Source organism: Patiria miniata, unplaced genomic scaffold, assembly GCF_015706575.1.
Source record: "Patiria miniata isolate m_02_andy unplaced genomic scaffold, ASM1570657v1 HiC_scaffold_14, whole genome shotgun sequence".
NCBI classification, from domain to species: Eukaryota; Metazoa; Echinodermata; class Asteroidea; order Valvatida; family Asterinidae; genus Patiria; species Patiria miniata.
In genome coordinates this window covers 2,077,221-2,149,309 of record NW_024037052.1, presented here as the reverse complement: position 1 = coordinate 2,149,309, position 72,089 = coordinate 2,077,221, and the positions used below count along the sequence as shown (strand labels likewise).

The window sequence follows — 72,089 nt, the reverse complement described above, 5'->3', positions numbered from 1 at the left end:
AATACTGGTGCCAAGTGTCTCGAGTTTTAAGACTCCAGAGATTAACTGCCAGTAGAAAAGCTGGCTCTCAAGCAAAATTCTTCCCAAAAAGTGAGGAAAAATGGCATTATGGCCTTTGGAAGGAAAAGTCTTTGAATTGATGTTGAAATTAAGTTGAGAATGGATGTAGACTAACAAACACCGTGTTCTTTTTCTCTTTGCAGTTTTCTTTCTTCCCTTTCTCTTGTTGCAGGTACTGACGACGGCCGGGACGGGATGTTCTCTACTGAGGGTGCTGCTGGCGGTTTCCGAGTTGAGTTCGTTCCATGTTTAATTTCATGTGTTTTTTTTTCTTAGTGTTTTATTGTATCGTGGGGCCCCTGTGTTTTGTATGTGTAGGTGTTGAAGTCAAAGACTTACTTTCCAAAATGCAATATAGCCATTTGGAATACTGGTGCCAAGTGTCTCGAGTTTTAAGACTCCAGAGATTAACTGCCAGTAGAAAAGCTGGCTCTCAAGCAAAATTCTTCCCAAAAAGTGAGGAAAAATGGCATTATGGCCTTTGGAAGGAAAAGTCTTTGAATTGATGTTGAAATTAAGTTGAGAATGGATGTAGACTAACAAACACCGTGTTCTTTTTCTCTTTGCAGTTTTTTTCTTCCCTTTCTCTTGTTGCAGGTACTGACGACGGCCGGGACGGGATGTTCTCTACTGAGGGTGCTGTTGGCGGTTTCCGAGTTGAGTTCGTTCCATGTTTAATTTCATGTGTTTTTTTTTTCTTTGTGTTTTATTGTATCGTGGGGCCCCTGTGTTTTGTATGTGTAGGTGTTGAAGTCAAAGACTTACTTTCCAAAATGCAATATAGCCATTTGGAATACTGGTGCCAAGTGTCTCGAGTTTTAAGACTCCAGAGATTAACTGCCAGTAGAAAAGCTGGCTCTCAAGCAAAATTCTTCCCAAAAAGTGAGGAAAAATGGCATTATGGCCTTTGGAAGGAAAAGTCTTTGAATTGATGTTGAAATTAAGTTGAGAATGGATGTAGACTAACAAACACCGTGTTCTTTTTCTTTTTGCAGTTTTTTTTCTTCCTTTTCTCTTGTTGCACGTACTGACGACGGCCGGGACGGGATGTTCTCTACTGAGGGTGCTGTTGGCGGTTTCCGAGTTGAGTTCGTTCCATGTTTAATTTCATGTGTTTTTTTTTCTGAGTGTTTTATTGTATCGTGGGGCCTCTGTGTTTTGTATGTGTAGGTGTTGAAGTCAAAGACTTACTTTCCAAAATGCAATATAGCCATTTGGAATACTGGTGCCAAGTGTCTCGAGTTTTAAGACTCCAGAGATTAACTGCCAGTAGAAAAGCTGGCTCTCAAGCAAAATTCTTCCCAAAAAGTGAGGAAAAATGGCATTATGGCCTTTGGAAGGAAAAGTCTTTGAATTGATGTTGAAATTAAGTTGAGAATGGATGTAGACTAACAAACACCGTGTTCTTTTTCTCTTTGCAGTTTTTTTTCTTCCCTTTCTCTTGTTGCAGGTACTGACGACGGCCGGGACGGGATGTTCTCTACTGAGGGTGCTGTTGGCGGTTTCCGAGTTGAGTTCGTTCCATGTTTAATTTCATGTGTTTTTTTTCTTAGTGTTTTATTGTATCATGGGGCCCCTGTGTTTTGTATGTGTAGGTGTTGAAGTCAAAGACTTACTTTCCAAAATGCAATATAGCCATTTGGAATACTGGTGCCAAGTGTCTCGAGTTTTAAGACTCCAGAGATTAACTGCCAGTAGAAAAGCTGGCTCTCAAGCAAAATTCTTCCCAAAAAGTGAGGAAAAATGGCATTATGGCCTTTGGAAGGAAAAGTCTTTGAATTGATGTTGAAATTAAGTTGAGAATGGATGTAGACTAACAAACACCGTGTTCTTTTTCTCTTTGCAGTTTTTTTCTTCCCTTTCTCTTGTTGCAGGGAAGAATTTTGCTTGAGGTTGCTGTTGGCAGTTTCCGAGTTGAGTTCGTTCCATGCTTAATTTCATGTGTTTTTTTTCTTAGTGTTTTATTGTATCATGGGGCCCCTGTGTTTTGTATGTGTAGGTGTTGAAGTCAAAGACTTACTTTCCAAAATGCTATATAACCATTTGGAATACTGGTGCCAAGTGTCTCGAGTTTTAAGACTCCAGAGATTAACTGCCAGTAGAAAAGCTGGCTCTCAAGCAAAATTCTTCCCAAAAAGTGAGGAAAATGGCATTATGGCCTTTGGAAGGAAAAGTCTTTGAAAGGAAAAGTCTTTGAATTGATGTTGAAATTAAGTTGAGAATGGATGTAGACTAACAAACACCGTGTTCTTTTTCTCTTTGCAGTTTTTTTTCTTCCCTTTCTCTTGTTGCAGGTACTGACGATGGCCGGGACGGGATGTTCTCTACTGAGGGTGCTGTTGGCGGTTTCCGAGTTGAGTTCGTTCCATGTTTAATTTCATGTGTTTTTTTTTCTTAGTGTTTTATTGTATCGTGGGGCCCCTGTGTTTTGTATGTGTAGGTGTTGAAGTCAAAGACTTACTATCCAAAATGCAATATAGCCATTTGGAATACTGGTGCCAAGTGTCTCGAGTTTTAAGACTCCAGAGATTAACTGCCAGTAGAAAAGCTGGCTCTCAAGCAAAATTCTTCCCAAAAAGTGAGGAAAAATGGCATTATGGCCTTTGGAAGGAAAAGTCTTTGAATTGATGTTGAAATTAAGTTGAGAATGGATGTAGACTAACAAACACCGTGTTCTTTTTCTCTTTGCAGTTTTTTTTCTTCCCTTTCTCTTGTTGCAGGTACTGACGACGGCCGGGACTGGATGTTCTCTACTGTGGGTGCTGTTGGCGGTTTCCGAGTTGAGTTCGTTCCATGTTTAATTTCATGTGTTTTTTTTTCTTAGTGTTTTATTGTATCGTGGGGCCCCTGTGTTTTGTATTTGAAGGTGTTGAAGTCAAAGACTTACTTTCCAAAATGCAATATAGCCATTTGGAATACTGGTGCCAAGTGTCTCGAGTTTTAAGACTCCAGAGATTAACTGCCAGTAGAAAAGCTGGCTCTCAAGTAAAATTCTTCCCAAAAAGTCAGGAAAAATGGCATTATGGCCTTTGGAAGGAAAAGTCTTTGAATTGATGTTGAAATTAAGTTGAGAATGGATGTAGACTAACAAACACCGTGTTCTTTTTCTCTTTGCAGTTTTTTTCTTCCCTTTCTCTTGTTGCAGGGAAGAATTTTGCTTGAGGTTGCTGTTGGCAGTTTCCGAGTTGAGTTCGTTCCATGCTTAATTTCATGTGTTTTTTTTTCTTAGTGTTTTATTGTATCATGGGGCCCCTGTGTTTTGTATGTGTAGGTGTTGAAGTCAAAGACTTACTTTCCAAAATGCTATATAACCATTTGGAATACTGGTGCCAAGTGTCTCGAGTTTTAAGACTCCAGAGATTAACTGCCAGTAGAAAAGCTGGCTCTCAAGCAAAATTCTTCCCAAAAAGTGAGGAAAATGGCATTATGGCCTTTGGAAGGAAAAGTCTTTGAAAGGAAAAGTCTTTGAATTGATGTTGAAATTAAGTTGAGAATGGATGTAGACTAACAAACACCGTGTTCTTTTTCTCTTTGCAGTTTTTTTCTTCCCTTTCTCTTGTTGCAGGTACTGACGATGGCCGGGACGGGATGTTCTCTACTGAGGGTGCTGTTGGCGGTTTCCGAGTTGAGTTCGTTCCATGTTTAATTTCATGTGTTTTTTTTTTCTTAGTGTTTTATTGTATCGTGGGGCCCCTGTGTTTTGTATGTGTAGGTGTTGAAGTCAAAGACTTACTTTCCAAAATGCAATATAGCCATTTGGAATACTGGTGCCAAGTGTCTCGAGTTTTAAGACTCCAGAGATTAACTGCCAGTAGAAAAGCTGGCTCTCAAGCAAAATTCGTCCCAAAAAGTGAGGAAAAATGGCATTATGGCCTTTGGAAGGAAAAGTCTTTGAATTGATGTTGAAATTAAGTTGAGAATGGATGTAGACTAACAAACACCGTGTTCTTTTTCTCTTTGCAGTTTTTTTTCTTCCCTTTCTCTTGTTGCAGGTACTGACGACGGCCGGGACAGGATGTTCTCTACTGAGGGTGCTGTTGGCGGTTTCCGAGTTGAGTTCGTTCCATGTTTAATTTCATGTGTTTTTTTTTCTTAGTGTTTTATTGTATCGTGGGGCCCCTGTGTTTTGTATGTGTAGGTGTTGAAGTCAAAGACTTACTTTCCAAAATGCAATATAGCCATTTGGAATACTGGTGCCAAGTGTCTCGAGTTTTAAGACTCCAGAGATTAACTGCCAGTAGAAAAGCTGGCTCTCAAGCAAAATTCGTCCCAAAAAGTGAGGAAAAATGGCATTATGGCCTTTGGAAGGAAAAGTCTTTGAATTGATGTTGAAATTAAGTTGAGAATGGATGTAGACTAACAAACACCGTGTTCTTTTTCTCTTTGCAGTTTTTTTTCTTCCCTTTCTCTTGTTGCAGGTACTGACGACGGCCGGGACGGGATGTTCTCTACTGAGGGTGCTGTTGGCGGTTTCCGAGTTGAGTTCGTTCCATGTTTAATTTCATGTGTTTTTTTTTCTTAGTGTTTAATTGTATCGTGGGGCCCCTGTGTTTTGTATGTGTAGGTGTTGAAGTCAAAGACTTACTTTCCAAAATGCAATATAGCCATTTGGATTACTGGTGCCAAGTGTCTCGAGTTTTAAGACTCCAGAGATTAACTGCCAGTAGAAAAGCTGGCTCTCAAGCAAAATTCTTCCCAAAAAGTGAGGAAAAATGGCATTATGGCCTTTGGAAGGAAAAGTCTTTGAATTGATGTTGAAATTAAGTTGAGAATGGATGTAGACTAACAAACGCCGTGTTCTTTTTCTCTTTGCAGTTTTTTTTCTTCCCTTTCTCTTGTTGCAGGTACTGACGACGGCCGGGACGGGATGTTCTCTACTGAGGGTGCTGTTGGCGGTTTCCGAGTTGAGTTCGTTCCATGTTTAATTTCATGTGTTTTTTTTTCTTAGTGTTTTATTGTATCGTGGGGTTCTGTGTTTTGTATGTGTAGGTGTTGAAGTCAAAGACTTACTTTCCAAAATGCAACATAGGCATTTGGAATACTGGTGCCAAATGTCTTGAGTTTTAAGACTCCACAGAGTGAAACCCAGCAGAAAAGCTGGCTCTCAAGCAAAATTCTTTTGTGTGATCCATGGACAGAAATTTAAAACGGTGGTTGTATTTTTAATTCCGTAACTTGAAAGGTACCTAGTTGATTTGAATAATTTTTAAACTAAAAGAAAGCTTATGACATTACATATCCTATATTTTGACAGTTCAACATGCAGAACTTCAATAAAACAATAGTCCTGATATTTGGGTTTCGTGTTTTTGACTCGCCCAGTATTTCGTTTCTGTACTTGCTGTGCCGTAAGGCCTGCTGTTATGGTTATTCACATTAATCTAGTCAGTCATGACAATGTGAATATCCTAAGATGTAATATTGTACTTGATTCTCTGACATGTCTGATGACCATTTAAAATGTAGAGTAGTTCATGTTCGATGACAGCCTGTATATATATTTTCTGTTCCTGATAGACTGTGTTTGGGGCCATTCAATGAGGAAGAATCAGGGCACTGTCGTATAGAACTCCTATATAGCTCCTACAGGGAATTATTAAGGTAACAACAGCTTCTCTGTTACGTGTGCATGTAACATCTTTAGTACACCAAATTTCTCTACACGCTCACTTAAAGAATGCATGATGGTTTGAAATCTTATTAGTAAAAGTAACTTTTGTTTCATTCTCTTAGAGAAATCGAATTTAAAATTGGTAATCTAAGGGTAGTTTGCTTCTATACAGTATGCAAGATTGTGCTAATGGCACCATTTCACTATCATGCATTAAGTTTCATCTGTTTAATACAATTAAAGGCTGGATTGTGTGCAAGTGTTCTTAAGTGTTTTATTTCTGACTTGGATACAAACTACTAACAGCCCGCATTTCAGGTCTTATTGTAATGTGGCTCATGTTTAGAAATGATTTGCGTTAATTGACTACAAAAAAGCACCATTTTGTATCTACTTCTCTGTCTCCATTTATACAGGTTTCTTTTGGAAGAACACTAGCTACGCTAGGAATGTTGTATCAGCCTTTGGTCAACTGTACTGGAAGTTAATTAATGATTTTCGTCAACATACATCCGACATGCTCTTTCATTTGACAGCCCTTTGAGTAATCACATATTTGTTTTCCTGTTTTTGTTGTTAAAAATAACATCACATGTATAATGATAACTTGTGTTTTATGTATATGCTTTCAATTGCTTCAAGAACTACTGCAATTTCTTTTCTAAACATAGTTAATCCTCTTTAAGCATTAATACTTTTTGCATGTTTTCCTAAAATATGACTTTGTATTGTATTCCTTGATTTTTTTATGCTCTAAATCATTTGGCAGGCTCCATAAACATTATTATAACTGTGTCCATGAACATAAACGACCATTAAAATGATGCATACATTGGAGACGTAATCTTATCAATCCCCCATTTTATGTATACAAATACCCTGGCCAATACTGCTGGCACTTTCAATGAATTCAGGTTAAAGGGTATACATCAAATACAATACTAAACTGACCTTTTTTATTTTTAATTTCTAAAATATTTTTGGGAAAGATACCACAATGAAGCCAATGTGTTTATGAAATGCTTGTTTTTCTAGTCAAAGGATATATGTTGATAAAAAAAAAAATTCAAATTTTAAAAGAATTTATCATCCAGTGTTTAAATTTTTTTTTTTTACAGAAGATGAATAAACTAGCATTCATGTGTACATCACCTCAAATACATGTGACTCAAATGTTTATTCTTTAATAATGTATGGTGTTATAGGAGGAAATCAACACATGCGTCTGTATGATCCATGGTTAACCGTTGATTGCAACCAGTGGTATTATCCATGGTATACCATTCACTTGAACCGATGGTATGATCTATTGTATACCATGTAGCGTGGCACCATTGGTGTTATCAATTAGTGGTTTACCATTGGAACCATTGGTGGTATCAGTGCAATACCATTGATTTGAATTTTATCTATAATTATGCATACCATTGAGTGGAACCAGTGGTTTAATCAATGGTATACCATTCAGTGAATCAAATGGTGTTATCAGCGGTTCAAATGGTAAACTCACTGGTATTCCAATGGTAGCGTTCCAAAACACCATTGCAATGGTTATCAATGGTAAATCAATAGTAACAATCTATGGTTAGTTCAATGGTAGTTACCATAGGTAAACGATTGTCTTAACCAATGGTAAAGTGAATGGTAATTTCAATGGTTAACCATATGGTGATCACTTAAATAATTTGAACGCAACATCAATAGCGGATCGATCCCATCACCGAAATTGGTGCAGTTTTGGTGTGAGGATTTAGTACCTGTACTGCTAAAATGTTGCCCGTGCAGCAAATCTGCAACCCCATGTATAGTTCTCTGGTTGAAATTTTACAGGGTGCACCGAAACTACACCATGTACAACTTGAGGTGTCCATTTGGTGCAGACAAGCTTTTAGAAAACACCTGCACTAAAATTAAACCATAATGTGCACCGAATCTGCACTCCTGTTGGGTGAGGGTTCAGACTGATCTCCGTATAAGTTTTGTTTCTGTAACATGGATTTCAAGGTTATGCTACTGTATGTGTACATCGGGCCGCGGATAGCTTTTAGGGCTTAAAAAGTGTACGTGTGTTGACCGGAGTAGGCTGCGCCGGCCCATGAGTCCTTGTAATTTGACACGCACAATTTAACCATATCAGTTGAATTACAAATATCATTAACATAAATAAGAAACAATAACGGTCCTAGAACTGAACCACCACAAATTGTTTTATGTTGCGATGTTGAGGAATAAAACACGACATACTGTTGTCTGTCTTTCAAATAACTCCTAAACCAGTTCAAGGCAATGCCTCGGGCACCAGTATGTTCCAGTTTTCTTATGAGAATGTCGTGGTTTACGTATCAAAAACCTTGGAAAGGTCCAAGAAAATTCCCATTAAAAATTCTTTATCAATTTAGCTTCAGTGATCGTGTTGATAACACTTGTAAAAGCCAGCTTAGTTGAGCGTTTAGCAGTGAAACCATACTGTGAATCTGTTAACATATACTGTATTTTTTTCAATAAATTCCATCAGTTGTTTCTAGACAATTTAAATTGTTTTTTAGACAACACAGGTCATATTGATATTGGTCTATATAGTTACAAATACTATATTTACTACCATTTTTATATATAAATACTATGCTATTTTCATACTGTCACGCGTGCCTTGCTTCTTTGATAAATGAGCTTAATCCGTCATGGCCTGGAGCTTTCCCATCGGGAAGTTTCGAAATGACGGTTGCCACCTCCGCTTCAGTGACTAAGCAAACGCGAATCTCTTGTTCTCGCGAAACAGAATCTGGGGGTGATGAGGTGTTATAATAGCATCTATTGGCCTAGACTTGAGGACGGGTCGTTAGGCAGTCGTGTTTAGTATGAATTCGGATGGTTACTCACTTATGCACCCAGCGAAATGATTAAAATGTTAAATTATAACGGAAGAAGAAATTCTAAATTTCATGTCAGTGAAAAAAAAATCGCCGTCATGGATGCCGAAACGTCAATATGGTAAAGCTGACCTTAAAGTCGGGAAGAAATGTCCCGAAATCTATGTATTTATCTCAGTGTCTGGAAATCTCCTCAAGTTCTTATTTCACGAGTAGTTAAACAATTATCATCTTAGCATATTCCGAATTTCAGCTTGATTTGTTGGACTACCTTGAACTATCTCCAAGCAAAATTTTGTCGAGGGTTGTTTTCCGACCAAACTCACGTGCATGGTTTTTTTTAGGTTAGCTTGCATGCTTGGCCGATTTGGGGGCAACAATGACGAAGCGATTATTAGCATATTCATTAGCGTCACTCGGCGTGACTTCGTGTGGGTCTCGGTATCGACCAATTGAAGCTGGCAAAAGGGTGATATTTATTAATAATTAACTCGTGAAGGAGACTATTCTGCATATTTTCACTGCAAACCATAATTGATAGGAACCTTATTAATAATCGTGAGGTTTGAAAAAGTCTATAGATGTTTCAAACACCAGTTTTACAACTTTTAAAAATGCACGTAACCAGGCCTATTTTTCCAATTTCAACGAAAAGTAATTACATATCTGAGCGATATTTTAGTACATGTATAGTTGGATCATTATAAGGGAAACATTCCCTGAAAGTTGCATGAAGATTCGGTCTCCCAAACGGGAGTAATTAATTTTCAAAGATATCGCCCGTCAACGTAAACATGTACGTGTGCATGTTGTTTTATTCAAAATAAAGTGTTACGTAACCTTTCAAAATTAGCCTTCGCAACCACACAGCGTTTGGGAAGCATGGGGATGCATCCATTATTAGAGTGAGATATAGTTCGCATGCATGATTGATCAATGAGCGCTTCTTTTTTTTCTCTCTCTGTTTTCGAACGAATTTCGTTTAAATATTACACTCAGTGGTAAATAAAAAATGAAATGTCAAAATCTTGTTTTCCAAACGACCAAGGCCTTATTGATAAATTAATTATGTGTTATATTTCATCAATAGAGGGCGCTGTTCAATTGGACCGTAATCTAGAACTTTCCAGTCACACTTTTGCAGTCGCCATATGTCATGTTTTGTTAGCACGTCATCCCAAAGTCGTCAGTGAAATAAACATAACTCATCATTTATAATCCCTTTATTTGGTTATTATGGACACGCTTTGGGTTCTGGGATAAGTTTAAGGTATTTAATTTGGGGAAAGACACACACAAGTAGAACATAGTTTATAATGTACATGTGTGTGCATTGTCGTTTACTACATGTGACAATAGGGTTATTGCGTGTAATGGTACAAAATGTACATGTAGACCCACATACAAGGCTGGTGTCATCGATCCTGTTTTAAAAATGCCTGATATCATGTGATTATTTATGATTGCTTAACTTCAATTATAAACAAAATTGTTGTTGATTCATACTTACAATTTACAACTGTTTAAAGTACATTTTGTATTTGTTATGGACAGATTAAACCGTGTTCACCCGATTACACATACAAGCCTGTCAAGTCTGAAGTTAAGATTTGGTACCCGACACCCCGTCCAAGGCCTATTTTTCCAATTTCAACGAAAAGTAATGAATATATCTCAACGATTTTAGCACATACTTGGATCATTAAGGGAAATAAATCCTGAAAGTTGCATGAAGATACGGTCTTCCAAACCGTAGAAATTAATTTTCACTCGCCAACGTGAAGATGTCTGTGTATATTTAGTTTTATACAAAATAAAGTGTTATGTAATCTCTAGAAATCGCCCTTCGCAACCACAAGGCTGTGTGTACAAACGCGAGTGCAGATTATTCAAGTCGGGAATCGACGTACGCGCATATTGGGGCCGAGGATGAAGGAAACTTTTCCGAGTGTTATTATACCGCGCGCTACACGTAACCCCTGAACGGTATGCGGTAGTCAACCCCGGGGGTGCACTGAACTAATTCAAGCGAGAATTTCTACGCCAGCTGATTAGCATAAAAAGTGCCCCCACAATTTCTTTTGAAAACGGAGACCGTTTGGCTTTAAAAACGGTGGATGTGTTTAAATATACACAAGGATCAACTCCCTGGTTTTGGGGCTTCAATCTGAGGGCAGGCTTGATAAAATCACGGATGAAAAACTGGGTCCTATTTGCCTGTGAAAGTGGAAGGGTGCCACTCTTCAAATGGCTACATTCAGGCTTGGGAACTATCACTTTTCGGGAGGTGATTTTATTTGGGTGTGTATATTTAAAAATGTAATTGGCTAATGTACGTAAAATTGAAAAGAAATGAAAAGATGAAAGACAAGACAATAATTTAATTTTTGTTTCAGAAACCCCAGTGATGTTGGCTTTCATGTTACTTGGCCCTGAACTTTGTTGATTTTACACTGTTTTCAATGGGGCTTGAATTAGTACAGTGGACCCCCGGTGGTTTCGTTCGTACCCCCACCCTGCAAACAGGGCGCTGGGAAGGCTCCGGTGAGCTTCACAGAATCTTATGAAGGGAGTGGGGATGGCATTCTGGGTAATTTATCATGACCTGTGCATAAACAGGTGACTGTGGCAGTTTAAGACCGTATAGTTACCCAATGCGTGCAAGTGCTATCCGAAAACTTCATAGAAATGCACACATTCCATACCGGATGTGATTTCTTTTTCATTGCGGACCATGTGGACAAAATTTGAGCAGTCGCATGATATGCAAGTTGACCCTTTGTGAATTCAAAACGCGGGAGCCGAGCGAGAGACGGGAATTGAAAATTTACATTACATTTGAAGATCTTTCTATACAATTATTACGCTTTTTCAACCCCAAAAGAATGCCTGTGGCGACCCAGTCTTAACGGCCGTTTAAAACCTTGCAGGGTCGTGGCCGTGAAGACTTGCATGTCACAGGTCAGGCAAAATCTATCCAATCACAGCGTAAATTCATCAGCCCTTCCCAGCGTCCTAGCTGTTTGAAGGGCGGGCGGGGGGGGGGGGGGGGGCTATACGAGCGAACGCCGGTGGTACACGGCGGCGCGCGTAATTTTTTATTCCTAGGAGGGGGTTAGGGGCAATGTCATGAATAATTCATGTTTATACATGAGAACGGACAATGACATCAACAGCATTGTTGTTTGTTACTCAACTAGTTACAATACATTAAAGCATTTTAAAGAATGGTTGTCGTCGAGCTACCACACAGTAGCCTAGTGGATAGCGAGATGAGCTATGGATACAAAGATCCCTGGTTCGAATCCACGTCGTCGCTGCTCATTTGCATCAGCTATTTTTCTTCTCCAAATTTATCACTGAGATAATTTTAAATTAAGGGGAAAATAGAACGAGAACCTAAGTCTTGCAATGATTCAAAGGAAAAACTGAATTATTCATGACATTGCCCCTAACCCTCCTAGGAAAAAAATTACGCCGGCGGCGCAGGTGGGCTTAAGCCGTCTAATTACTGAAGTTCAAGTCTACTATAGACCAATAATCATGTTGCGGCCATCTCTATTTTTGCCCATTCAAATCAACGTAACCAAAGCGAGGCTGGAAGGAATAATTAACTCTCCGACGCAGAAACAAGCCCTTTTGGGGACTCAATTTGGTTAATTAGGCTACCTTTATTTAAAAAAATTTCAAACCAATTCTGGTGATCTTTCATGATCCTAGCCAGAGACACCCTCTACGGATATATGCAGTCACCTTTAGTGTCTGACCCCGGGTCAGGCATATCTGAGCCTGACAACCTGGGCTACCCATATACACGTGCACAAAACAAGGTCACTTGCGGGTAGCCATTGCACGACTTGACCACAGACTATGTATACAACATCTGTTTCCTGTCAATGACCTCCTTATTTATAGTCTACAGACATGTCGACATTGTGTACATAATAAATACAGTGTTGTGTAGCCTCAAACCAAGGCGCTACATATCTGGGTCCCCGGAGGGATCCCTTACTGTAAAGGTGTTAGTAAATGGGCTTTCTGCGTCGGAGTGTTAAGGGTGCGCGTCTGCAATAAAATTCCCATAGACACTAGTGCTAAATGCCCATACTTCAAAATTCATTTAAAAATACTCAGAACTCTCACAGGTATTCAAGCTGCACAGAAAAATGATGATCAACATGTCATCTTTCATTTTCTTTTCAATTTTGGGTGGGTTGACCATTGACTTTTTGAGATATTCTCACCCAAAGAAGAACACCCCTAAAACGAATGATGTTTCCCAAACTGGAAAAGTAGCCATTTTGAAAAAGAATCCCTCCACAACATGGCTAAATAGCGCCACTTTCGGGCCCGGTTGCATCCAAAATGCTCAGAATTGGAAGCTCCAAGTCCAGGCCAGAGGTTCAGTGCCACATGTCTTCAATTCCCCAATTCCATGGTTCTCAGAACTCTCTAATATAGAATATTTTGAGGGTATAACTTTTATTCATGAGCTCGGCGGACAGATTTTTGGCCTATTTACAGGCGTGCACCCTTAAGCCTACAATTGTGGATCAGTGTCCTGTGGGTTACCCTCCTCAAAAAAAGACTGAACAAATCCACAAGGTCATCAGATGAGATGTTATCTTGTTTGACTTGCCTAAGTGAGACCGAAGTCTGCTCGGTTTGGGTCATGTTCCCTGTATCCAATAACAGTACTGAATGATACGGGGTTTGTTTGTGCAAAGGCTCTTAGGATACAGGGAACATGATCCAAACCGAGCAGACTTCGGTCTCACTTAGGCAAGTCAAACAAGATAACATCTCATCTGATGACCTTGTGGATTTGTTCAGTCTTTTTTTGAGGAGGGTAACCCACGGGACGCTGATCCACAATTTGTAACAGGTGGGTAATGAGTTGAATCTGGGCCGGTAACCGGAGTTCATAGGCGAGTGAATGTTACCACCTGCCCGACATTTATCTTTTAGTTTACCTATTTTTTTTTTTTTTTTTAGTCTCCTCTCGAAACATCTCACCGTGAGGTATTAGCCTGTGAGTCATGGAACGTTACGAAACGCCTGATCTACGAGTAACTCTTTATGAAAATGGAACTTCGATTCGAGACATTGCTAACGAGAAGGTTAAAGACAATGAACCAAAAAGAGAGGTAAGAAATGAGAGCAGAATACAGTGGCGTAGCAAGGTCAGTTGAAAAGGGCACTTGCACCTCCATGCTGAAGTGTAGACACATTTTTATTCTACAAACATAATAACACACTCCAACTCCAAAGCGAGCAGTGACTGGGAAGTGTTGAAAACAAAAGAGTTAAAAGTCCAAAATCTACTACTTTAGAGCGACGACTATACGCCGGCAGCTAGGCAGCTAGCCAGTATAGAGGGTCAGGGATTGGTTTTTAGACTTTATTTGAGTGGTAGAAGGTTGATTGCGAGCAAGTTGAACGTGACCACAGCTTTGCAACCAGCTACCCGGTGGTTACACGAGTTGCGGGGTATTCTGAAACGACGTTTCGAGCTCAAGTCCACGCAGTTTGAAACACACGCACACACGGCGGAAGCTCACTCACACGACGTTTAAGCTCACACACACGACGTTTCAAACTCACGACGTTTGCCTGTCCCTTTTAATAATTCCAATAATTCTGAGTTCAGGCCAATAAAAAAAAGGAATTTTTAACCAGAATTAATTTCTTGGGCTGATATTTGGACTTAATATCCCTTACCTAAAATACTTCAATTTGCGACACATCAACACACCTTGGAAATTACTAGTTTTTTTAAAGTAAAATCCATATATCCATTTTGTGATAACCTTGTATTCACCTATAGAAATTGCTCTGTGCAGACTTATACAGTCTTTTGTTCCCTATTGTGCAAATGTCTCCAGAGGGTACCGTGTAACAGATCACGACGTTTGAAACTCACACACAGTACACACACGACGTTTAAGCTCACACACACGACGTCAAACTCACGCACACGACATTTGCCCGTCCGTTTTAGAACACCATAATTCTGAGTAGGCCAATAAAATAAATAGGCCCAAAGGTGCCTACGCCGGACAAATCACGATTTGCATGCCCTCCAATTCTCCGTTATTATTGGAGTATTGTGAGGGCCATGAACTTGAGGGTTTGTACAACAGAAGGGTGGAAGCCAGAGGACTGCGAGCTTGTATTTCTGTTAAATTCGGATGAAATTAGCCTCTAACATTGGTACATTTTGCAAAAATGGTTGGAGCGTAGGCGTCATTTTAGGGTTGATTATCTTGAGATGGAGTTGTCTCCCAAAAGTGATATTTGTTCAACCCTAAAAAACGAACAGAAAATGAAAGATGATGAAATAAGCTTAAATTTGATGTATATTTCAAACACCTTGGAGAGTTGTAAGTATTCCTAAGTGCGCATAACTATCATTAATGTTTATAGAAGTTTATTTACTGGTCTGTTTATTTACTGGTCTTTTTATTTAAAATAAAATGACGTACCGGTAACGATTTAATAAAATCGACTCCGATTGGTCGCGGAAATCAGAAAAGCAGATTGAACGTTTTGTTGAAGTTCACTTTTCTACTTTTTTCTGGGTTTTTTTGGCTACCAGAAAAGCAGATTGAACATTTTGCTAAAATGCATATTTCTACTTGTCTGCTTTTCTGCTACAAGAAAAGCATGTTAAGCTTTTAGCCCTTCCCTGGCGGTTCAAAATGGGACATCTGCTTTTCTGCTACCAGATTGAACGTTTTGTCACGATGGTTCAATTTAGCGGCCATCTGCTTTTCTGCTACAGAAACTGAGCAGATTGAACGTTCCCGAACGCAACTATGCCAATGTAGTACCCACCAAAAATGGACAGTTCTAAATATCACAATGTTATCATTGTTCACAGATTTTCCATTTGGTTTGAAAATGGAAACTGGGCCAGTTAGCAACTTAGTGAATTTGAAGCTCATCAATACTAAGGTTTGGGAAGACTACTTGATGATATCTGGAGACAACGTAAATGCGCACAATTTTCGGGTCTAATTGTAGCCATTTTGGATCGTTACTATGTCCTCATGATTATTAAGTCACTTATATGTTTAAGAAAATGTTATTTAAGTAAGGTTTTTAATTAGAATCACCAAAATAAGGCTTTTCAAAAAATTAAAAGTAAAGAATATACCCTAATATGGTAATTAATATAGGCCTACTGCAGGGATTAAAAATGTATGCAAATTAGGTATAGTTAGGGTCAAAATTAAGGGTGGCATCCACCTACATTGTCTTCTCCACCCTTTGACTGATTGATCTGACATGGTTGCTTGCTATTACCACAAAATGCCGTCCAAGATGTAATATTCCACTTTGGCTGGTCCACTATAAGCCACGAAAAGACTAGAGTTTGTTTAGCGACAGATGAAGAAACCCCTTCTAGGCCTATTTAGATCAAGATTGTGTTATCGGTAGTTGGCACCGATTTTACTACAGTATAAGACATGCTATTTGAAACGTCTTGTTTTTTTTAAAGGATGTAGATGATCCATTCTACCTCTACGACCTCGGCGATGTAGTGACCAAAGACAAGTTGTGGGCGAAGTTATTGCCAAACGTCGAAGTATTCTTTGGTAAGTGGACTTTAAATACGCACCTATGTGCTTCCTATGCTACATGTTCGCTCTTCTCCCTCCCTCGTTTGTTCAAATTAGGTGCATAGGATCATTTGCTCTCAGTGTTTTCTTTTTCGTTTAAAGTAACAAAATTGCTCGAAATATTTACAAGGGTGTATGAAACTAATTTGTTGATGTTTTAGCTTAGCTGTACTAGACATCTCGTAACTGAGTTCCGTTACTTTATTTCCTTGTCAAGTTTTCACTGTGAGCAAGGCTTTCTCATTAAATTGGTAAGTGTAGGCCTACATTCGGGGATAATTACCAAAGTTCCTACGTGCCTTTAATTCCAGTCCTGTTTTTTTGTTCCTTTAATTGCTGTTGTATGCATTTTTCCAGCCGTGAAAAGCAACCCGGATCCAGTGATCATTCGTCTCTTGATTGGACTTGGTAAATCGTTTGATTGTGCTAGCAAGGTACGCATCTTTGATTTTTTGGGGGGTCAAAAGTAATTATCTTAACTTCGAGCGTACAGATATGTATCATGGGGTGAAAATAACGTGTTGACAACAACCTTGATAGTATAAAGATGTACTTAGAAAGTTCGTGATTTCCATCAGATTTATTTTAATGGTTGGCCATGATATTCGAAATGTTCAAGAATGATAAGTAGAAATGTTCCAAAAGATCTAATTTCATCATACGGGCACTCAAACTCGCTGATCATCTCTTCACCACATCTAATATGTAAAACTTACAATCGTCAAAGACCAAACGGTCAAAACCGCTTAATTCGAATCTGCAGAATACAATGTTGCCCAAGAATATGATTGAGCTTCGAATTCAAGGTCATCTGCCCAAGTAACAACATCAGTTTATCGGGATTTACTCGCTTTTAACGATGGGTATACTTATAGAGGTTTTCAAGCCGACAAGATTTATCGCCTTGCGTTTGAGTTTGCAAGTGGTATTAGTCATTATGCGTAACGGCCATCTTACAGGGCATCTGTTGTTAGTTATTTTCGTTCAGTAACTTTGAATGCACAAACAGTTATCTCATGCATATCCCAACAAGACAAAGACATTGCCTTCTAAGATGGCTGCTTTCCATACTGTTTATTTGTTGAAAAGTTTACTAATCTCATTACTATAGGTTAACCGGTTAGGCCTATACTATACAGTAATGTATTTTGTTTTAACTGTTCCTTGAAGAAAGAGATCAAAATGGTTCTAGATCTAGGAGCAAGCGCTGATCGCATTATCTTCGCTCATCCCTACAAACAAGAATCACATCTTCGTTTTGCGAAAGAGAAAGGAGTACGACTCATGACATTTGACACGGCGGAAGAACTGCAGAAAGTCAAACGGGTTCACCCTAAAGCGCAGTAAGTATTGACTAAGTATTGTAACCCATAAATGACATTTGGATTCATCATAATTGCAAAGTATTCACACAACATCGTATGGAATAGAATCAACTACGCTTTACATAGGCCTACCAACGTACAAAGTGAGTCGTAATAAAAGCCCAAAAATTTTATTTCATATTTAAAAAATATGTAGCACCAAAACAAAATTATGACTGGAAAGCCAATTTCATAAGCTACTTTAAAATAACAAAATTACTGAAATTGTTCAATCTGTTCAAAGAACAACACCATTTAAACCCAATGACTCTAAAATCTCTTTCGTCCATAAATGCGATGTCAAGAATCGTCGTCACAGAGTCTTCAAACATCACCAGCGATAAAACCTCCTTTTAAAATTTAGAAATATTCAGCAAAGCCATTTTGAAGGCCCGTCTTAAAAAAACAAGTGGATTTTATAAATCATATTGTTTGCCTAAGCAGGGTTGTTAATCAAGATATTGTGTACTACTGTTATTGACAGTTGTTGAAACAAGTATTCTGTGTCATTTTTGTTGTTGTTCCAAACAGTAAGAATACACAATAAATTGCTCTTTTTTTTTGCTGGACGAAAGAGGTTTTAGGGTCATTGCGTTTAACTCTTGATATTCTTTGAACGGATTGAGCAATTTCAGTATTTTTTCATCTAAAAGTAGCGTATGAAATTGGCTTTCCAGTCATTATTATTTCTGGTGCTACATATTTTTTTAAATATGAAATATAATTTTGGGAGTTTGGGTTCCGCTTTTTTTTGACTCACCCTGTATTATAATTATTGTGTTCATTTATTTACGCGGAAGCAGATAAAAGTTGATTCAGACGAATGCACCAAAGCCCTTTCAAGAGTCGGCTTTGAGGTAAAAACAAAACCCTGGTTATTCTGATGTTTTTTTTGGATGCATTTTTCCGATACTATTTTTTCTCTTTGTACATAGGCTCGTGCTTCGTATACGTTATGACGACAGCACGGCTACATTTAATTATGGAGCAAAATTTGGTTGTCGCGGGGAAGAAGTACGCCCCCTCCTGGAGATTGCCAAGAAACTAGGACTAGATGTTGTTGGTATCAGGTGAAACTATTTTACATGTAAATTATCAGAAATTTGCTGAATATTTCAGAAGGAGGCAACAAGAAAGAAAAAAAGGCCAGGATGTCCTCTATCAAATGATATTAATTTTAATACGTTATTGTCATGGATGGATGAGACAACCATGAAATCAGCATTGTGACAAGTTAGTGCACATTGGAAAAGTGATGATATAGGGACAATGATTAGGTACTTCATTAAAGGAATGAAATGAGAGAATCTTTCTGATCACTAATAATACACGTAATCACTGGTAATACACAGCTCACATCGCCGCCTCTGACCGCACGTCTTACCAGTCCTTGGTCTTGATGCTGATTCACCTTACCCACTATCCCGGTACTTAACTCCTGAAAAAGGCACAAGGGGTGAGATCTGGTGATCTTGGGACCATTTAACTCAGTGGGAAAAAAAGAAATCACTCTGTCACCATAAGCTGTATACAGTTTCCATAAAGAAACACTAACCAGTTAACCTGAGATATTTCACGTTTTAGTTTACACCGAGAAACCAAAAGAAGAGAGCGAAAAACAATCCTGGTACAACCAGAGAACAACTTGGTCCGTTGGTTAATTGCCGGTTCCGAAAATCGCCAATTCTAGATGATTTACTTATTAAAAGCAGTTACATGCTGTCCCCGGATTTTCCCAAACATCAGTCGGCTTAAGCGAGCCACATTAAGGACAAAGTTCCGATTAGGAATTTAGTTGGACGCGAAGCAATGTTTTGCAGGTACATGTACCGGTATAAATTGTTGAAGTTATTCCGAGTTAAATCTATCGCATTTCTTTTTCAACAGGGCATGATTTAGGCATGCCATAGCCTGGCCAAGCTATATGTAATTTGGTATATAACAAGAAATAATTTACGATTTAATAATAATTTAGTAATAAATTGCTCTCAAATGAAACACCAAATGAAAATAGCACATAGAACAAGTTTTTTTTTCACGGGCGCCGCTAAAGGAGGGTCTGGAGGTGTCACCCCCCCCCCATCCCTTCGTCGTTTTTGTTGGCAAAACCACCACGTGTCCTTTCCGCAAATGTGCCGCAAAGAAGAGTGCTTCCTTTTGTCCGAAATTGTCCATGGTCCTCTTGAAAAATGCTTGATTTTTCATAGTAAAGCTACCACTTTTAAAAGTCTATCATCTTTTGTTTATCTATTTATTTATTATTTATTTCAAAATCTTTATACAGGATACAAAAATATCAGCTCAAAGGCTGTTTTACATTATGGTCCTGTGATAAGAAATAAAAACATTAAAAATAGTGAGAAAAAAAAAGCAATTAAAATGATAAAATAGCAAAATGAACAATTAAGATCATAACAATAAAAGTGATTAACTATTAAGATGGAAAAGATGTACATTAAAAGAAAATAGTTTCTTCAACCCCATTCCTCCACCCTTTAGGTTTATAAAACCGTTATTGATTCATTGTTGACCTAAGCAGGTCAACATCTGCAGCTGTCAAGTTGCCTGCGCAATATTTATCAGCCTTACGAATATTAATGAGGTTCCTATATCCATTACGGTGTGCAGTAAACAATTGCATAAAAGCCTCCTTCACGAGTTGTTAACAAATATCACCCTTTTGCCGACTTCCATTGGTCGATACCGAGACCCACGCCATGTCACGCCGAGTGACGCTAATGAATATGCTAATATGCCCTTCATCATTGTGTGCCGGGCCGAAATTGGTCAGCCGTAGCGCCTACGGCGCTTTGCTGAGCAATGCACATGGGTTGGGTCGGCAAATAATTTTTTGATCGTCTTCGAAATTTTCCTTAGATATGGTTCAAAGCTTATAACCCTTGTAAGCCACCGACTTACAGACATTCCTAAAATTTGGATCCCAGGTGAGCTTATCATCAACTTCGACCCCTAAATACCTTACTCTGTCAACCTGTTCAAGCTGAGTGTCCGTAAAAGATATATTCAATTTGTCAACATTGTTAACGCGACTAGATTTCAAAAGCATAACGAGAGACATTATTAATACCAACCCAAATCAAAATATATAGGAATTTGTCCCTTGAGATGCTACCAATATGCCAAATATCAGCCCTTGGCTCATGGACTATAAACGCATCAATTAAAATAGTTAAAAGACACTAACACATGTATTCGGTGCACATTACCAGTAAAGCAATATGTAGGCCTATAAACATGAGCATGCCAATGATTTTTAAAAAAATTAGTCAGGCCGTCTTTCACAGAAGAAGGGTTTTTCAATTGTTTTCTCACCACTTTTTTCTTATCAATATTCATGTTTCTTCCTTCTACAGTTTCCATGTGGGTAGTGAGGCTTCTAACCCTCAGATTTTCAGCGATGCAATTCGTTTCACTCGGCCGTTGTTTGATATTGGCACATCTCTCGGATTTAACATGAAGCTGCTAGACCTGGGTGGTGGGTTTCCCGGAAGATTGTACCCAAAGGCAACCTTCGATAAGGTAAGGAATGAAATGTTTGCTTTCAGAAATGTGACATTCGATTTATCAAGTTTTCCTGCAAAAGAGAGGCACGTTTTCCTTACTCAAAGTTTCCTACACAAAAGGTTTCCTTTGGGCAAAATATATGAGTTGCGAACGTTTCGATGAAGTTGTCTCCTTACATGCACAGTTATACAAGTTTCACGATAAGGTTCCATTGTAGAATACTCGTAGACCAACTTCACTATTAAAAACATTAACTTCTTCAGCATGGCACCTAGTCTATGTAATAGACCATGGCTATAGCCATGGTCTATATTACATTTGAGCAAATTCGCTTATTAATTATGCAAGGCAACCGCATCTTGACCGCTAGATTTTGCCCAATCAACGGGCGCTTTCTGTATCGGGTCTTCGGTCATTCACCCGTTGTCGCGTCATTATGTTACGCGATACGCGCCCGGCTGCTGTTATATTACAAATCACTGCATTCGAATTGACCAATCACACGTTTAGTCCTGATTTGGGAATGAAATGACGGCACGATTTAGTAAAGTCGACTCCGCTTGGCTGAGGCACGAGATCGCTTAAATCTGCATGCTTTGACATATCAGACGTTATACAGAAGACTTGGCTCCGTGGATAACGGGTGATACTCAGAATACATGGCACCCCGGTTCATTGGTAAAAAGGTTAAAAAAAAAAAAACTACAGGAAAAAGGAAAGTGTCGCATGCATGATAACCAACTCAGATGGTCCTCCATCGAGAAAGTGAGACAACCCAGCCTCCTCATGACATTGCACAAGATTCTCAGAAACGAATTGGCCATCAACACAGATGACTACTGCAAACCAAAGCCGGGAAATTATCGGGAAATTTGAGATGATTGGAGTGAGACGGACCCTAGAACGTTCACCATATGTTTTCAGTACAGATTTGAGAAACTAGTCATTGTTTGATACTGGTTTTTATTAGTATTGGTATAAAAGATTCATTCATGCATGCACACATTTCCTTTCAAGGGAATGTTTTTCTGTGTGTGTAAGTCCCACTTTGTAGGAAAATTTCACCCGTAACTTTTAAGGTTGGAATATATCATGTAGTATGTGAAGTATCGTGACCTCGTGGTCTGGAGCATTGAATTCGTGGTCTGCGGGCAATTCGGCAGGTTGTGGGTTCGAGTCCAGCCTGGGGTCATGGTGCGTGTGCTCTTGGGCAAGGCACTTTGTCACTCATTGCTTCTCTCCACCCAGGAGTAAATGGGTACATGTGAGGGCAGAGATGGTAATTGTGATCGATTCTAGCTTCCTTGTGCCTAATAGGCAGCATCCAGCTGTATACTCCCCAGGGAGCTGAGATGGTATTTAGAATGTTTAATTGGCCCACTGATCAGGGGTAATAATAATGTAGAGCGCTCTGATCATAGTTAAAAGCGTTATATATAAAAACCCGTCATTTTTGTTATTATTAAGTAACTTGATTTCGTTGTTGTGTTGCCAGTTTGCAGACGTCATCACCCGGGCACTAGACGAACATTTCCCCGCCAGCAGTGGCGTGCGAATTATTGCCGAACCGGGAACATTTTACACTCGTTCAGCAGGATACCTAGTGGCGAATGTCATTGCCAAACGTGTGAACAAAGTTGACATCAATGAACGGCGTGAAAGAGTATCAGGTAAGCTGGCCTCGAGGCCATTAGTACACATTGTACTATTTTTGAGAAGCTATTGTTTAGCCGTCGTATTGTCTATCATTCTGTAAGTTGTTTCCGTGTTAACTTCTGTTATTCTAGTCCTCCATACCCCCAAACGTTATTTCTCAATAACCCACACGTCGCACCAATTTTACAACATGGTTTTGGCCACCGACAGGTATTGCAGTTGCTGACCCTTTTATTTATTTATTTATTTATTCTTCCTTCTTTTTTCTTCTTCTTCATTAAAATAATATGTACATTTATACGATTATATGCTAAATAATAATAGTCAACTATGGATCCAATTTTTTTTAAAAAGATATTGTGGATACATACACAACGACAATCTTTACAAATAACTTCGACGCCCCTAATGCACTTTTCTGTGACTTTTCTGTTTCTTTTCTGTGCCATCATATAAAATCAATTAAGTTGTGATTTGTATGTTGATCCTGCACGCCTGCGGAGTGAAAAATCAGAGATAAAAACTCTTTGCGAGAAAATACTCTGGAAAACCCCGCTAGACGAACAAGACTAATAGTAGTATGGTTTCCACTAATTTCTCTAAACAGTACTTTTCCCATATTGAGAGTTGCGACATTGCATGACTTTATGGTCATAGTGCCCGATTTTAACATCTAATCTATTAATTGGATATTATAATAATAATGATCATTAACTATAAACTTGAAAGAAGTCGAGCCTGCCGGTGCGCAGATGGTCCATGCTGACTAAGCATCGCCTTATATACTCCCCTTTTTTACTCCAATCTTCATCCGCGTATGGCGGAGTTACATTTACACTTATTGAGAACTATACATTTCGTTCTAATTCGCCCCGCTCAACCAAACGAAATACCATTTTCTGTACACCACTTTTGCTGTATCGCGTAGAAAGAAAGCACATAGTGATTATGTTACTCAGACGTGAAAACGGTAAGGATACCTGAAACAGCTAAAAACTCCCTTATATAACAACAATGCTTTTGAACGCTTGGAAAAGAAACACTTGGCATTCTTCGGAGCTGCTATATATATATATATATATTTTTATTTACCTATCACCGTATTACATCTGCCAACTAAATATCATTCATATTCATCATTCATCTACGGGTTTGGAAAGCTGGCTAAAAGATTCCTAAAATATTGCTTTGTTTTTATTTCAGATAGCGATGAACCGTTCATTTGGATTTACTACTTGAATGTTGGTATTTTCAATGGATTGAGTTGCAAAGTGTTCGACCCCGAGTATTTTGACCTTCCAGAACCCTTACACGTAATGTATAAACATTAGAAACGGGTTTGATGTGATTTATGGATGTGAATTTCGGCAATAGTTGTTCAAAACACCTTAGGCGCATGCCCCCTTCCAAATCACTATGACTACGTTCATTTTTAAAAGATGTAACACTGACATTTGCAATATCTGTCAATCTTTTCAAGCCTCACGAATATTAATAAGGGTCCTATCCATTATGGTGTGCAGTAAAAAAAAAAATTGAGAGTGACGTTAATGAATTTTGCTCATACCCCCCGCCCTGCAAACAGGACGCTGGGACACGCTGATGAGCTTCACAGAATCTTGTGAAGGAAGTGGCCTAGGACCTATGTATAAAGCATCTGGCTGCAGATGTTCAAGACCGCAGTTAGACAATGTGAGCAAATGCTATCCGAAAACTTCCCATAGAAATGCACACGTTTCATACCGGATGTAATTTCTGTTTCATTGCGGGCCATGTGGACATCATTTTGAGTGTAGCATAATGCAATCCGACCGTTCGCGATTCGAATCGGAGCCTGAGCAAGTGACGGGGATTGTAAATTTACATCAAAGATAAACTTTACAGAATTTCCTACATTATTACGCTTTTCAACGAAAAAAAAAATCTCTAAACTGGAATAAAAGAGTGATGAAAGTTCGTCTTAACGGCCGTCGGTTTCAAACCTTGCAGAGTCATGACCGTGATGACGCGCAGGTTACAGGTCACGCAAATTCCAACTAATCAGAGCGTGCATGCAGGGCGGGGGGTACGAGCGAACTTATGAATTTGCTAATCTACAATACGTTATTGTGTGGCTTGGCCGAAATCGGTCAACTGTAGCGCCTAAGGCGCTCTACTGAACAATGCATGTGGGTTGGGTTGGCAGAAATCATCGTCGAAATTTGCCATGGAGATGGTTCTATGTGTAACACTAGCGTTTGCAACAACAGATTTAGCTGAAATTCGGTATATACTTGGTTGATATAAGGGGCCATTCAGAATTTTCAATGTTTTAAAATTTCGATCTTTTTTCCCAAATTGTGGGTGGGTGGGTCAAGCTAAAAAATTGAAAATCGAAATTCACTTTCCATGGAAAAATATTAAAACAAAAGAAAAGAAAGATATATCTTTTGACTTGCCTGAACTACGCGCAAGCGTTCCGATATCGCGATGCGTGTTTATTTTCCAACTTCGTCCCCTGCATGTACTGTACATGTACGTCATGTACGTGTAGATAGACTTGGACTTGGACGCCGGGCGTTTGTAGCGGTTAGGCCGTGCAGAGGCAGCAGGGTACCAGGTGTACTAGATCAGCTCTATAACGCGCCGCGGGCGTCTATTACCAATCGCTGTAAAAACTGGACTATTCAACCACTGGACTCCAAGGCTACGAGGACCGCAGCCTGTGATGTCTGCCCAAACCTGATGTTTTTCTTTCGCTTGCACACCTGCCCTGCAAACAGGGCGGGGGGATATTTTCTCAGCTACCTCACGTGACAGGCACAACCTCGTATGTCACATGTCATCCACCTCATCCAGAAAACGACAAAACCACGGTCATCTTTGTGGCTTCCAAAAACTGCAAAGAGGAAGACCGACAACTTCACGCCGTCACTGAACTAGACACACATGTACATGGGTATACATGTTCATGTTCAAGTATATGTATATGTACATGTACATGTTCAGTTTTTTATTAATCGAAATTAGGGGTGGGTGGGTGGGTCAAAATAATTTGGAAAAAAAGTCGAAATTTTAAAACACTGAAAATTCTGAATGGCCCCTAAGTGTTCAACAACTCGTGAAATAATAATTTTGAGAAATTCCTAGAAATTGACATAAATAGAGAGATTTGGGGAAGTTTCCCAACGATTTCTTCCAGACTTGAAGGTCAGCTATACCAGTAACTAGTATTGACGTTTCGGCATCGATGACGGCGATTTTTTGACATGAAGTTTATAATTTCTTCTTCCGTTATAATTTAACATTTCAATCATACTGTGCATGTTTTCTGAGAAACACAACGTTCAAAAGGCCATGTTTTTTGTGGTGCATGAATTTCACTGCTCTGCTATAGCGTCTAAGTACGTAATCGGATTAGCTTTGCTTAACAACGGCAGACGCTTTGCCTTAGCAACCACATGACTGCTAGGCACCAGTGTTCCGTAGGCCCTTTTCCGTCTTAGTCACCGGCACCGAATTCAGCGTACAAAGCACTGTACAAATCAAACCAGGCCAAACTGGTAATAATAATAATAATGACAGGTTCTTATATAGCACTTTTAACTAAGATCAAAGCGCTTTACATTATTATTACCCCTAATCATTGGGCCAATCAAACATTCCATATACCATCTCAGCTCCCTGGGGAGTATACAGCTCGATGCTGCCTGTTAGGCTCAAGGAAGCTAATTCAATCACAATAACCATCGCTGCCCTCATAGGTACCCATTTACTCCTGGGTGGAGAGAAGCAATGAGTGACAAAGTGCCTTGCTCAAGGGAACACGCACCATAACCCCGCCAGGACTCGAACCCACGACCTGCAGCTTTACCCACAGACCACGAATCAGTGCCCTTAACCACAAGGCCACAGCACTCCACTACATTAGTTATATGTCCTAGCTGTAAAAGCCTGTTGGCACCAAGGGCGTCAATCGATTCTCAAAAGTGAGGGAAAGTGGGTGGGGGGTACAAACGCGTATCCTGATGAGAAGTACTTCGAGGACGAAGCCTAAACGGCGTGGGGTTAGATGAGCCAAGGTGTTGGCCGTTATTTATTCACATCATAATTATAAGTAATATCGGCCCGAATTATTTTCATTTGCACGACGAAAATGGGCCAATGCTACCAAAACAGGCTCCAAAAGCAATAAAAACTTGCCTTAATTAAAGGAGAAAAATATTTAAGGTTGAAAATGATGTAAAATATTTGCTTTATCAAAATTTAGAAACTTCAAAACCTACAAATTCTGAAAAACACATTTTCGAAACCAGAAATGCATTTGTTGCCATGATTGAGGGGACACCTTTATTTCTGGCTGGTCTTAAACACTTCCAGCCTAGCCAGTGTTTTATCAACCGTTTAAGACCCGCCACTGACGGGCTTTCGACCAATAAGAATGGGTAAAATATCTTAGGTATTTATGAATAGCCTATAATGGGAAGACCACAACTTTTATTAATGTTCGTAGGGCCTACTTGCATTTAGTCCCAGCTTCGTTCCGAATTCGCCTAAGTCGCTGCTGCAACCATTTCTAATCCTTTGATGTTCTATCGAACAGAAAGACTCCAAAATGTTGTTTCGTATTCAGAGGGAATCAGAGGATTTTGTAGCAGAAAATGGACCGACAAAGTGATCAATATTTTCTCAAGGCAAGGGACCCAATGACGTTAAAGTTCGTTGCCGGAACGAAGCCCGTGGTTGAGAAATGGGGGGAGAGGCAAAAGTCAACAGCAATATAACAACAAGTTGGTGCAAGGAGTATTGGTCTCGCCGAAGTTGTTTTGACCTCTCAGATTTCATATGACTTTTTTTCATTGTTACGTAATCAAAACACAGGAACCACTTAGAAACCGTGATTTGAAGCCATCTACAATTTTTGGGCCGACTTGTGATTCTAATGACGTCATCATGGCTAACTGTATGTTGCCTGAGATGGACACTGGAGAGTTTGTCTTGTTCCATGGTGAGTATACGTCTTTCTTGGAAAAAAAATGGGAATTATGTTCTATATAAGTGTATAGTCATAGGCCTATTTATTCTTGTCTTGTACAGTGAACGGTTCGCCAAAGATGGCCAATCATTCTGATCACTCGTTGGATGTATCATGCATGCATTATGAGACATACGCACGTAATCTCTGCCATTAACGTACATTTTTTTATGACAAAATTAGTGATCCGCATAGGCGTAAACAATGCTTGCGACATCTTAAAGTTCAAGACATATATCACATTAATGTACTTGTTTGCGTCAGTGTTAAATGGCGCGCTCCAGTTCAGAAAGTTTTGAGCGAATATTCATATCTATAGTGACGTATCAGCTCATTACATGGCCTTCACTTTTTCTCATTCCTCACAACCACCAAATCGGGGGAGTCGGGTTGGCGTAACGGTTCTTTCCTCGCCTTCCACTGCTGTGACCCGGGTTCGAATCCCGCCCGGGCCAATATGTGGATTGGGTTTTCTGTCTCTACCTGATTCCGTGGGTTTTCCTCACAATATTCCTCTGGGCATTTCCTCCCACCAAGTCCAATGGGGCACACCTTAAAGGGGCTCACTAAACGCTCGAACTTACTTCAATACGCCAAACCATGTGATTATGAAACTCGAGCATGGGCGTCGCCAGGTTTTTTTTTCTTGAGGGGGGCAAACACTCACCAGAGCAAAGTGACCGGCCTTGGAAAAATCAAGAGTGTGCACATATTTCTCTTCGACGCTTTGTAAGAAAAAACGTCTACGTTATAAAATATACATTAAATTAACAATAATATGATTCGCCCCTCGTTTTCTTTTTTTCCCCTCTTTCTCCTTTCCCCTCCCTTTTCTCTTTTTGTACTTTTGGCTTTTCCAGCCCCGCCCCCTCACTGCGCCCTTGAACTCAAGGCATTCTTTACAAGTAAATTGTCAACCCAAGAATGTTTTACACAAAACAGTAACTATGATAACCTAGGTATGCAAAAGGAACGCATATTAACGTAAGTAATCAATCGACTACACCTGTAGGATGGGGCCAAATAAGAAACAGCTAGCTTACCAGTGTAGGCTACATAAATTCAAAACAGTAAATTCTGGTTAGTACCGTTTTGAATTTATTTCTAATACAGCTACATAATACTAGATGATAGATTACTAGTTTTGATCTGAAATATTTTGCCCAATTTTGTGTTATGTTTTTTCTGTCATCAGATATGGGAGGCTATACCGCTACGTGTGCATGCGATTTTAACGGTTTCAGCTTGCCGTCAACGTGGTACATTGCACCCAAAGAGATCCGGTAAACTATACAAATCGATCTTTTCATTCAAGGAAAGTACTTTAGACTAGAATTAATTTGTTACGGAGATACTGCATACAACCTTTGCATTTCTTATTCCATTCCCGGCATTTCTGCAACACTGAAAATGCAAGGTCAGACGCGGTTCTACGGAGGGGGGGGGGGGGGGCTATAGCCCCCAAACTTTTGTCTAGCGCCCTCGAAAAAAAATTCATATAAATAAATGGCAGTAGCAAATGTTAGAAGGTGACGTCACATGTTAATGGTCTCCCCCCTAAAAAAAACATAGTTGTAAAAAGGGTGCATTTGTACACTATTAGGTAATATAGTGTGCATGATTGTACGAATTTATCAGCGCTCCCCAATGAAAATATGGCACGAGCCCACCCCCCCCACCCCAACCCGCCTATTGATTTTCGGAGGCCTAAGTGTCCGGAGAAACAAAAAAATCATCACGCCTACCTGCACATATTGCTGGAGCCACCCTGCTAGCCCCCCCCCCCCTCCCTAAAATATAGGCTCTAGAACTGCGCCTGTGCATGGTACATTTTGTTCTTTTCCGTTAACAACGGGAACACGAGGTGTCGCTGTGATGACGTCTCGCACATAAGCTCTGTTCTCACCAAACAAATCCCGGCGAACGACACTATGCCCTCAGCGGCGTAGCCAGGGGGGGGGGGGGGGGGGGGGGGGACGTGTCCTCCATAAAAAAAAATCGTCGCCCCCCCCCCCATCGGCCCTTGGAAATTTGTTATATAAGTGACCACCAACGGGTTGAACCGAAATTGGGCGCCCCCACCCCCACTCTGTAACATTCATCCCCTTCCCCCCACACACACACACACATACTGTATTTGCCTGTAATCGGGGATCCCCTATTGTCCTATGTTTGTTTGTTCACCAACTTTTTAGGAGGACCTCCCATGTGTTTTGTACATGAATCCAAATTTGGGACCTCTCGGGAATTGGGGACCCTATTGTCCTCTATTGTTCAACGTCCCCTATTGAATGCAGAAACAAACTCACACACACCCACCAATGTTTACGTTAGGCTATACATACCTAGTGTGGACATACTTTTGATTTCGCGTAGTTAAGAAAAACCTGTGAAAAAAAATCATTTTACTCACATTGTGAAAACTCTTTCAACCCCAATTTTTTTCTAGGATTCCCTTTAGTGTTTCTCTTCATTTTGCCTCTTAATGCCCAAAAATGCCTCTTAACCTGTTTTCCAGAGAGGGGAAAACATTGTGTGGATGTGGGAAATTCCACACAACATTTCTTTGTTCTCGTGCTGCTACTGGCTGGTTTATGTGGACATCTTTTGTTCACACAGTGAATGCAATGTTTGTACATTGTGTAACAGCAGGCATTGTTATTAAGTCTTCGGTAGCGTTTATTGGTCCACTGATATGTTTGGAAACATTTATAACTACTCTGATGTTGCGATGTTGACGTTCTTGAGTTTGGCAACCCGTGGTTGGCAACTAAGTGCCATCCACGGGTTGGCAAGAAAAGTCTGTTTAGTGTGGGCGATAGAGAACGCACTTCAGCGTATAACTTAATGGTGCTTAAGTGCCAAGCAAAATCGGCGCTCTTAAAGCTGTCAAATGAATGTACACAATGTTTGATGTTTCAATCAAAAGTGAATAACGTTTGAATGAGGGAATAACAACTTTAGCATTAACATTATTTGCTCGATATCTTATTTGCAGACTCGTTCTGGAGAAGAATTTTCCAGCACATTAGACTTTTTGGTTTCGGCTTAAGCCAGAAGTCAGTTCCCGAGTGAAAGTCTGACGTTACAATAGGGTGTGCAACCATTTTCCAGCTTTTCGTCATGGTGGATGTTCATGGTCGGGGCAGTATATTGTTGATGTACCCCAACATGGCGCGGCCCCTATAACGTGGCCCAGTGATTTTTTGCCTGTAGCGCCTAGCTAGAGTAAAAGGTTAACTGAAATTTCACAGAAAGTGCAGTTTCGTCAAGTTCTAAGCACTCCCGTTGATAAATCACGAGTTTATCTACCTGTTAAAAAGTTAGAAGAAACATTTAGTTCGGCGTGATTTTCCGATTTATTTCGAATGTAACAGTAAGCCCATTGAAATGCCCCCCCCCCCCCCCAAATAAGAAAATAATTTTCTGACAAACATTTAGTATGGTATGTAAGTAGAGATAAAAAATGGTTATCAGAATTTATCAACTTTACAGAAATTCTTAAATGTTTATTTGAAATTTTCCGCCACGTTGGGGAACACTCAGACGATTTTGTGCCAAATTTCCGGACACCACCGGGTTTTTTTTTGATTTCGGATTAAATTTCATGACACCGAAATTGTTCACAAAGGTGACACAGCAAGCCTTATTAAGGATGTTTTCAACGCACTATTTTTTGCTATTGGTTTTTACTAGTTTTTGCGGTTAAATTCTTGTACTGAATTTTGTTGTATACAATTTTTTTTTCCGTCAATAAATTCTTTTTGATTTTTTTTCGGCAACTTAGAATTAATCTAATGTAGTATTAATTCAATTCCTTGCGACTTTTACTTCCCTTAAATAACTAAGATAAGTAAAGTTTGGTTAGTTGTTGGTAGACCTTGGCAATGCTACTGTTCAGAGCGATCATGCGAAAGTTGGGCGGCAGCGATGGGTCTCCTTTCTTGTATACTGTAGAAGACTTACTTGGCAGCAGGAGCGGGATATCGGTGGAGTTCCACTTTGCAATATTTTGGTGAAAAGTGTGGCAAGTAGGGCCTAGATGGTGTGCTGCTTGCAACTTCATTCTTGACAGTGTGGCGGGGCCAAATATTAATTGTAATTACCACGTTGTTTTCTGTGTTAAGTAAAGGAGAAGTTCCACCGGATGAATTTATCGTGGGAGTTTAGTTAGGCCTATGCCCTTCACTTGTTTTTAGTAGCGTGTCTCCCTGTTTCCAGTAGTCAGACCTCTTAGTCTTAGAAATGACACCCATGTGCCTTACGTTGATAAGGACCCATATGCGTTGCCCAATCTTGACCTCAGTCAAAACCAGACCAGCAGAGATGAGAGAACAATGTGCATGTGCCCATTACACTAGACGCCATGCTAATTAATTAGAGTGGTTTGTCGATTCTGTTCGGGTTCTACCACCATCAAGTAATTGATTTTTAGCCAGATTGTACTTAAAGATAAATCATTTTACACTGCTTTTTGGTCTTTTCCCGGTGATTTCTTAACATACTGTCTTTGCTATTAGTTTTAGTTTTTTTCGGTTAGAGTCTTGTTTCAGTTTTGCTGTAGGTTGTTTCAGTCAATAAAGTCTTTTTGATTCTGGTTTGGCATTTAAGAACGACTCTCATGTCTCTATTCATTCAATTCCCTGTGATTCTTCCCTTAAAAAAATCAGAGATTAGTAAAGTTTGGTTAGTTATCCCGATAGAGAGTTTCTTTTGGGCGTGTTCCCCCAGTTTCCAGAATACACAAGCATCACGGAAAAATTGTGGTTGTAGCAACCATTCTCAAGAGAATAAAGTGATCAAGGGCGTATCCAGAACAAAATTTGGGTGGGGGCCAGAAGTAATTTTCGTCCCTCAAAAAGTGGGTCAAAAAATTATGGCGTGGGGTGCGGGCCCGCTTTGGGCCCCGAATTTTGTTTTGATTCTAGATGCTCTGTGGTGCGATCTGAGGCAATTTCCGACCACAATTCCTGAACAATTTTTTTGAGGAAAAGATGGTGGTGAACGTTGTGCCTGCCTTTATTGCGACGTCACTTAAAAACAAAATTTGGGGTTTTTTTTGGGGGGGGGGGCACGGCCCCCATTGGCCGGATCCACCCTTGAAAATGATATTATTACATCACTTCTCGTGATGTTAACAATGACATTTTGTAATTGCGAAAAGTACCGTGATATTCCACATAATATATATTATTCATAAAGGTTGGACAAAAGGGGGTCCCAGATTGCAGGCAAATACACAATTGTGTGGGTGTTTGTGTGTGTGTGTGGGGGGGGGGGAATAATTGCATCTATTTTGATAAAGGTATAGCGCATCTGTGACGTATTCAGGATTGGGCGGGGGAGGGGGAGGGGCAACGATCCAAAAATTAATCCGGTCATCAGTTTGTACCATACACGTATCAGTGTTTATTGTGCAACAGATATTTAATCGTTATGGGTCATTCTATCAATTAATTTGGGGGCCAACTTTTTTCCTGTCCCTATTATTTTCATCTGACATCTATGATTTTATAATTCTGATGCACTTCTTAATGTAGTTGTCATCCAAGAGTGATTATGATTAGCAAACTACCTACCCAACAAATAAAATATCGTTTGAAGTCAATCCTAAGGATACTTACGTGACGGGTTACAAAGTAGGCCTACCAAGGTGACAGGGACAGGAAAAGTGTCACACTTGGACCAGACTGGAACCTTGAGTGCAGACAAACATGCAAAACAAAATCAGGCCAACTTTACTCGCTCTTCAGCTGACAGAGTTCTCAAAAACTTTCATGAGGCAAAGACAAGGTCCTCAGTATTTCACCGGCCAAGTTTGAAGTCTCAATTCATTTTTTTAAAGAAGACTTTACTTCAACATTTTGCACTTGAGAGTGAAGCCAAGTGATTTCAATTTGAAGCCTAAGACTAGACTGGTACATGTTTAACTTTTTGAAAAAAAATAACTCTTCAGTAGTCTGGTGGCATGATTTTGGAGAATGTGTAGAAATAGAGACCAGCACCAGTTGTTTCTTTTGACACAGTTGATGCAGTTCGTAAGGGGTGTTGGACTATTTGTTCCATGTGCCAGTCTATTTTCTTGTATTGCATGTTTTGACAATCTTAAATTTTGGGACTCTCATACACAGTATTGAGAGTCCCACATTTTCGGACTAACTATGAACCCTAACTTTATAATGAGTCATAGGATTTAAACGAAATTCTTTGCTGTACACGTACTTCAAAATAAGTTCATAAACATTTTTTTAAACACTAAGGAAAAAAACTTAGGTATAACATGAAATTCAACTTCACACTTAGCACTACTACATGTATTTCGTTGGATCTTGGACAAACACATACAGAATATCTTTAGAACGTGCATTCTATCCTGCTTGTTATATATACCTTTCAAGTTGTTGACCTCCTCCATCCCTCTGGGTTTTTTTTAGGGGGCGCTCTTCAAAACCGGCCATTATGCAAACTACGCATTATGTTAGGGGTTTGAGGCTTTGTTTTCGTATTCCTCGTTCATATCAGAACTCTCTATACCATTTGGGGCAATGGTTATACTCAAAACATATTATCCGTAATTTTAGTGCCCCCTGCCTCACCCGGTTCCGCCGCCTCTGACACTTTTTAGTAATACATTCTTTTATATAAAATTATCATAATTATCATAACTTCTAACCAGTAACTATAGGTAGGCCTGTACTGGAGTCCGGGTTAATACCGAGCGTGGGCATGTAGCGATAGCAAATGACTATATACTTGACAGAATCAAGACGCGCATGCGTATGGGTTTTGTTAGTTCTGTCAATCTTGTTTATTGAACAAGATTTGCAGTACAACAACCATTGACAAAAATGGGGAACCGTCGATATGATGGCTGGATAGCTCAGTTGGTAGAGCACCAGAGCAGCAATCCGGAGTTCCAAGGCCCAAACCCCGCTCCAATCAAATTCTTTATTCCACTTTCTTATAAATCGTGTGCATTGCAAGCGTAAAGCTAGTGCTCTACGGGAGAAAACTGTCGATGTTTGCGTTGAAAACACAAGGATGAACTACTCTACAAAATGACTCTAATTTTTTTTAGGCCTACTTTATGCATAACTATATTTTGTATGCAGTATTACCATATCTAATATCAATTAAATATTAGAACACAGTCTACAACAAGAGCACCTATATAGTCCGGTCAATTTAAGTTAAGACCTAGAACAAATTGAAATAGAAACCATTTAAGCGTCAAACAACTTCAAATAAATACACAAATATGTAAAACATCTAATTGTTTCTATGGAGTGGAAGGGTGTTTTTTCAAGCATTTTTTGATTTTAAAATTTGGGACATTTTATCCTCGAACTATCCGTCTGGTGACTTGCTTCGATTCACATGCCTATAAGGTAATGTTTAGGATTCATGACCACGTGCGAGTGAAGCAGACGACATTACGTCGGAAACTAAAAAAAAAAGTTGTCACGTGTGTCATATAATTTCTTTTTTCTTTTTACATAAATTTGTACACTGAGTTTTATATTAAGAACAGTATACCTTTGTAACTTGGTTCAAAATTTTACATTTGACGGGGATATGTCTGTTTCAAATCATAATTTTATACTGGGCACTATGGACAGAGTGGACGATTTTCGCCTAAAGTGCGCAAGTTTTTTAAGTCCACAGACGATATGATTATTTGCAAAAAGGGATGTCTAAAAATCATGTTTGATCATACACAGACTGAAAACGGTTGGTCAGTGCATGCATGAACCATTTTGAAAGTAAAGCGAAATATCTTTATTTCAAGATTATTGATTGAGCGCCTGAAAACGATTTGTTGGATTTGGTTTAAGAACATTCAGAAAGTACTGAACTCGGGTTGTGATGCTTACATTACATTTGTAAGCGCATGAAAATATGAAACAAAACATCTCAAAACACTTTCGTCACAATTAAAACAAAATTGTATATGAGGTTGATGAGAAACAGATGTAGTTCTGTACATTAGCTTTGCATGTACGTCATACATTTTTCATAAGTACATTTTGTAATTTAAACAGCTAAATTGTGAAGATCCTGATCGAGGTATATATGAAAATTGATTGAGACATTTACTTGTACTGACAAAAGTGAAATGCATTACTCCAGAAAAGCATACTTGAGTCCCAACGAAACGATTCTTTGGATGGAACAGACCTCGCGTTGTTATTATAGGTTTTCCCGGCTATTTTAACACTTGTATTACACAAATTCCCTATATCAATACTTAAATTTCGTCCCAAAACATCGCCAAGCTCAATTCTCAATTTGAATTTCAAAAAGCCACCACTAGATTTCATTTCAGGTTCAGTATAATTCAAATTGTTAGCATTCCGATTCGTCCAAAATCTTTGAAATTCGTCTCGTGAAGCAATCGGCGTTGAATTGAAAAAGCAAATTCGTTTTTTGTCATTCGTTTTCATGTTGTTGTCGTTACATTTCGTCCCTGGTGACTTAAATCGTATACGATTACAAAATGCGCCCAATCTTTAGACTTATTCGAAGAATTATGCGTATTAAAACAATGATAATTCAACATACATTTCCTTATATGTATAAATAAAAGTAGTTAGCTGTAAGGTATGAATTTTTATTTCTGTGTTTCACAATTAACATTAGAGTCAGGAATTGACATTTCACAATATGCACTTATGAAATGGACACTAAGCATTAAGTTCAAAGACCTTCTTAATGTTGGTCTTTGATAGACATCATACCTTATTTCTGTTGTTTTATTCATAAACATATATCAAAGAGCAACATTACGAAAGTGTTTGATCTTAATGCTTAATTTCAAGCAAAGAGCATATTGTGAAAGTTCAATTTCTGATATCAATGTTAATTGTCAAAAAACCCTAAAAACCCTACAGCTATACTATCATTTATAAGGAAATATTTGTTAAAAATTAAAATTTAATTAACGCGCAAACAAGTCCAAAGATTGGGCACATTTTTACCCGTAACGTTTTAAGTCACCAGAGACGAAATGTAACGACAAGAACATTAAAACGAATGACAAAAAACGAATTTGCTTTTTCAATTCAACGCCAATTGCTTCACGAGACGAATTTCAAAGATTTTGGAAGAATCGGAATGCTAACAATTTGAATTATACTGAACCTTAAATGAAATCTAGGGGTGGCTTTCTGAAATTCAAATTGAGAAGTGAGCATGGCGATGTTTGGGGACGAAATAAATGTATCGATATAGGGAATTCGTGTGATACAAGTGTTAAAATAGCTGGGAAAACCTATACTTTAAAAAAAATGATCTCAATTGCATGGTCCACAACCCCCCCCCCTCCCTCCCTGGCCTACGGAGGCTTTGATCTGGGGGAACGTATGTTAGTTATAGAGGTAATACACTTGTCACACTGCCTACATTTCTTTTCTCTAGAGCCCAGAATTCAGCAAAATTTTCACTGCAAGATTTTAAACCAGTTAATTTGTCTTCATTAAGGTTTTTTGAGTATACAATTTTTTTTGGAAAAATTTATAGGTATTTTATAATTCAATGCCAATGACCTAAATTCATCACAAAACCAACACACGAATCTTGGATTTCGGATATTTTCCCTGATATTTAAAATTGGACTCCGGCCTATTGGCGTAGACACTTAAATTTTAACTTAAAATGGATCTCTGTGTGTATATCATTGCCCGGCCTTGTTTCAAGTAGACCTGTTTATGCCACGACTTCCCCTGAAACAAATGGTTTATTGAGCACAAAGTGATTTATTTTAACCAATAAATAATTCGTGAAGAAAAAAATCTCAAACTTCTTGATATTTTTCAAGAAAATATCCTATAGTATGTGGCGGCAGTGTAAATTACCATCAATGTTAATAATTGGTGGACATAAAAAAGTCGTCTGCTGTGATCAGAGGTGTCTCACGAAGTCTCATACGTGATGTGAACGGTTTTTCTGACGGGTAACGGACGCAAAAGAAAACACGACGCCCTCCATACGACTGTTTACGTATGATGAAAAGCTAGTAGCAAAAAAGTGAATAAAAGCACTTTTCCACTCCTTTGATGAAATTAGATTTTCAGTTTGTTAAATAGTGATGTTTCCTCAGCGTGATAACGTTAAAATAAATTCTATTGCAATTTGTTCTAGGTCAGGCTCTGTTTTGTTCTAAATTGACCGGACTAATTCTGCATTACATACGGTTAATATTTACGAGAAAGAAATTCTACTTTTTTTCAGTAAGCTCATCTATTCTTCGTCACTATATTTAGATTACAAGTTTATGTCTTCACTTATTTTCAGTGCGGACTGAAAATGTTAAATTGTAACATAATGCATCAAGTATGTTCAGCTGGGAAACTTCTTTTATTTAGTATGTGTAAAATTGTTCAATCACTGATGCAGAATAAGACTCGTTTGCCACATTTATTGTGTATTAAAGGATATAGGCCTACATAATTTCTGCCTGTAAATTAGCTCAAAACGGCGACATTAAAACGCCGTCAATTTCACGAAAATAGGGCTTATTGCAAATACATTTTAATACTAGATTTCAGCCTCTATTTTTCGTAATTCTCATTGTAATGCTTGAGCCAAAACCTTCATCACCTTCATCTATTGCACATTTTACAATGCTTAAAAAAGTACACATAAACTAATGTCATCTTTCATAACTGCTTATACTATAAATTTCGGTTCGATTGATTCAGAACTTGTAAAGTTATCATTGTTTTCCTTGGGTTTATCTCCGACATCGATTTTTAAAGACGGTCAGTCCCCTTTTTTTTCCTTTGTTGGTTTTTCTTGTATACAGTATTATTAACGACGCAGCTTCATTTCACACTTGACTATTACATGCTCTGCCCATCCATCCCATTTCAAACCACCATCGTGATATTTCCCATTCAGGCTGTACGAAATATCATGACTACACGCTCCGAACCACCACCCCCCTCCCTGCCGATCTGCACAGTTACCCTGCTCCTCATCCTGGTCTTTGTCATACGTTGAGAATTTATGTTGATTGAATTGAGGGAAATCAGAATCCGGTGAATCTACGCAAGAGCAAACAAATATTAAAATGATATGAGTTTTACGACACCACTTTGGGAGTGGACGATGAAAACCACAAATATTAAATGGACACCAGGAATAGATGCATTGTATTACAAGCACATTTACGGTGTGTGTGCTTTTGAGTAGACCTGTAGTGCATTCATTATTTTAATACTTAATTAAATAACAAAAACCTCAAAGATGAACGCTGTAGGCAAAGACAAGAAATAGGTCCAATTGTATATCAAAGGTTTAAGTTATGGCTTAAGAACGAGCGTTGAATGTTGTACGCATTTTGGTGTACAATCCATCATTTATATGTTTGTGTTAGGACAGGATTCTCCAATGTTTTGGTGCTGCTCTGTAGGAAAACAGTATAGGCCCCACATTCTCTTGGTGCCTGACTGACTGACTGCAGGCGCGGTTCTACGGGGGGGGGGGGGGGGGGGGGGGGCCTAGGGGGGGGGGGGGGGCTTTAGCCCCCCCAAAAATTTGGTCTAGCCCCAACAAATAAATTCCGTAAAACAAAATTGCATTATAGCAAAAAGAAGGATTGTGATGTACATGCGAACGGTCTTCCCCTGAAGAAATAGTCGTGACAAGGGTGCATTTGTAGTCAATATAGTGTGAATGATTTTAGGATTTTATTGGCGCTCCCCACTGAAAATATGGTATGACCCCCCCCCTCCCCCCAACCTATTGATTTTCGGAGGCCTAAGTGTCTGGAAAAAATAACCGGTCTACATTTCAGCACGCCTCCCTGGAAAAAATTCTGGATGCACCCCCTGCTAGCCCCCCCCCCCCCCCAAATATTTGTTCTAGAACCGCGCCTGACTGACTGACTGACTGCCACTTGTGAATTAGACTTGCTTAAGTCTCACATTTGCCAATAATAGTATTACCTCGTAACGGCAGTGAGTGGACTAAATCCGTTCCGTTGTGTAGACCAGATACAGGAAAGTACTTCCCGTGAATAGCCATTCTGAATCATTGGAAGGCATTTTGTGCGCTCTGGGACAAGCTTTGTCTTGTTTTGTTTTATTATTGCTGTCATATTAAACCTACTTTGTGGTTTATTAACATACCTCGGTCCAAAGTGTAACCATTGCCTTTGACGCTGAATTTGTTGACTTTGATTTGTTTCTTCGTTCCTTGATCGTCCACCAGATCTACCCTTAGTTTCCATTTATTAGTAGAAGTGAGTAGACGGAGTTTCTCGTTCCCAAGCCAGAACTCTCCCGAGAGGTCGCCGAATCCGTCCCGGTACTCGGTCCAGTTGCGAGTGAAATCCACCGACCCATCAAACCGCTTCTGAAACACCTGATACACAAAGCAATAGGGACCATTAGAAAACGATGCAGGTACGGGATGCGTGTGCGGCTCGGAGAAGTTGTGTATCATTCTGTGCGGTACATTTTCACGTACTCGCACGGCGTTCCTGCATCACACGTCAAAATGGTAAGTTCACGTATGGATTTTTCTCGATAAATTACGACAAAAATAGTTATCTTATGAACTCCCAAATTTGTAGGAATTAAGGTATAGTGTGAAGATAACGTTAAGGATGTTATATTAATAAGAATTACCACGGCATGATGGCGATTTTATGCACTTTTTGAGCCTTCACTTCACCCGTTTTTAGAGCTAACAAAGTGACAGAGGCAGCGAAAGTTTGTGTTGTTTCAAGTAGCATCCTTATCGTGAAAAATGAAAAGACTTTGATAAGCCTCGTCGACGCGTCGTGGACAATTTGGGTCAACAATAATGAGCAATAAAATAACAATGTGTAAGCTCATGTTGACAAATGGCTTCCTCTAATGAATGTGATTTTTTTCTTCTAGTGCTAGCCCAAGTTTAGGGCCAGTTGGGAGTGGCCCTAGCCCTAGGCTAAAGTAAACATGCAAAGCAAAAGCTAGACTATGATCTATGATTTCCTTATTTTTTTGTTAGTGTAGCAAATGCTGTATATATTCTCTTTATGAATTATACTGGTGTTTCTTTTGTTGTTTTGGACGAAATAGCACAAGTACATGTACTAAATATTCACACATGTAGAATTAATGCAGCCTACCGTACTCCCTGAGTAGTAACACGAGTGTAGGTTTATAATCAATTAGTCATGCCCTATACTCTGGCTAAACTAGCCCCATTCAATTGCCAAGTATCTTGGAACCAGAAGGGAGCTAGGGCTTAGCCAACCCTTGGCACGTACGTTTGCACCCATACATTTACCAAAAGCTTCAACTAGTCTGTGGATTGAATTACTTTCAGGTCAGGAACCAGCTTAAATGAAACAGAACTGATGAATTCCTGCAAAAATTATTATCTAAGGTAAACAAGAGAGGAACTCCCAAAAAATGCCAAAGATAACTCCAGCAGTCTATGAAGAAGGCAAAGTCCTGGGAAGCTGGTCTTCAATTGGCAACTCGAGGCCTAATTGCCAAAAGTAAAGTAAAGTTTATTTCTTGTTGAGCTGTCATGTTACTTTGTTGGGTCAGTGTAAATAAAAAACAAAAAAGAACAACTGTATATATAATGCAAAAATGTTACATGTATTTCATTGCTGTAGTTGCAATCACCTGTCATGCTTGTGAATTTTATTAGCCACAAGTTATACAAATATGTATTCCACATTTAAACCACCAATTTCATACCTGCATGTCTGACCTGCATGTCAGCGGTCTAACCAGAAAGAAAAACAAACACTTGTTAGCCACAGTGTTGTGCAGTCAAGCTTCACACTACAATGATATCATACTACACATTTGTAATTGTATGATGCACTGCAAATGAAGCGTGAAATCTAAAACTAGACTGTGAAACAGCCAAAGACACCTGAACAAAATTCTTGAAATGTGCAAAACGTGTACTCTAGCAAGTCTATTTTGTGGTTTTTATTGAACAGGGTGTCAAGAGCAACATAACTGCACCTGAGATGATGAGTCTGAAGGATTTGGTCGGAAAATCCTGTGGAAAATGCACGTTCACCCTCGGAGTTATTACATTTATGGAACCGAGCAAAATTTATTATGAATTCAGGTCACCTGACCAGTGAAAAAACTGAGTGATAAATGGGCCACAAAAATTGTGGGTAACCTTTATGAAAATAATTCATGGAAAGAAATAAAAGTGGGTTAACCTTTTGTAATTATTTTACAGGCTGAAATACTTACTTACATTATTTTCTTTTATTTACACCTTCTTGTAGCTGAGCAACAAGCTACAGTTTGGAGCTACCCCGAAGATGTTCAAGAATCAGAGACCCTACAGCAATCAAGAGTAGATTGAGTTGAAGTGACAATACTGCTGGTCTCGCTGTTAGTTGATCTTATCAATATTACAATTAATTATTTTGGATTTACTAATAACTAAAATTTGAGAGAACAAGGACTGTAAAAGGATTATTTGTTTAATATAACTTCATAAATGACATTTTTCTTGCCTTTATTAAGGTAGTTTGCCAAAATGGACTGCTCATCAGTTTCTTAAACATGTACTAACATTCATTTGTGCTGCTTTTTGTTGGATGACACTGTACAATAAATTGCCAATTGTATTCTATTTTTATAGTGAAAATGAAAGTTAAATGTCATTCTCTTTATTATACTAATGTAAACAAATACATTCTGTTGTAATTTGTCTAATATTGGAAGTACGTAAGGTTGGTTAAGTTGGCATACAGCTGAACTCCTCTGTAAATCCAATATGACTTTTTTATTTTATTTTAATTCCAGTATGCTGGGACTGTGCCACAACTTGTTTCTTTAAACAACAGAAAATTTACATATTCAGTACTTAAGGTTGGCTTATTGTGACTTATTATTTAGCTCAAATTTGATAAATACTATTTAATATTAAATTATTAATTATCAAATATTAATTATATGCACTAATTTAGAAAAGTAGTATTATGGCCACCTCTGCAACATTTTCATTTGGAAAATGCAGTCAATTTTATTGAACCAAACATATGTAACCATAATGCCCTTATTGATACTTATTTTCAGGTAGGCCTACATACTTTTTATGTTGTGTTGCTTGAATAAACAAGGGCCAAAATACTGGAGTTGTGTAACAAAAGGCTTCACAGTAATTCCAGTGTATAACAAGTTTTAACATTAAGTAGCTATAGTAGATCAGACCCCCCCCCCCCCCCCGCGAGATGTAAAGTCAATCTATCGAATTGTCATAACCTTACTTAAACGTTAGTATCACACTCTTCAGCACTATTGCTTTTCGCTTGCAAAAAAGTAATAATCCAAAAGAACAAGAAACTATTAGCAGTGTGAGTAGGTTACATATTTCATGTGGCCTTATTTACAAACTTGTCTCAGTCTTCAAGTTAAAACGCCAAAAAAAAGAAAAGGAAGTAAACAAGCCATCCTCGAAAAAGGAAAAAAAATGCACATGAAATAAATAATATTTACCAAATGATACATGTATCAGCCTTGACAATGTTCCATGTATATGTGAGTAAATAATGATATGACATTTATTTGCTTGGCAAGGATTTCTTATTTCGTTGTAAAAAAAACAAACAAAAAAACAGCTCTGATAAAAAAGTTAGGGAGTTACAATTCAGGATAATTACTGAATGATGTTAATAACAACCTTTTATGTTTGACTGAAAAGAGCTCATTATTAGGTTCACCCTTGAAACAGTTTTGTAAAGAAGGCGAGCTAAGATTATAGAAGAAATGAAACGCTCAGTTCCATTTCAGTGGGTTTAGAGGTAGTCTAAGCAATCTACATGTATATTTGTGCACATGTAAGCAAAGTGGATTTAATAGCACTCTCCTGAAATCCATTCATATCTTTTTTCATTTTGAGTATGAAAGTAATCATTACGAAAAGTGAGGGGGAAAAAACAATGTAAATGCAATGTAGTCCGATATTTAGTGGTATTGAAGTGACAGCGCGGCATTCCCGCACAAGTCACGTTTGTGCACATGCCGCAAAATCTAATCCTCTTTTCAACGCATGCGTGTACGCGATACGGAAACGCCGTATTCGTACACGTCTCGCGTACACGCACCGTTTAAATGTTATAAACCAAAACACGATAATTATTTTTTGAGAATTCATAATGCAAGAGATATGATCACTTATCCGCTCTGGTGTAGTACCCGAATAGAGGGCGGCATTTGGCTTTTGGGCAATTGCACCTGAAGTGGCTGATAAATAGGGAAATGTATGAAATCCTCAGAACTACAAGCCTCACAACCATTATGGTATCGAATGAAAGGGGACAACAATGCCTTTTATTTGAGTGATGTGCTAATGAGAAAGAATGGGGTGATTTTTTTTTTTTTTTGTCAAAGAAATGTTTATAGGCTAAAATATAGGTTTTAGGTAGTCCGATTTCGGCATCTTGTTTTCACATGCAAAATGCAAGTGTTATTTAGAGTTTATGTTTTTAAGGCAGAGAGAAAGGTTCGTATTTTTATAAAAATATCACACAGAACTTAGAATAGCATGATTCAGCATGTTTTTATCACGTGTTTGAAATTTATTTCAGACAAGTAACGTCCGTAACGTTATAATTTAACGTCCGTAACAACAAAAGTATGATGTTTCCATAACAACATATAGTTCCTTTTTGTAAAATGCTATTGATGTTTTTAAAGAGTGAACCTATATCTACCTCAACATAGTGAGTTTATCAAAATTCTTGCAAGAAACTTTTATCAACGCGTAACAGCCGTAACGGTCGTTTAATTAAAAATTAATTAATTCAGCTAACCCTAACTTAACCATGTCATGATGTACATTAAGGCCTAAGCTAGATTTGTACCAAATATAAAAAAAAAAATTGCATTCGGCCAAAAAAAAAGTCTCCGATTTCTGGTATGCGCTCGCGTCGCCGTAGCCATGCGCGTCGGCAAAATGAAAAAAAAGTGTTTTTTTTTCAATAAAAGATGATGTCTCAAAACCGCCAAACTCACTGGTTTGACTGGAATCCTGCTGCTGCACAATTTTAACGTGTTTTTAGATGGGGTTATGATCGAGAATAAGCTTTATGTGGCCTCTCTTGACTCCCATATATTTGCACTAAGTTTAGTCGGGCACCATTTGCAGTCATCAGCCGACATTTGAAGCAAACAAAACAGGTAGGCCTTGGCCTAAAAAAAAAAAAAGCCGCGTCGCCGCACCACTTTTTGGGCAAGCTCCATACCAGAAACCGGAGCCTTTTTTTTTGGCCTTACAAGTTTTTACTTTGTTGTTTCAAATTGGTTTTTAGTCTCGAACGATGGAATTGGCCTTTTCCATGTTTTTTAAAAACATGTTTTTTGTTTATTAAAATAAACAAAAACCAATGGAATGAAATGCAGTTTCTTTGAACTGTGTATTGACATAGCTCACAGTTACCTACTCGAATTCACAGCAGGGTCATTTTGATGGTTAAATGCTACTTTTAAACAGGGGCAATTTGAGCAAATACAAATCAAACTTACAATCCAGCCATTGGGTTCTGTATCCATATCGCAGTAAACCTTCATTCGGTTCGTGTAATTCCACTTTGAATATATGGTGTAGATGCCGCTGCTCTTGACACCAAAATTATACAAGCGTTGACAATCTGAAAAGAAAGGTGGAAATAGTTCCTGGTAAAAGAATATAATTCTTAATTAAGCGACCAAGACTTCCCCAAATCAGCCTTCGGGACATATTTCTCTTCTAGCTGAAAGTGAACTTGGCTTCGAGGTCCCAGTGGATGGGTAGGGCTAATTCTCCAAGTATAGAGCCTTAAAGCAAAAGGTCACGGGGCGAGCTTCCGGAACCCTCACGCCGCCCGCCTATATGGGCATTATATATATTGCCCTTTTTTCTTGCTATAATTTTAGAACAGAATAATTTCTAACCGTATAATCACCCCAAGAAACATTCATCATGGAATTTTATCTTGGTATTTCTCACGAAAAAAATAATAAGAAGAAATCACTGGGATAAAACGAATTTTACTCTTTACGACCTTACACATCCGGCATTATCGTTTCCAAGTCTCCGCGTTCGTTCACGTTTGTTTTCACATCTCGTACTTGCGTGACGACGAAAATGTATAATGACACGAAGATTTACCGACCTACAGCCGATGGGTTCTTGATTTAGTCGGGCTGGCTTGAATGCAGTCCTTATCAGCGGTCATTTAAGATTTGTGTTGTAAATGCTAATGAGTCCTTTCCGTTTATTAATATAAAATGTATATCCTAAAAGACATTTTAGCCTCCTATTTAACTTTACCCATATGACCGCCACAAATTATTTATAAATGTTCATCTTTGTACGAGTCCCCCGAGTTCCACTAGTCGTACCAGAAAAATAATGCAAATTTTAGAATTTTGCGCGTTAATTTTGTTATTCAAGGGTTCCGGAAGCGCGCCACCAGGTGTGAACTTTCACGCTCTATTGAACGAACATTTTCAAATAATTTCTTTTTTTAGAAAAAAAGTGCCCGCAGCACCCTTTTTTAAAACCACATTCAATAATCGTTGTTTTCCGAACGATATACCATTACAAGGCGGAATAAGTTCACGGGGTATTTAGTACCAGCCCTTACTTCACTTCACTTCACAGCAAGGTTTATCATATGAAATCGGTAGGTTCGTTTCCTGGTATGTACCAACGATTCTATAGGTGCCTTATATTTGTTTAAAACATAATTATTAAAATAAAAAATGTAGATACAGAATTTAAGCAAACATGTTTTGTCTCATCACAGCAAAACTGAGATATTTTTAGGCCCCTTTCATTTCTCATTTTTATGTAATGTGCTTTGAAATTCATACTTAATTGTCAAGGCTCAAATCCCGATTTTTATCATTTTGTTTGCTTTATTTGTGCGAAAATCAAGTGCAATAATTTCAATGAAATGTTGTTATATACTGTGAATTACCACGTGGAGTGAAACGGCGTAGCTTCATTTGACTGCTCCGCACTACTATGACGTTCCCTGGAACATCCCATTTCATTCCGCGGTATTCCAGATCTGCATTGTCTGGGTGATCCAGAAGGGAATATTCTCCATTCAGATTGCTCCAAGAATCCTGCGGAGATTCACACTGGCCAAACCACCATCCTCCTCCCTCGACCTCAGCACAGTTGATTCCGGCGGAATCGTCGTTGTCTTTATCATACGTCGAAAACGCGTGAGGGGTGTCGATGGAAAGGAAAGGCCAACCATCTATAACAAATCAAAAAGAGCGAAATACTTTATTATGTTAATGCAAGTGAGTCTGGAAAACAGGGGAATGCTTCCTTCTTCTATCGTAATATTCCTTGGACAGTAAATTCAATCTCAAATGAACGTGCAATAAATCAGGAATTCGAAAGCAACTGGTATGAGTAGACTAAGAATATATCTTTTAGGTAAAACACGACGATTAGATAGGATTTTGTTTTTGTTTTTGGTACTCTATTGTAATGTAGAATTGTTGGTATGAAAGGATATGAGGCCATCAAACATAATGGGTTCCAATTTGCAGGGGACCTCATTTTCTGGGGGGAGGGGCATTTAGTGCGTTGTTGCCTTCCTCAAATTCTGTGCAGAGGGGTAGGGGGTTGTGGGGGCGGTCACAGGTCTCAGGGAAGGGGCGTAGGGAGGGGGATGGCAGGTTGGCAGGTGACCCCAAGCCCGCTCTTAGCTACCCAACTGGTTTTGGTCAAATGCTAAAAAAAATTACATTTTGTTCCGTTTCCATGTTATTATTCGGAAGTTGAATACGCCCCTATGGTTAAAATGCATCTTAACAGTAAATCCTTCTACCACCAATTTATAACTGTCGCCCTTTACGCGGAATGGCCACCGGTACGTCATATTCTTATTTGATTTCAATTGATCATCATACACCGCCTCGATCTCAAGTACCCATTGACCTTTCGAAGTTAGTTGACGGACTTTCTCGTTTCCAAGCCAGAACTCTCCCGAGAGTTCGCCAAATCCGTCCTGGTACTTGGTCCAGTTGCGAGTGAAATTCACCGACCCATCAAACCGCTTCTGAAACACCTGTAAAGAGTGTATGGAAAGTAAGTGAATTGTGTAATGAGATAATTATGCTATAAAGTTACTCAGACACCAATAACGAGTTGGCACGGAGTTTCTGTTTAAACTGATAAAAAAAAAATGCATCGGTTCAGTTCGCGTTGTCATGGTATTTGTATTTCATCAATACTTGAGACAGTTTACCCATTGCTATTGGTCAAGAACCAGTCACGTGCAGGTGGTTTTAAACTGCCGGATAAAACACCGTCTGGTTTTAAACACAATTCCTGCGTTCTGCGCCACATCGCGCAGAACGTACAATGCTACTTTATGTGCAGTGGGCGTGGTTTAAACTGAAGCGCCGTCACACTAACAAAAAGTAACGACCGTAACGTTATAATTTAACGTCCGTAACAACAAAAGTATGATGTTTCCATAACATCATACATGTAGTTCCTTTTTGTAAAATGCTACTGGTGTTTCCAAAGAGTCAATCTATATCTACCTCAACATAGTGAGTTCATAAAATTCTTGCAAGAAACTTCACAGGCTTTTATCAATGCATAACATCCGTAACGGTAGTTTAATTAAAAATTAATTAATTCAGCTAACCCTAAGTTAACCATGTCATGAGTTAAGGCCAAAGCTAGATTTGTACCAAATATAAAAAAATTTCATTACAAGTTTTTACTTTGTTGTTTCAAATTGGTTTTTAGTCTCGAACGATGGAATTGGCCTTTTCCATTTTTTTTGTAATAAACAAAAACCAATGGAATGAAATGCAGTTTATTTGAACTGTGTATTGACATAGCTCACAGTTACCTACTCGAATTCACACCAGGGTCATTTTGATGATTAAATGCTACTTTAAACAGAGGCAATTTGAGCAAATACAAATCAAACTTACGATCCAGCCATTGGGTTCTGTATCCATATCGCAGTAAACCTTCATTCTTCTCGTGTCTTTCCACGGATAAATGGTGTAGATGCCGCTGCCCTTGATACCAAAAGAATGCAAGTCTTGACAATCTGAAAAAAAAGGTGGAAATAGTTCCTGGTAAAAAAATATATTCTTAATGAAGCGACCAAGACTTCCCCAAATCAGCCTTCGGAACATATTTCTTTTCTAGCTGAAAGTGAACTTGGCTTCGAGGTCCCAGTGGATGGGTAGGGCTAATTCTCCAAGTATAGAGCCTGAAAGCAAAAGGTCACGGGGCGAGCTTCCGGAACCCTCGCGCGGCCCGCCTATAGGCATTTTATATAGGTTGCCCTTTTTCTTGCTATAATTTTTGAACAGAATGATTTCTAACCGTATAATCACCCCAAGAAACATTCATGTTCGAATTATATCTTGGTATTGCTCACGAAAAAAATAGAAGAAGAAATCACTTGGATAAAACGATTGTAATTGCTAATGAGTCCTTTTCGTTTATTAATTTAAAATGTATATCCTAAAAGATATTTTAGTCTCCTATTTAACTTTCAGTTTTTACCCATATGACCGCCGAAAATTGTTTATAAATTTGTACGAGTCCCCTGAGTTCCACTAGTCCACATGTATTTTAGATTTTCAAAAGTGAGAGGTCACTTTTTGGCACAATAGTAACTATTTTACAAAGGTCTTCTTCGACTGTGGTATTCGTAAGAAATCACTGTACCCAAAAAAATGCAAATTTTAGAATTCTGCGCGTTAATTATGTTATTCAAGGGTTCCGGAAGCGCGCCACCAGGTGTGAACTTTTACGCTCTATTGAATCAAAGATTTTTTTTTTTAGAAAAAAAGTGCCCGATTCTATAGGTGCCTTATATTTGTTTCAATCGTGTTTAGTTTAAAAAAAAATGAAGATACAAAATTTAAGCAAACATGTTTTGTCTCATCATAGCAAAACTGAAGATATTTTTAGGCCCCTTTCATTTCCCCTTTTTTATGTAATGTGCTTTGAAATTCATACTTAATTGTCAAGGCTCAAATCCTGATGTTTATCATTTTGTTTGCTTTATTTGTGCGAAAATCAAGTGCAATAATTTCAATGAAATGTTGTTACTGTGCATTACCACGTGGAGTGAAACGGCATAGCTCCATTTGACTGCTCCGCACTACTATGACGTTCCCTGGAACATCCCATTTCATTCCGCGGTATTCCCGATCTGCATTGTCTGGGTGATCCAGAAGGGAATATTCTCCATTCAGATTGACCCAAGAATCCTGCGGAGATTTACATTGGCCAAACCACCACCCTCCTTTCTCGACCTCAGCACAGTTGATTTCGGCGGAATCGTCGTTGTCTCTATCATACGTCGAAAACGCGTGAGGGGTCTCGATTGAGGGGAAAGACAAACCATCTGTAACTAATCAAAAAGGGCGAAATACTTTACGTTAATGCAAGTGAGCCCGGAAATATAAAATATCGAGATTAGAGGAATGATTCCTTATTCTACCGTAATACATGTACTCCTTGGACAGTAAATTCAATCTCAAAATGAATGTGCAATTAATCGGCATTTCGAAAGCAACTGGTATGAGTAGACCAAGAATATATATTTCAGGTAACACACCACGATTAGATAGGATTTTTTTGTTTTTGGTACTCAATTGTTATGTGGAATTTTCGGTATCAAAGGATATGCGGCCATCAAACATAATGGGTTCCAATTTGCAGGGGACCTCATTTTCTGGAGGGGCACTCAGTGCGTTGTTGCCTTCCTCAAATTCTGTGCGGATCGGGGTAGGGATGTGTGTGTGGGTGGGTGTGGGTGGTGTGTGGGTGGGTGGGTGGGTGAGCTTGTCTTACATACGCAGTGTGGACTTCCGAACAAAAGACGTCCACATAATGTAGGTAGCACCGACGTTGTGTGGACTTGCCCACGTCCACACAGTGTTTCCCCATTTCTGGAAAACAGGTTAGAGGCATTTTTGGGTTAGGTTTATCTGTAGCAGAATGAAGAGAAACACTAAAGGGAATCATAGAAAAAAAATTGGGTTGAAAGAGTTTTCACAGTTTGAGAAAAATGAGTTTTTCACTGGTTTTTCTTAACTACACGAAAGCAATGGAAAGTCCACACTAGTCATGTGAAACAAGTGTGGGTGGGTGGGTGGGTGAGCTTGTCTTACATACGCAGTGTGGACTTCCGAACAAAAGACGTCCACATAATGTAGGTAGCACCGACGTTGTGTGGACTTGCCCACGTCCACACAGTGTTTCCCCATTTCTGGAAAACAGGTTTAGAGGCATTTTTGGGTTAGGTTTATCCGTAGCAGAATGAAGAGAAACACTAAAGGGAATCATAGAAAAAAAATTGGGTTGAAAGAGTTTTCACAGTTTCAGAAAAATGAGTTTTTTCACTGGTTTTTCTTAACTACACGAAAGCAATGGAAAGTCCACACTAGTCATGTGAAACAAGTATGGGTGTGTGTGTGTGTGTGAGTGGGGGGGGGGGGGGCGGGGGCGGTCACAGGTCTGGGGGTGGGGCGGGGGGTGGCAGGTGACCCCAAGCCTGCTCTTATTACTTACACCAATGGTTTTGGTCAAATGCTAACAAATCCATATTTTGTTCCTTTTTCATGTTATTATTCGGAAGTTGAATGAGTACGTTTCTTGATAAGAAAAATGGATCTTACTAGTGAATCCTTCCACCACCAATTTATAGCTGTCGCCCTCTACGCGGAATGGCCACCGGTACGTCATATCATTTGATTTGAATTGATCATCATACACCGCCTCGATCTCAAGTACCCATTGACCTTCCGAAGTTAGTTGACGGACTTTCTCGTTCCCGAGCCAGAACTCTCCCGAGAGTTCGCCAAATCCGTCCTGGTAATCGGCCCAGTTGCGAGTGAAGTTCACCGACCCATTAAACCGCTTCTGAAACACCTGTGAAGAGTATACATGGAAATTTGGCGAACGTGTAATGAGATGTTGAGTATGTTACAAAGTTACCCAGAATACCGAGTTGGGAACAGAGGTTCTGTATAAAACCGATAAAAACGTTGTATTTATTTATTTGTATTTTCATTTTAACAGGGTAGCCTCGTTGGTTCTTAAACACCTAATACATGTACACAAACCAGTGTTATAAACCAAAATGCGATAATTATCTTTGATAATCCATAACACAACAGACGTAATCACTATCTGCTCAGGTGCATTACCTATAGAGGGCGGCATTTGGTTTTGGGACAAATGCACGCAAAGTGAAACAGCTAACAAAATGGAAAATTTATGAAATCTTCAGAACAACAAGCATCGCAACCTCAAATGTGATATCAAATGAAAGGGGGCAACAAGGCCTTATATTTGAGTGGTGTGCCACTCACTGACGCCAGTGAGAAACAATTTGGTGAAATGTATTTGTTTTGGTCAAAAATGTGGTTTGTGGGCTGAAATTTATAGGTTTTAGGTACTTTTGGCATCTTGTTTTCACATGCAAAATGCAAGTGTTATTCTGCGTTTTTGTTTTTAAGGAGAGAAAGGTTCAAAATTTAAGAAATTATCGCCCATAACTTAGAATAGCATGATCCAGTTTTTTTTTTATCACGTGTTTGCAGTTGATTTTAGACACGTAACGTCCGTAACGATATAATGTAACGTACGTATAAAAAAAAATGATGTTTCCATAACATCCAAGCTCCTTTTTGTAAGATGTTACTGGTGTTTTTATAGAGTGCACCTATATCTACCTCAACATAGTGAGTTCATTAAATTCTTGCATGAAACTTCACAGACTTTTATTAACGCGTATATACTGAGAAAACAAAACTCTCTGCTTATATCTCATTAATTAATTCAACTAACATTACATTAACCATGTCATGTTGTACATAAAGGCCTAAGCCAGATTTGTACCAAACAACTAGAATTTCCTTTCTCTGCAAATATTTTTCTTTTTCTTGCTTCAAATTGATTTTAGGCTCTTAACGCTTCGGCCGTATATAACGATGGAATTGCCCTTTTCCTTTTTTTTAAATCAACAAAAACAAAATGGAATAAGATGCAATTTCTGTGAACTGCGTATTGACATAGTTCAAAGTTACCTACTCGAATTCGCACCAAGGTCATTTTGATGATTAAATGCTACTTTTAAACAGAGGCAATTTGATGATATCGGTACAATGTTGACTTTGGGCTTCCAAATGTTGTGATGTCATCAAACCGTAAGTTTGGTTTTATTAATACATACACTTAACATCCATTATATTTCCAAATGTTCAAAAGTTCTTTTCACTTCATGATGAACATGTAGCATCTTTGACCTAAATCAGAATTCATTTTGCACTTTCTAACTGATTACGTCATCAAACCGGAAATAAAGGGTGTCGTCCCCCACCCCCACCCCCGAACTCTCAAAACGTCTTCTTTTTCACAGCTTCTAAAACTACATCGCAAATATCGATTCATATTTGAAGGGCATAGATTCATTTTCAACAACGAAAACGTTTTTCCAATCAGGTAAATGTTTATTGAGTTATGGCCAATTTAAAACAAGTGCTGCTTTTTCATTTTGTCCACGGCGACTGATATCACAAAACGAACAAGCGCCGAACCGTGCACCGTGAAAGAGGCTACCAAGTAGAGGGCAGAGACAGAGCAGCACAGTAAACATCTAAGAATTAAAACAAACATTCCTTTTCAGTACTACCATTTCTTCCAAAAGGAGGAACGACCTTTATTGCCAAAAAAAAAAATAAAAAATAAAAAAGAACCAAAAAAAGAAAGAAATATTAAACAAATAAAGAAAGCAAAACTACCCTTACCCCAAAACCATTACATTCCCGATAAATGACAATTAAGACCGTGGACAATTGAACTGTTTTAATTTGCCATAACTCAATAAATAATTATCTACCCGATTGAAAACGACTTTTTCGTTGTTGAAAGCTAATGAACTGTACTCTCAAATATGTATCGATATTTGCGATGTACTAAAGCTGTATAAAAAAAAGAGGGCGCTAAGAGGGTTCGGTTGTTTTCGAACACCCTGTATATTGAAATTTATCATTACCAAAAGATGCATTTTTTCCCAAAACAAAATAATAAAATGATTGTACTGGAAAGAGTAAATTTTGTGATTCTATTATATCAAAAATATTCAAAACTGTTGCCTCCCGATCCCTCTGCGTCTGTAACTCGACAAACGCGAATCTCTATCTTTTTTTGAGGGGGGGGGGGGGGGGGCGGGAAAGTGAGGGGCACATTTTTTTCATACTGACATCATATTGCGCTTTGGCGCGCTGTTCTAAACCATTCATATACATATTTATGTGCATATAACGTTTTAGGGCCATTGCCGAGGGGTTGAAGTCTTAATTATAAATTAAATACACATTAAAATGTTGACCTCGACATTCTTCTTTTCGATTACTTTTACTTCCATATTTTCCTTTTTTCTCTTTTGTTTGATTTGTTCGGGGGGGGGGGGGGTAAGAAAGACAATTAGGGGGGGGGAGGGGTAAATGCCCTCCCCCCCCCCGTAGCGCCGTCACTGTTTTCACTTCAGATACCTCTATGAGCTATTCTGAAAGTAAACCCCTACCATGTTTTACTTGTAAAATGCAGCATGATTTTGAGAAAATAAGGGGTTTCACTCACTATGTATCCTTTCCCCGACTCCATGCGGCAGTAGACCTGCATATTCTGTCCTGCGTGCAGGATGGTGTACACACCGCTAGATGTCTGACCGGCATCCAAGATCTCTTGACAATCTGCTTGCGGCTCAGTCGGCTCAGAGGTGATTCGAATTCCGTGCGTCGTCTCCTCCACTTTGCCCGTAGTGCATTTGAACCAACGGCCGATGACGTCAGCAGTCACCTCCGGCAGCATGTCTATATACACCGGTGGATCCTGTCCCTGCATCTCAGGTGCGTAGCGGTGGTAATGACCGCCCTGTCTGACACCTGTACAGGTGCAAGGATCCCCCGGTGGCAGGACATATCTCCCCATGCGCTGGCCGCAACCGCGTGAGTCTAGGTCAATCATCAGAGTACAGACTCGGGCCGAGACTGAACTGACCACTGTATTATTCAGTGAAACAAACAAACAAACAAACAAACAAACAAACAAACAAACAAACAAACAAGCATGCAAGCGAGTTAAAACATATCGTGTGAAACCACAGGGCAGGAAGAGAGAAAAATGGAGCAAGGTGCACCTAAGCCTGATGCAAGGAATCTGTTGACCAAATTGCAACGAAATTGCAAGATGAAAAGAAAAAAATCTTTTCAGAAAAATCCAGCTGTGCCGAATGACGAAAAAGATAAATATTTTCCAAAATGAAGGGATCTTTTAAACCTTAGAGATCTTAAATGCCTGGATAGATTCAGTGGTAGACGTATTTTCAAACTTCGCACTTCACAACGTAAAGTGAAATAATATGTTGTTATAGGGCAATCGTACCAGATGGACTCTCAAAGCGCTTAACATAATTATTACCCCTGCTCGTTGGGCTCATAAAACAACCGTCTCAGCTCCCTGGGTAGTATACAACACAACGCTTCCATTTAGGTGCAAAGCAGCCAAAAATTAACCACAAAAAATGCTGCCCAGGCTCACAGTTATACCCATTTACCAATGGAAAAACAAGAAGTGAGGACAAAATATCCTGCCCAAGGACACACGCACCGCAAGCCCAGGATGGACTCGAACCAACAATCTGATTGAACAATTAACCACAGATTTTGAGTTTGATGCTGCAGACCATGAGGCGACGCCACTCTACTTATTAATTGAATACAAGAGAGCCGTATAAATATAACGTTGCAACTGAACGAACTTGATAATTAGTAACGTACCTATAGCAATTAGTGTTGTCAGCAATGCATTTAAATTCCAGCCCGATGCCATGGCTTGATGGCCACTTCTCAAGTTAAACATCTGAAGAAAAGAAAAAGAGTCAAACATGACATATGGTTGGAGGCAGCAAAGAATTTTAAAATAAACCACTGTCGGGTCTATGATTGTTCAATGAACAGAACATAGGGCTTTACAACATAACGATTATTCATAACTCTATGTCTGTGCAGTCCGGTAAAATATCAATTTCATGTATGACCAAAGTTCCATGAAGTCTCGTAGTTTTTTATGGGAATTTAAGATGGCGTCACATGACCCATGGTAATGTCATTATGAAATCAACTCCATTTCTTGCCAATAACACGCCCTTATTTACTTTCATACCGAGTCACAACCCGGTCGGACTTGTAGTTCTCTAAATATAGGACTTTAAATTATACACCTTTATGATGACGTCCCATGACCTATGGTGTTACCATGACATAGGCCTAATGTTTCGCGGCGGACCGTCTTAATAATAATACCGGAGTCTTATAGCGCACAAATCTACTAACAATTAGGTACTTCATCCCGTACCTTTTCTTTGTCGTGTTTACACATCACTTTATGCTTTCTTCGATACTTTGAAAGCAACAATAATCTATTTGTTTGTCGGATTCCATTGCTTTATCTTTGCAGGCCTGGTTAATTGAAATTGAACAATTTCGTGTGCCAAGAGAAAAGACGTTAGCAGCCGAGGCACGCAAAAAAAAAAACTTTTGGAGATAATCGAGTTTAAACGCTTTTGTGCTCCCATCTCTAAATTAGAAATCACATAAGGCTGACACTTATGACTTGTGACATTTGTTAATAATTCGAATAAAATTGTGCATATTTATTCCAAAATGTTACTGACCACTACTGTCAATATCTGTGCACTATAAACAAATCGTTGGATGAACAACCCTCTATGTCAGTTTGAAATCTTTCTTGTATCGCGCGCTTTACAGGACCATGCTACAGTTTGCGACGGTTTGTATAAGTAATACTATCGATCGATATTCACGGAACTGTTTGCTGTCTATCAAATTCGGGTTGTGAAGTGATCGGAAGACTGAAAACTCCCGTTACTTAATCTTTCTGATTAGTCGCGTTGACAAGAATTGTTTGTTTTTATTTGACAATCTCAACGAATATCTTCCCACAGAAATACAATGTGTATCCGAGGCATTGTCGAGGTATAACACACAAAAAGCTAAACGCAGCTTAGTTCCATTGTGGTCATCTACATTCAAAAAGTACAATGGTTTCAATACATGAAATTAAAACATAAATGAAATTAAAACATACTTCCACAGACAGACATTACATTGTATATCCAAAGCATTGGTGAGGATAACACAAAAAAGGTGGTTTGAAATACATTCATAAAAAGACCGAGGTTCAAAATACTTTCATAAAATAAAATTACGAGAAGTCAAATTGCACATGACATTTAGGCAGATGAAATTGTAATAAAACACAAAATAAGTGCGGACACCAGTTGGAGAAAGTGAGGTTCCCAATAGAATCAGGACCATTGATCCTTTATGCCCTCCCCCACCCCACCACAAATGAGAGGCGTATCCAGAAGGAGGGGGGAGGGGGGCATCTTGCCCCCCGGGGATTTTTTGGAAAGATTTTTTAAGTAACTATTTTCATCAAAAGTGTCCGGAGAAAAAAAACATGTCTACATTTTCGGCGCGGATGTGCGAGTGCGGTTGCCCCCCGACATGAAAAGCTGGATACGCCACTGACCGCAATGGTATCGCATTTTCCGCAGTTGCCTCATTATGTATGACAGCTCGATCAATTTGTTGTTCACCATATTATCAGGCAAAACGACTTTTTCATAATTACAAACGTCAAAACCGAATTGGCAATTGCCAACAAATGGCATGACTTATTATTTATTTATTTAGTAGACGGTTTTCAATTTTAAGTCTGATTCAGTATTCTAGAGGCAGCCTCCCACATACATTTCAAGGGTATTTTTTTCTGCCACGAGTCAAACACAATTAATTCATGCATCGGGGGTGATTCCTTTGCAGTCATTAAACGTTTAGCAATCATAGCGAATACGACTGGGCAAGCTAGTAGTTATACTGCATTATATATGATAGCAGGTTATGTGTTTTCTTATCAAAAACCTCTCGATGTCAATTAATATTTGGAAGCACAAGTTAATGGTTTTGTCTCTTTGTGTCAATTCCCGTGCTTACTGCATTATGTATGACATGATTTATCTGCGTATCGCAGGCTGAGCAACAATGCTTCAATAGACAGGCTTTATCATCACGGGTTATATTTTAAAGATTATATCCATGTAATGCATTTTAACCCTCAGTGAATTTTTGGGTAACATATCACTCTTCTTAAAATAAGCAGATACACCTTAGTTTAATTTGTTTTCAAAGTGTAATTTTCACCCTTTCTTTTCCATGTTAGTTTCTGAAAATTTAGGGGTCTGTTGTAATATGCTTCTCCAGCTTTAATTTCAAGAAACTATGTAGTATTTCCACTTTTGATTTTAAAACCAAGCTCAAATTGATCTAGATGTATTTCTCTCTCCATTACAAATTAAGCAGGAATGATAATTTTTTAACCCCCTTTTTTAATGTAATGCTCCCGTCCTTCACAGTAAAAATTAACATGACGGCCCTTTTTCAAAACTTGGCTTCGTTTCCGGCAGGGTTCGACACAGACTGGTGCCTGGAGTGTTCTGAAACGTGTAAAACTAAACCAGGCCCACTTTACTCACTCTTTAGCCAGCAAATTTCTCCAAAAATTCCACTGGGCAAAGAAAAGGTCCTCTGAATTTCACCAACCAAATTTGCAGACTCAATTCAATGTTTAAAGGAGACATTTCATCAATATTTTGCACATGAGAGGGAAGTCAAGTGATTTCAAAATGAGGCTAAAGACTAGACTGGTACATGTCCAACCATGGTCCAACTATTTGAAAAGACTGACCTGTTTATTCATAGTCATTTGTCTGGTGGCTGACTATGGATAAATGTGTAGTAAACATAGAGACAAGTTCCCGGTTCATGCCACACGTTTCTTTTGGCACAGTTGATCGATGCAGTACTGCCGAAGAGTTGTTGGACTGGTTGTTTCAGGTGCCAGTCTATTTTCTTGTATTGCATGTTTTCAATTCCTTAGGTTTTGGGACTCTCATACACAGTATTGAGAGTCCCAAATTTTCGGACTAAAAATACAACATTTGCAAACATCAAAAATAAAACTACCAAGTTGTTACGAAATACCTTACTAGGATGTTGGTAAATGACAGTCTAAAGCATCATGTAAAATTAGGGGCCCTGGTGTGAAGTTATTTTCAAGAAAAACATTGTACTTTTGTATACATTTCCAACGGTGGTCGGCCGACCACCGTTGGGAAAAACCTGACTATTTTTCAACTACTACTCCTAATTTACCATTTTTTCCGTCCAAATTTTGTTTGCTATTGGTTCCATGTTCATGAACGGGTGCAGGCCAGCTAGACTGATTCCCTTACAATTTTCCGGTATTTTTTTATCCATTTCATCTTTAGTGGAGTCAGGGAAATAGACTACTTGAACATTTTTGTTTTTCATGGTTTTAACAGCATTTTGGAACACAAAACTTCAAACGTGTGAGTGCAACAATATTTGATCTATTATACTAACCCCACAAATAGTTCATTTCTGAAAATTACAGCAAAAGCCAATGATGTACATTTCCTCTAACTCCTTTTTGCCACTAGCCAGCCGGCCTACTGAAACAGACTCTTAACTAACCCGCGGGCATATTCACTAATCCGCATGTATTTCTTTTATAGTGTGTCTCATAAACAACAATGTGCATACATCTAAAACGTGTATCCTGAGGCAATCTTGTCAGTGTTTTTTTTATAAACAGATCTTATAATTTAACACCAAACAGTTAATAAAATTAGATACAAGTTGATGCAGGTTTGCTTTCTGAATTTAATGATTTTTTTCTTCCTGTCCTTTCATCTTTGCTGTATCTTAATAATTTTTACTAAATGTCAGTGTTGTAGGTCTCGAGACCGGTCTCGGTCTCGGTCTCGAGACCACTTTTTTTCCGGTCTCGGTCTCGGTCTCGGTCTTGGGAGCTGTGGTCTCGGTCTTGCTCTCGGTCTCAGTCCCCTTTGGTCTCGATATTTTGGCTGGTCTCGAGTCGAGACCAGCCAAAAAGTGAGGGGGGGGGCGGATTCCGCCCCCGGCCCTCATAGGGTTAAGTAAAGAATCAGTTTAGGGCAAATGTGACTGCAGTGTTATGCTAATGGACATGTCTCTCTTCACTTTCTAGTGAGTCAGGCATATACCAATAACCATTGCTCCTCTTCTTATTTCCGTTTTTATTGTGGGATGATCTGTTGAAACAAGCACTTTATAGCCATCCTCATTGATTCCAAATACAACTGAGATTTAAATCTTATGAATCAAGACTGAAACATTATTTTTACCGTCCGATTTTGTATTTTGAATATGGGAACAATTCAACTCTTTTTCCCTAGAAATATTGGTGATTTTTTTTCTATTTTCTTTTTCAAATTTTCCTTTATTCGTGGAGGCGGGAAAACGTTTTTTGGCTTTTTCGCAAAATTTGCGAAAAAGCCTTTCTTTTTGTTGAGTGGTCGGGCACAACCCGACCACTCTATGGATTTGTTGCGATTAATCTTTCTTTCTTTCTTTCTTTTCTTTCGTTCTTTTTTTTTCTTCTGCATAGCACGTTTCCGCGGGTTTTCTCCTAAAACGGTATTTGATATGAACTTGTAACTTTTAACATATATTGAACCTCATTCCGAGTGGTGCATATTACAATGACGTCATTATGACGTCATCGGCTGTCAAATTACAAGCGATTTTTGTTGAAAAAATGACGATCTCCTTTCATCTATAACTCTTCAACAAATTAATCAATTATGCTCCTACCTTGTTATCTGATAGACCATAAATTGATAAACATTTTTTGTCGTGTACGTAAACTCGCTTGGCCTTTACTTCCGGGTCTACCGGAAGGTCAAGTTTAGGTGAATTCAAAATAAGTCGTAATTAGCCTGAAATCGAAACAAAGCACTATTTCTTCCAAACGGTTTACGGTATGATCATAAAACCTAGTGTGAACATGTACAATGTTACAAAGATGTTATAACTGTTGTTACGTTATCATGACGTCATCAGGTATCAAATTACAAGCGATTTTATTGCACGATTTGACAAAATACTTTGACCTATATCTCTTGAACTAAATAGAGTATCGTGTTCGTTTTTTCGTGAGGTTGTAGACGGTGCCTTGAGCAACATTTCTTATTCCCGGGCACAAAACTGCTTGACCTTTACTTCCGGTGTTACCGGAAGTGCAATAGAAACTGAATCTAACTCTAACATGGAAGCATTTTACTACAGACAAATACATTATGGAAGTGTTAAGTGAGGAATGCCAATCAAAAAACATTATTTTGACGTCATCCACGAAAGGGCGCCCTCCAGCGGCACATAGAAAACAGTTTAATCTTTTAAAATGTTAAAACCCTCAATCAAATTTTTATAATATATTGCCCTTATATATCCCGTGAGCAACCACAAATGAATTTGTACGGTTTCATAATCATGACGTCATCAGACCGGAAGTTTCTTTAGGGAGAATTCAACAATGACCATTTTATTTTTAATTTAAATCCATCATTTGATCCCTATCTCATGACTTTGTTTTTTGCCCCCAAAAAACTGAAAGTTAACTGTTATTATTACATACACTTCATTTCCATATTTCCATGCGTTATTTTTACTTAATGATAAACAAGTGTCCTCCCTTCCCTGTTTTGACTGATGACGCCATCAAACCGGAAATAACTTGTACGTGTACCCAACTGTTTTTTACTGAAATTTATCAAACCTTAAAAGACGCATTCTTTTTGTATAAAATAATTGGTACTGAAAATGTTGAAGTTCTTGGTCCTTTTTTTCTGACATAAACATATTCATAACTTAACTGGACAATGTCTAATGAAATGGTTGTCTATCCGAATGAAATGGTTGTCTACCCGACCACTCTGCGTTTGTAACAACAAACGCGAACCTCTAGTTACTTTTAGACTGCTATTAAGGCAAAATTCCGAAAACAAAATTCGACGCATAAGTTTACATAACTGTTGAAATATTTTGTAACTTCTGTTTTTCCCCAAAACAATTATGGAAAGTGTCCCTGCCCCTTCAAGAGACCGTTTGTCCAAAATTGTGTGTCAACGTAAAATTGTTGACTCTTTTTTTTTTTACTGCAAACACAAATGATTCTCATTTTGGGCTTATTTCGCCATTTTTCCCAAATAGACGCTCCGCTCACAAAAACAAAGGTCAGCAAAAGATGGGTATGTACATTCTTTATTTTGGCAAAAAAAACCCCACTCTTCTGGGGTTATTAAAATGGCATCAGGTGGATATGGGTTTTATAGTGATTTAATAATAATCCCTGAAATTTTAAAAGAATATACCCTATATACATGTATATAAAACAGCGACCGTGTGGTGCCCGATCCCCATAATAAAGGCTGCCGTACTCAAGGACAATTAATTTCACTCAAAAGCGTGATCACTGAAGCCTTTCTTTGTTTATGTTGTCATTTATAATAACCGCCAGATTATAAAACAAAAGAACACAGTCATTAAGTGCTTGCTTTTTGCCTCATTGCTTGCCAGTATTGTTGATATTATATTTAATATGAATGATTAATGATTTTCCTCCATCGTGGATTTTTAATGATGATATTGCACTTAAATGCAAGGCCAGTAGACAAGCGCGGCTAACAAGCAAGCTTAATACTGAGACCTCATAGTGTGTTAACTCCATGTATATCTTCCTGATCCGAAAGTCACAGGGAGCAATGATATTTAGAAGTAAAAGTATTCAAACGATTCGAGACATTGAGGTACTGATAAAGGGGGTGATTCAGTCGTTGATTAATGAGTATGAAGACAACAATTGGCTCTATTCCTTTTAAAGTATGAAGAAGTCAGCCTATAGAGAATAGGCCTTCCTTTTCAATAATATAAGACAAATTACTGTCGTTTGAAATTAAAATTAAACTAGAGGTTCGCGTTTGTTGTTACAAACGCAGAGTAGTCGGGTAGACAACAATTTCATTAGACACTGTCCAGTTAAGTTATGAACATGTTTATGTCAGAAAAAAAGGACCAAGAACTTCCACATTTCCAGTACCATTTATTTTGTACAAAAAGAATGCGTCTTTTAAGGAATGATAAATTTAAGTAAACAATTGGGTACACGTACAAGTTATTTCCGGTTTGATGGCGTCATCAGTCAAAACAGGGAAGGGAGGACACTTGTTTATCAATCAGTAAAAATAACGCATGGAAACATGGAAATTAAGTGTATGTAATATTAACAGCTAACTTCCAGTTTGATGACGTCACAGTATTTGGGAGCAAAAGGTCCATATTAAGTGTAACAGATGTCATTTTTAGGGGGGGGGGGCAAAAAACAAAGTCATGAGACAGGGATCAAACGATGGATTTAAATTCAAAATAAAATGATCATTGTGGAATTCTCCCTACAGTAACTTCCGGTCTGATGATGTCATGATTATGAAACCTTGCAAACTCATTTGTGGTTGCTCACGAGATATATAGGGGCAATATATCATACAAATTTGATTGAGGGTTTTAACATTTTAAAAGATTAAACTGTTTTCGATGTGCCGCTACAGGGCGCCCTTTCGTGGATGACGTCCAAATTATGTGTTTGTGATTGGCATTTCTCATTGAACACTTCCATAATGTATTTGTCTGTAGTAAAATGTTTCCGTTTTAGAGTTAGATTCAGTTTCTATTGCACTTCCGGTAACACCGGAAGTAAAGGTCAAGCAGTTTTGTGCCCGGGAATAAGAAATGTTGCTCAAGGCACCGTTTACAACCTCGGGAAAAAACGAACACGATACTCTATTTAGTTCAAGAGATATAGGTCAAAGTATTTTGTCAAATCGGCAATCAAATCGCTTGTAATTTGATACCTGATGACGCCATGATTACGTAACAATAGTAACATGGTACAAGTTTACACTAGGTTTTATGATCATACCGTAAACTGTTTGGAAGAAATTGTGCTTTGTTTCGATTTCAGGATAATGTCTTCATTTTGAATTCACCTAACTTTGACCTTCCTGTAGACCCGGAAGTAAAGGTAAAGCGAGTTTACGTACACTACAAAAATGTTTATCAATTTATGGTCTATCTGATTACAAGGTTGGAGCATAATTGATCATTTTGTTGGAGAGTTATAGATGAAAGAAGATCGTCATTTTTTCAACGAAAATCGCTTGTAATTTGACACCCGATGACGTCATAATGACGTCAGTGTAATATGCACCACTCGGAATGAGGGTCAATATATGTTAAAAGTTACAAGCTCATATCATATGCCGTTTAGGAGAAAACACGCGGAAACGTGCTTTGCAGAAAAAAAAAAAAAAAAAAAAAAGGAAGAAAGAAAGATTAATCGCAACAATCCAAAGAGTGGTCGGGTTGTGCCCGACCACTCAACAAGTCAGTTGTGTTTACAAACACAAATGCCCCGCAACCGTGACTGTTTTCATGACATAACACCACTCTTTTAACATCAACTTACATGTACCTTGGTCACATGGAACGTTCATTGACAGCATTAGTGTCTTCTGTAGGTTTTATATGAATTAATCCCTAATCCCTATGATCTCAGAATAAATACAAGATTTCTATTGTTTTAGCCACTGTGACCTTCACCCTTGACCTATCGACCCCCAATGCGATAGGCTTCTTAGGATTGCCAAGGACAATCCACAAACCAGATTTGAAGTTCATATGTAAAGTATATCTCAAGTTATCGCGCTGACAAAATTTTTTATTGTTTCAGCCACTGTGACCTTGACCCTTGACCTTTCGGCCCCAAATGCATTAGGCTTCTTAGGATTACCAAGAACAATACACAAACCAAATTTGAAGTTCATATGTAAAGTATTTCTCAAGTTATCGCGCTGACAAAATTTCTTTTGTTTAAGTCACTGTGACCTTGACCCTTGACCTTTTGGCCCCAAATGCAAAAGGCTTCTTAGAATTGCAAAGGACAATCCACAAACTAAATTTGAAGATCAGATGTAAAGTATTTCTCAAGTTATCGCGCTCTATTGTTTCAGCCACTGTGACCTTGACCCTTGACCTTTCGGCCCCAAATGCAAGCATAGTCCCTATAGTAAAGATGTGTCCCGAAGATTGATGTCATGGTGACGTCATCGACTAATTTATTATAGAATTTTGAATATTTAATTTTGCCCATAGACTTTGTACACAGAAATTAAAAAAATTGTCGATTTTCAAAGGGCATTTTCGACTGTTTGCCAGTAATTCATTTACACCACTCTTTGTTCAAGCAAAGACCCTAATTCAAACAACATTGTGTCATGATGACGTCATGATGACGTCATCCGGTATTTATTTATAGGCAATTAAATTGTGACACTTTTAATATTCAAAAATGCATAAGAAATCAACCGTACGCGTCCGCAGCATTCTGTTGCCGGCAAGTGGTAGAGTAGGTTGAGGTCTTTATTCCATTCAGTGTGCGTGCAATCACGTGACCCTTGCTTCCGGTCGAAAAAGGCCGAGACAGGAAGTGGCTTATTATTTAAAAGTGGTTATAGATATGAACTTGCTTTTAACGTTGTTAGTCTCTTGGCTGAGAATATTCTTAAAATCATCTACCGATGACGTCATGCAATCTTCGAGCGCCCTCTAGCGACAGGTTGAACATTTTCAAAAATGTATTTTGAATAGATGTCTGTGGCGAAGTTTGTCGGAATCGCCTAAATATTGGTGTATATAATGACCTTGACCCACTTAAGACGTGTGCGAAGTTTTAGGCAAATGACGTCATCAGACCAGAAGTTATAATAAAAATACCTTTTTTCATTTGAAAATTCCTGAAAAATCAACCATGGCAGTTTTTATGTTTTAGAACTTCTTAAAACTTCAGGTTGACAATACCTCTGCTCTAAAACATGCACAGAACGTCTATATGTACATGTATGTACATGTACATACACGTACGTTACGCACATACAGTCAGCCTGCAGAGCACGTGTTGCCGAGGTCAAATCCTGTCCACATCACAGTGACCGTTTTAGCCGATTTTCGGCTAACTTTGACAGATTTTATGTTCATGCATGCGCATAGTCAGGGACGTATAATAAAAAATCATAATGCCGAAAAGCCCTATGTTACTTATTTAAAGGTGCAGTTTTTCTGCAGTGGGATTTTCCACCAGTCTTTTCCTATACAACACTGATATCTTACTGAGTAGTTCTGAACTTCAGCCGAGAATTACTATGAGAAGGAAAGAGAAATCGTATTTTTTTTTCGCGCTGTCATTCGATTGAACATATACCTAAGGGTCAGAATATCAAGTAATATTTCATAAAAAAGTTTCAGTTCAAAGGCAAATTACAAATTTAAAGGTACAATTTTTCTGCATTTTTTTTAGCCCGTTAACTTTGTACACGTGTTAGCCCATTGACTTTGTACACCTTTTCAAGCCACCATTTCTATAACTTGGCGATCTGGAATCGTCATCAATGTTACAGCAAAGAAAGACCCTCATACAAAAATTATGCCAAGACTATGACGTCATGATAACGTCATCAACTATTTTTTTATTGATTTTTGAAAATTTACGTGCATATTATGAAGTCCTATATCTACAGAACTGTGAGTCTAATTGGGTTGAAACTTGGTATGTGGCTAGACCGGGATGTGTTATACGTAAAAAAAAAATTAGGTGACGCCATGATGACGTCATCCGGAGATTTTATATGAATATTTGAAGTTTTTGACCTTTTTGCCATATCTCATGAACGTAACATGCAAAATTCAAAATTCTTTGTGTATTTGGTCTGTTAGGTAAATGGTATTTGCACAAAATTTTGAAAAAAATATCTGACATCATTATGACGTAATAAAAATGCGATTTTTTAAAATACATATAAGGAAAGGTCTGACTGTCATGAAACTTAGTGGGTAGGTAAATAATGGTACTAGTATACAAAGTTTAAAGTGACGTCACGATGACGTCATCATTTGGTTTTTATAATTTTTTAGATATTTATAATTTTATTCTGCTTCCACAAATTGCACAATTTCTTTCATCGGATTGACATTAAACTTGGTTCAAACCAAAATCACAATGACAAAATGTGCATTGAGAAGGGTCTTAAGGATGACGTCATTGCAGGGCAAGTGACATCATTTGATAAAATTATACTTTAGGAATTATTCTAAGTGTTTTGAACAACCTTTAACTGTATGAAGCACTCTGAAAAGTGACTGCAAAAGGACAAACGAAACAAATATTTGTAAAATGCGAAAAGGCCCTGTGTTCTGTTTGCAAACAGACATACAGCTCTAGTTTTTCATTATATTTATTAATGGATATTTATCAATTCGTAGACTGTTAAATTGGTATTAGTGGTGGACAGCTGAATTTTGTGATCTCTTTATCAAAATAGACACGACTTGGGAATAGAGTATACAAATTACATGAAATGTTCACAGTTACTACTCAATAACATGTTTTTTATCCCAATTATATTTTTTACGAAATGGAGCATGCCATTTTTTTTATCATGTGGTCACTTTCTTTTTGACTCGCCATGTATTCATCTTTTCATCTGTGATAAACACAAATTGAGCTACTGCCATAGTCACACAAAAATAGAGTCTAATTGCCTGCCTCGTCTCCTCCCAAAATGTCAATTCCATTTGCATGAGTCGAAAAGAATTGTGTTCCATTAATCGCTATATGCTGTTTACGGCCATCACAATAAACTATTAATATATTGGCAATATGTCGTACTTGTTAATCACTAAAATACTCAAGTAAATTGCCCAGCAAAGTAGCTGATGCGGGCGATACGATGACACGGTACAAAACACAGAGAGGCGTGCGCACTGAGCCATGAATCCTAAAAGTACATTCGCCCACCACATTCAGTTTGTGACTGCGTCCTTCTATTGTGTCGGCCATATTCTCAATGAGCTTAATGACGATGATGACGGCGGGCAGATTAACATAAGATAGATCAGGCAAATAGGGTTCATCAAACTTCTATAGTATATGTAACGTTATTGACATTAAACAAAAATAAAGTGGCATTACATTTCAGCCTTAGCCAGGCCTTCTTCAGAGGTAAATGACAGAGGAACAAGAAACAAGCATGTAGGGGACACACAAACATGCAGGGTTGGAAGGAGAATCACAAAGAGGGATGGGGGGGGGGGCAGACCAATCCATATCTGGCTACCATCTCTCAATATTTTGGTCTACATGTACAAATCTATATTCCATGACTGAAATTTTAAAAAATAAATCAATATTTTCTTGCTCCAATTTTTTTTCGAATCAGGTTTACAAGGAGGTCCAATGTAAAATTAAAGTTGCATTTAAATATCCGTTAGTGGTCATTGCTGAAACCAAGGGGTAGCTGTGGAGTTTAGGGTCCGAGTTCCTATTACAGATGAAACATCCACCTTTAACGTTTTACTTTTGTCAAGTTTCAACATGTTCAAGTTTTGCAAAAACTAGTTCAAATTGTCGTACTCCTAAGTTAGAGTTTCTTCATCAGATTTACACTTTATAGTAGTTAAACAATTTTTAAAAAAAAGTGGCAAAAATATATGGAGTTCATCAAATAAGGTTTTCCCCTTCTTTAAATTAGGTTGTTTCCAATTTTTTTAATTAATTGTGACAATAACAAATTCTGTTGCCATGCTGTAATTTATGGCATGAAGCAAACACGAAGAGCACTCGCATGACACAATTAAACAGGTACAAGTGATTCCTAACTTTCAGTCACTTCCTTCACATCCGCATGAACATCAACATCTCAAAGACAGACTGTTCAGCTGTAATTAGTGTCTTGTTGTTTATTTAGATTATTGTTATTTATTATCCGCGGTCTCGGTCTCGGTCTCGGTCTCGGACCATTTTGGTCTCAGTCTCGGTCCGCCTTGAAGGGGCTGGTCTCGGTCTCGGTCTCGCAACTTCAGGTCTCGATCTTGGTCTCGGTCTCGGACTATCCGGTCTCGACTACAACACTGCTAAATGTACAGGTTTTGACCCTTGACAGAATAATAACGAATGCTCAGTCATCCGCGGCCAGAGAGACACACTCAAGGTATCATTAGAGAGAAGACACAAGGGCGTTTTACATGATCTTTGAACTTATGTGACAATTTTTATTAGATTTTTTTTGATATGATTTACATTTACATCTGGGTTTCCGAGTTCTCTTTATACATCCTGTAGTACATGACGTACGATCTGAGTGCATATATACTTGATGTGCAGAATCGCCATTGATATTAAGTTTTATATATGAAATCAATGAATATCAATTATCGACTCATTTTTACATTTTTTGTGATGATGATGGCAGGTAAATAAAACCTTTTATTTATACCCGGATATACCCGGGCGCTATCCGAGATTGTCGACGAAATGCAAACTTCGGACTTTTCGGAAACCCCGTGCCGATATTCTTCAGAATTTCAGAAATAGTCAGAATATTTTGGTCAGGGAACCAAACTATAGCTAGCTCCCATTTAAAGCCATTGATTTGATTTTCTTTGCGGGCGCAGCACGATTGATTGTTTTTGTGCATGGGCGATACTTAAACACATGGTTAAAAATAAACACCTGTTTTTGTCTTTACGCAAAATCACTTCATGAAGGCAACTTTCAAGCATTTCAACTGCAAAGTTTTTAAATACTGATCAGTCCCTCTCTTGTATTGATATTTGCCAGAGACAAATCATAGCACAGGACATGCATAGGCCTATACACTGCCTGGACACCTACAAAATAACCATTGCATTTTGTGCACACGCTAGGCCTTTTACACAAAAAAAGTGACACACAGACAGACCGACAGACATACAGACATCAGAGTGCAGACACCGTATGATCTTTTAATAATAATAGGATAAAGGATAATTTAACAAGTGCGACTGCACAGCTAGCCGTTTTGCATGTTAGTCTTGCATGAAATCTATCAAAATGATTCCTGCCAGAGCTGAAAAATGCGACGCCCAAAAGTACGAGGCCGTGCTTCTTTCCGCAACAGTGCCAATAAATAACCGTGTGCTTCGGGGTACCACCACGCCGGCACAAATGATTTCACCGTGCAACCGGCCGGACGGTAATGTTGACCGGAGACTGTGCGTACAAGCCCTGGCAACCGTCCCACGCGAAAATCACGCTGCGCTAGTCTGTCCCCCAAAATTGACCAAAATATACCCCTAAGTCTCCCATAAAATAAAGTGTGCTATACAGGGCGGATAAAAAAAAAGGAACTCAGATATTATGGCTAATTGAAGCAAAAGTAGGGCACATGTAAACCAAAGGGTATGGTTGCCAATCAAGGCAGGTGGGGAAAAAGAGATTTCACCAAGAAAAGTGGCGCAAGTCTCTAAATAGACCCTTTCATAAAGTTGGTCACTGCTCAGTCAATCGTGTATGTAATGACATGACCAGGGTGTCATTTTAAAGAAAAGATTCAACCCTAACAGAGGAAATGTCCCTTTGATTCACATGTGCCCTACTTCTGTTCCAATTAGCAATAATATCTCGGTTTCGTTTTTTTTTAAATCCACCCTGTATAGCGCGGTATATACCACGTGACTATAACATTACTGCACATAGTTTGCCTCCATTTACAAACTTCTCATAAACATCTTTCCGAACTGTTACAAACAATGTTTGTAAGTATTAAATGTATTTGGTTTGCTTTTTTCAGTTTGGAAGTTATATTTTATAGGAAACTTAGGGGGGCTCATTTTGGTCAATTTTCGTGGACAGATAAATAGGCAAAATAGACGCGCATGCGCATCAATCGAAACAAAGCCAGTGTTCAGAAAACTCTCCGAAAGAGTGCATATTATGGCCACGGTACGGCATTTTAGTCAATTATTTTTTGGACAAATATTAAGTTGGTCAATTTTCGGGGACAGACAGACAGACCGACCAACCGACAGACCGACCACCAAGTGACATGTAGAGGCTCCTGCCAGAGCTTAAAAAGAAATGTGGATCCAATACTTGTAAGATTTTGGGTATTTATTTAATAGATGGCCACCATAAATGCCGCAAAGATACCTACATGTACGATACCCACATCTATCTGTTGATGGTCAGAAGCAGCTGAGAAAGTCTGTCCATTCTAAAATCTGCATTATGACTAAGTGACCAACTGAAGCATATTGGGAGCCGGACAACATTCTTAAGGAATATACCGTATTTAACCTTAGGCCAAACCAAAATAAATGGTGTGTTTACGGTAACCCGACCTCGATTTTTTTTGGCAAAATTGCCGACCTCAAACTTTTTTATTGCCATTTTGAAGGTTGATATTGATCATTTCAAATGAACAAATTTCAAACATTTCAAGTACTTTTAATTATTTGCCACGAACATAAACCATTTTCCACACTTGAAACTGACCATGATTTGACACAAACATACCTTTGTTAAACGGGCAAAAATCGCGACGATCTCAAAACTTGAATTCTCAAACTACATGAAGTACGATTATTTTTGCACAAACGCACCCATGTGCGCCTGGCCGACTGCCGGCAAGGTTCTCCCCACGTACAAACATTTTTTCGGCCCCCGATACGCACAATATAGTTATTATACACGCAATTAAAATGCACAATATAATCGTTACATACGTCATTATTACACCTTGACATGCAAAATGTTTTTAAAAAAATCCTGTTTTTTTTCTGATGCATGTGTGAACATAATGCACACGATGACGGGTTCTGTCGACCACCAGCTGACAGGCATACAGCGCGCGCGCATACAGCATGGAACACTGGTTCCCTTCGCGTGCTAACGGAATCAATGCTATGATAAAGGACTGGAACCAGTGACTACTACCTATACAAACGTCGTATCCATGATGATGTTGTGCCGTCGGCCGAAGTTGGATCGTTAAAATACCAAACAAACATCGATGGAGAAAAAGAGTTTCTGCGAATTAATTCACACAACGTGATCTTTATTTTCTGTGTATGTGCTTTCCATTAAAATGACGACAAGCTCAAACTTGTGGCGTAACAATAAACATCGTAGCGTGTGTCTGCAGTAGTGCAAGATTTTCGGCCACGTGGGATGGGCCGTGTTACAATGGTAATGTAGTAACCAACGGATAATGTATCACCAACCGATAATGTCACACAAATTGACCGATACTGTATCACTAACCGATAATGTAACAACAATTGACCGATAGTGTAGTCAAAATGTACTACACTATCAGTTGTGACATTATCGGTCTTAACCGATAATGTAACAAATATTGACCGACAGTGTAGTAACATTTATTACACAATCGGTCAATTTGTGTGACGTTATCGGTTGGTGATACATAATCAGTGGGTTACTACATTATCAGTTGTAACAGGCCTTACACATGCT

General features: G+C 38.6%; 2 protein-coding genes and 1 long non-coding RNA gene across 3 annotated transcripts; 2 read left to right on the top strand and 1 right to left on the bottom strand.

Moving 5' to 3' along the window:
• The first annotated feature begins 13,402 nt into the window (after positions 1 to 13,402).
• On the top strand, positions 13,403 to 23,918 carry LOC119722199 (ornithine decarboxylase 1-like). Its single transcript, XM_038192246.1, has 9 exons — positions 13,403 to 13,688; positions 16,046 to 16,142; positions 16,524 to 16,600; positions 17,337 to 17,509; positions 18,466 to 18,600; positions 20,905 to 21,070; positions 22,551 to 22,725; positions 22,843 to 22,921; positions 23,915 to 23,918. Exons 1-9 carry the CDS (start codon positions 13,581 to 13,583, stop codon positions 23,916 to 23,918), a joined length of 1,014 nt encoding a protein of 337 aa, XP_038048174.1. The 5' UTR covers positions 13,403 to 13,580.
• A 3-nt stretch (positions 23,919 to 23,921) lies between these two features.
• LOC119721871 lies at positions 23,922 to 30,912 on the top strand. The gene is made up of 4 exons (XR_005270328.1): positions 23,922 to 24,024; positions 27,572 to 27,698; positions 28,921 to 29,008; positions 30,724 to 30,912. It is a non-coding gene; the product is annotated as an uncharacterized LOC119721871 (long non-coding RNA).
• A 6,518-nt stretch (positions 30,913 to 37,430) lies between these two features.
• LOC119722198 lies at positions 37,431 to 54,725 on the bottom strand. Its single transcript, XM_038192245.1, has 10 exons — positions 54,339 to 54,725; positions 51,371 to 51,623; positions 49,807 to 50,100; positions 48,659 to 48,780; positions 47,550 to 47,775; positions 46,666 to 46,953; positions 45,227 to 45,351; positions 39,857 to 40,091; positions 38,693 to 38,770; positions 37,431 to 37,447 (listed from the first exon to the last, which is right to left on the bottom strand). Exons 1-10 carry the CDS (start codon positions 54,723 to 54,725, stop codon positions 37,431 to 37,433), a joined length of 2,025 nt encoding a protein of 674 aa, XP_038048173.1.
• Positions 54,726 to 72,089: the final 17,364 nt, after the last annotated feature.

Coding starts and splice junctions, on each gene's coding strand:
- LOC119722199 (XM_038192246.1), top strand. CDS start 13,581: ATGGAACGTTACGAAACGCCTGATCTACGAGTAACTCTTTATGAAAAT. Junction 16,143..16,523: donor AAACGTCGAAGTATTCTTTG/GTAAGTGGACTT, acceptor GCATTTTTCCAG/CCGTGAAAAGCAACCCGGAT. Junction 22,726..22,842: donor ACGGCGTGAAAGAGTATCAG/GTAAGCTGGCCT, acceptor CTGTTATTCTAG/TCCTCCATACCCCCAAACGT.
- LOC119722198 (XM_038192245.1), bottom strand. CDS start 54,725: ATGATTGACCTAGACTCACGCGGTTGCGGCCAGCGCATGGGGAGATAT. Junction 51,624..54,338: donor AGTCGGGGAAAGGATACATA/GTGAGTGAAACC, acceptor TACTCTTCACAG/GTGTTTCAGAAGCGGTTTAA. Junction 40,092..45,226: donor CAGAACCCAATGGCTGGATT/GTAAGTTTGATT, acceptor TTTGTGTATCAG/GTGTTTCAGAAGCGGTTTGA.